Source organism: Galeopterus variegatus, unplaced genomic scaffold, assembly GCF_000696425.1.
Source record: "Galeopterus variegatus unplaced genomic scaffold, G_variegatus-3.0.2 Scaffold256, whole genome shotgun sequence".
Classification (NCBI taxonomy): domain Eukaryota; kingdom Metazoa; phylum Chordata; class Mammalia; order Dermoptera; family Cynocephalidae; genus Galeopterus; species Galeopterus variegatus.
Window position 1 is genome coordinate 482,939 of NW_007726367.1, and position 71,125 is coordinate 554,063.

The 71,125-nt window shown below is 46.0% G+C and overlaps 2 protein-coding genes across 5 annotated transcripts in view; one reads left to right on the top strand and one right to left on the bottom strand.

Annotated features, from left to right (window-relative positions):
• Window positions 1–22,028: 22,028 nt before the first annotated feature.
• NSMCE1 (non-SMC element 1 homolog (S. cerevisiae)) lies at window positions 22,029–54,938 on the top strand. Of its 2 annotated transcripts, XM_008566617.1 has the most exons (8): window positions 22,029–22,228; window positions 29,910–30,056; window positions 46,090–46,211; window positions 47,212–47,289; window positions 48,473–48,619; window positions 53,418–53,534; window positions 54,324–54,444; window positions 54,702–54,938. In XM_008566617.1, exons 2-8 carry the CDS (start codon window positions 29,921–29,923, stop codon window positions 54,779–54,781), a joined length of 801 nt encoding a protein of 266 aa, XP_008564839.1. In that variant the 5' UTR covers window positions 22,029–22,228; window positions 29,910–29,920; the 3' UTR covers window positions 54,782–54,938. The 2 variants fall into 2 exon arrangements, with proteins under 2 accessions (XP_008564839.1, XP_008564840.1); XM_008566618.1 differs by lacking the exon at window positions 53,418–53,534.
• A 6,286-nt stretch (window positions 54,939–61,224) lies between these two features.
• Window positions 61,225–71,125, bottom strand: part of KDM8 (lysine (K)-specific demethylase 8) — a 21,346-nt gene continuing 11,445 nt past the window's right edge. For all 3 annotated transcript variants that reach the window (XM_008566619.1, XM_008566621.1, XM_008566620.1), the window contains exons 4-8: window positions 71,003–71,125; window positions 68,033–68,077; window positions 62,801–62,950; window positions 61,816–61,908; window positions 61,225–61,728 (exon numbers count right to left, since the gene is read on the bottom strand). The exon at window positions 71,003–71,125 is cut by the window's right edge and continues 10 nt beyond it. In XM_008566619.1, coding sequence (XP_008564841.1) covers window positions 61,564–61,728; window positions 61,816–61,908; window positions 62,801–62,950; window positions 68,033–68,077; window positions 71,003–71,125 — 576 coding nt within the window. In that variant the 3' untranslated portion in view covers window positions 61,225–61,563. The remainder of the gene's footprint in view (window positions 61,729–61,815; window positions 61,909–62,800; window positions 62,951–68,032; window positions 68,078–71,002) is intronic.

Sequence of the window (71,125 nt, forward strand, 5' to 3'; positions counted from 1 at the left end):
GTGGCTCTCTAGGCAGGAAGCTTCAGGGGTGGAGGCTTCTCACCCGCAGTGTCACCATTTTTTGGGAACTTTAGCAGCAGCTGCTAAAGTAGTAGCAGTAGCTCCCTCGGCAGCAGGTGCTTTTTTGGGAGAAGCTTTCAAGAGTGCTGCCTTTTGAAGCTTCTTTACCTCATTCTTGATATTCCATTCTCCATTTTCTTTGCCTTTGCAACTTGATAATAATCACAGTCCATCATTTTGGCCTTCCTTTCTCTGGCTTCAATCTTCTTGGCCCATCTTGTGGCTGCCCATTTTGTACTGATATCAGCCTTCTGCCAGGCTTGTCGCACACACTTCTGGTGGGCACCGAGTGCAAGGTCCATTGACCAAAGCCCTGTTCTGATCAATAACATCTATGATCGCAACCAGCTTTCTGGCATGAGGCCCAAAGGAGACGTATGCCACCCGGCCAACCCCCACAAAGCGCCTAAGCACCACATTGGTGATGTTTGGCAAAAAGGGAGAAGGCCCACCTGCTTGTGCCTGATTTTTCTATCAAGATAACATATTTGTAGGAGATTAGATGATGTCTCCTCCTGAATCTGTGCTCTTTGCCATGTAACTTACAAGTGTCCTCTCACTTTGGCTCTGAGCTCAGCTATATGACTTGTTTTGGCCAATAGGATGTTAGCAGATGTGATTGGGGCTGAAGCTTAAAATTAGCTTCCATGACTGGACAGGTCTGCACTTCTGCCATTGCCATGAGAACGTCTCCAGGCTGGGCTGGCCCGTGGGAGGACAAGAGAAATGTGGAGCAAGGTCTCCTCAGTTGTCTAGAGCAGCCAGCCACCAGCCTGTGTAAGAACACAGCCAAGGTGAGCAGAGCCACCTGGCTGACCACTGCAGGGGGAGCCATCAACACAAGCCACTGCATGCCACTGGGGACGGGTGGAAGTATTCTATTAGCAGTGGGCAACTGACAATACTCAGACAGTGAAGCCATACAGAAAGGTATACAAAATAAAGTAAAATCATCTGAAATCTCAGAGGTCACCACTGGTGACATTTTGGTGAACCTCTCTCCATGTGCACACACACACCCCATTTATATAAACAAGCTCACCCTGTGCAAGTTAAGTGGTAAGCGTTAAGTGAAACGCCAACAAGTAATCCATCTTTCCATGTCTGCTAGTCTAGATCAGTGGTCCACAAACTACAGCCCCAGGCCAAATCTGGCTGTCCCACTGCTTGTTTTCGCACAGCCCACAAGAAAAGAATGGTTTTGCATTTTTAAGTGGTTCTATAAAAACAATGATGAATAGAGTTTTACATAAAAACAGCCACACCCATTCACTTACAAATCATCTATGGCTGCCTTAGAATTTAGCAGGGCTGAGTTTGCTCCCATAGCTTATGCAAGAGGCTGTATGGCCTAAAATACTTACTTTTTGGCCCTTTAGGGAAGAAGTTTGCCAGCCGCTGATATAATCACTCATTTACTGGCAGCATATGATTTCACTGTATGGATGTTTGACCAACCTCTGATTGATAGAGATTAAGGTGGTTTCCCATGTTTCCTCTCTTAAGAAACAAACTTGAGCATTTATCTTTGTGCACTTGTTTATCTCCTTAGGAAAGGAGAAATGAAATTGCTGAGTTGAAGGACATGACATTGAAACCTCTAAACCTTTAGTCTCTTCCCTTCACTGGCCCTGGCATTTGTTCCTTAAAGCCCATTTGCTTTTTGGAGGGAGAGCTGTTTTATCACAAATTTATTTCAGTAAGACAGAAATTGTGACTCTCTGCAGAAAGAGGATACAGGACCTGACATACTGCTAACATAAAATTTGCAATTAAACAAATACGTTGTAATAAGAATGTATCCCCCCTACACAGAGGTGTGTGTATACACACACACACACACACACACACACACACAGTCTTCTCCCATATCCACAGTCACAGAATTGATGCCACTTTGGCAAGATGGGGGAAGTTTCTAGGACAAAGGTCACAAATATTAGGATGTGATGTCACCTCGTGAGGACAATTATCTACCTCAGCTATGATTGGGAGGAAATAACAACGAGGAAAGCACCAGTATTGGGGCTGCAGAGAGGAAAATTGAAAGGCTAAGTAAGGTAGGTCTTGGGGTGAGTGAAGCTTATAAAACATGACATGATAGTTAAGCAGTCAGAGAAGTGAGGGATAGTAATATAACTAGGAGTGAGGCCTTGGAAAACGATCAGGTTGGTTTATTTATAACCCTGTCATTCATTCATTCAGTGAACATGTATTGAAGTCTGTCATGTGCCATCACATCCTAGGAGCTGGGGATTGCAAATGTGAACAAAACATGGCCTCTGTCCCTACATAGTTTGTGGTCAGCTGGAGGAGAGAGAGTGACCAAGTAATTAGAGTACAACATGGTACTGGTACTGAGAGGGAAGCATGGGAACAGAGAAGGTTTTCTAGAGGAAGGGCCAACCAAGCAGGCATCTGATGGATGAGTAGGAGTTCTCCAGTTTCTAGGTGGGTGGGATGAGATGGGGAGACTGACCCAGGGGAAACGCTGGGGTGATTGATATGAGCTGAGGGGAGGGAGAGCGACAAGGCAGGTGGAAAAGAAACACCGGGTCCTGATCCAGGAGAGCTTATGGCTCAGTACAATCACACACACACACTGTATCTATCATCTATTTATGAGAAACAAAAATATCCAAGGCAGTATTTCATCCTGCAACAGGCTATTCATTCTGATATTTTCTATTCTGTTCTATTTTGTTTTGCGAATGTTAGTCAAGATTACAAAATAGTATATATTATATAATTTCATTTACATAAAATGCTATAACAGGCAAAATTAATCTATAGTGATAGAAATGAGATCAGTGGCTGCCTGAGGTGTGGACAGGGTAGGGCAATGTTGACTGAAAAGAAGTTAAAGAAAACTTTTTTTTTTTTTTTGTCTTTTTGTCTTTTTTCCGTGTCCGGCAACGGGATCGCAACCCTCGGCGTTGCTCCCGCGCCTCGCTCAGCCAGTGAGCGGGAACCAGTCCGTATGTGGGATCCGAACCCTCGGACGGGAGCGCCGCCGCGCTTCCCAAGCGGCGCACTATCCAGTGCACCACCGGGCCGGCCCCTAAAGAAAACTTTCTGAGGAGATGGAAATGTTTCATATCTTGGTGAGGATGGTATTTGCACAAGCACATGCATTTGTCAAAAATAAATGTACATGAGAGAACTTTCTGGGGGCAGTGGTGATGTTCTATATCTTGATGGGGATTTGCATTTGTCAAAACTCATTGAATGGTACACTTAAGATCTGTGCATTTCATTATATGTAAATTTTACATCAAAAAGAAAGAACTGTGGACAAATACTGAACTCTAATGATATGCATGCTGAAGTGTTAGGAAGAAGTGTTCTGTTATCTGCAACTTTCTTGTAGAAAGGCATCAAAAAATAGCATAGATTGGTGGATGGACAGAGGAATGGGGAGATTGATAGATATGTGATAGAGCAAATTTAATAAAATATTAATCTATATCAAGACAATTCAATGAGGAAAGACTAGTTAAATGGTGCTAGGATGACTAGATATCCACATGCAAAAGAGAATGAAGTTGCATTGATACCCACATGCAAAAGAATGAAGTTGGATCCTTACCTCACACCATATGTAAAATTAACTCAGAATGGATCAAGTACTTAAATGTAAGAGCTAAACTATAAAATTATAAACTCTTGGAAGAAAACATAGGCATAAGCCTCCCTGACCTTGGAGTAGGCAATGGTTTCTTTTCTTGTGCTTTAAAGAACACCATTATGAAACTGAAAAAAAAATCCACAGAACAGGAGAAAATTTTTGCAAAGAAGATATGCAAGTGGACAAAAAGCAATAAAAGATGTTCAACATCATCAGGAACATGCAAGTCAAAACCACAAAGAGATGTCACTTCACACCCACTAGGATGGTGACAATTAAAAAGACAGACAGTAACAAGTATTGGTGAAGACACAGAGAAATAGGAAAACTCTTACATTGCTGGTGGGAACATAAAATGGTGCCACCACTTTGGAAAATAGTTTGGCTGTTCCTCAAATGGTTAAACATATAGTTACCATATGACCCAGCAACTTCACTCCTAGGTATAGAACCAAGAAAAATGAAAACATGTGTCCACTCAAAGACTTATATACAAATGGTCATAGCAGCATTATTCATAATAGGCAAGAGGTGTAAATGACCAAAATGTTCATCAACTGCTAATGGAAAAATAAAATGTGGTATATCCATGTGAGGGGTATTATTTGGCAATAAAAAGAAATGAAATACTGATACAAGCTGCAATGTGGATGAATCTTAAAAACATTATGTCAAGTGAAAGAGGCCAGTAACAAAGGGTCATATATTGTATGATCAGATTTATATGAAATGTCCAGAATAGGCAAATCTATAGAGACAAAGTAGATCAGCAGTTGACTAGGGCTGGGGCTAAGAATGGGAGAGTAGGAGACTGACAGTTAAATTGATTGTGTGATGTTTGTATATTTATATTTATGTTTGCATATATTTTCATATTTACTGAATGTACTAAAGCCTTTGAATTGTACACTTTTAGTGGGAGAATTGTATGGCTCATGAATTATATCTCAATAAAGGTATTTACAATGTTAATGTAGATATGCTGCCTAAAGCATGATCACCCTTCACCGAAATCAAACACTTCTGATCTTCAAATGACACTATTAAGAAAATTAAAAGATAAGCCACATATTGTGAGAAAATATTTTCAAATTAGATATCTAATAAAGGACGTGTATCCAGAATATATAAACAACTTTCAAAACTCAATCATAAGAAAACAAAAACTTAATTTGTAAAACTGGGAAAAATATATAAATACAGACATATAAATACAGACATATAGCAAATAAGTACATGAAAAGATGCTCAATATCATTAGTTATTAGGGAATTGCAAATTAAAGCCACAATGAGATATTAAAACCACTGCACACATTAGAGTTGCTATAATTAAAAAAAATACCAACAATAGCAATGATGGTGGGGATTGGAGCAACTGGGATTTTCATACCTTTCTGATGGAAATGCAAATGATACAGTGGTTTGGAAAACAGCCTGACAGTTTCTTACAAAATAAAACATATGGTAAAATATGACTGCCTTCCTACTCCTAGGTATTTACCCTAGAGAAATAAAAACTTAGGATTACATGAAAACCTCTCTGCAAATGTTGTAGTGAGTTTATTCATAATTGCTAAATAATGGAAACAACCCAGGTGTCCCTCAGTTGATGAATGGATAAAGAAACTGTGGTACATCCACACAGTGGAATACTACTCAGCAGTAAAAAGGAATGATTTTCTGATACACACAACATCACACGTGAGTCCTAAATGCTTTATGCATTATGAGAGAAGCCAGACTCAAAATGCTACATACTGTGTGATTCTGTTTATGTGACGAACTACAGGGATAGAAAACAGACCAGTGGTCGCCAGGGGTCAGGGACAGGAAGGACAGTCATCTGTAGAGGGGTATGGGAGAAATTTTTGGGTTGAGTGAACTGTTGTATTGTGATTGTGACAACTCATCTGTGTTTGTGAAAACTCATGGAACTGTACACTAAAAAGGGTAAATCTTATTATATATAAAGTATATACCTTAATCTAAGAAAAATTATATATGTTAATGGTGGAATCTAGATGGTGGGAATATGGGTATTCACTGAACGATTTTTTCAAATTTTTGGTATGTTTGATCATGTTTCTAATCTGATGTTTGGGAAAAAAACATCAGAAAGATGTTTGGTGGCTGATAAAAATCAATGTATGCATGTAAACGAACAAATAGAAAATGGTCATTTTACCCTTCAAATCTTAAATAATAGTGAATAATAAATATAGTAATTAAAGCATTACAGGTCATAGCCCAATAAATTGATTTTATAAACTATTGATGGTCCATGACCTTCAATTTGAAAAACACTGCTTTAGACCAGATTACGGCATTTGAACTTTAATCTGAGAGAGCCTGGGGAGGTTGGGACCTCCCAGTCAGTGGCCTGAGCTGGGTTGATTCCCTGCTGTGGGACCAAGGATAGTTGGAGGTCCTGCGGAGTAGCTGGGACCTGCACCTTCCTATCACCTGAGGGAGGACCTCAGAGGGACATAGCTGCCTGGTGTCTGGGGGATCTGCACCCTGGGAGAGGAGCTTCTCCAGAGAAAAAAATCCTGTGTCCAGCTTCGGGAGATGACAGAGGGCAGTCAACTTTCTGGAGAATCGCAGGGACCTCCTCAAGCCAGGACTGACCAGAACCTGGATCTCCACTCGACTGCCTGGGTAGGAGGGTTCTCCATAATGACAGAAATGAACTTTCTCACCAGCCTTGTCTCGTGGGACACGGGGTCAGACTTAATTTAATTTATTAGTAAAATCAGAAGATGTTTTCTGCATCCAAGACAATTGCAGTTGGGGGAAAATGTATTATATCTGATTTAGATATTGGAGTTACAGGTACTTTCAGTGTGTAAAGGGGTTCATGTATGAAGAATTGTTATGTTACTTTGTTTGGAAAGCTCTCATGTAGACCTATTTCTGCCTTTTTAAGAGCTGGTCTTCCCTGCGCAAGGTCTTGGAGCTCAAGATAATGCCCTAGTGTCTTCTTTCCTGTCCGACCTCCTGACATCTGTGTTATTTACCCAACACTCAGGATACTCACAGCTCTGAACAGGAGCAATGTGTTTCATACCTCTTTGCCTTGGCATAGAACTTTTCCCTCTTTTCTCTCCCTGGTGAACCCCTGTTTATCCTTCAGTACCCTGCTTAAACTGCACCTCCTCTTCCCTGAATTCCTTCTTCTTATGACGGATGCAGTGATTCCTTTTTCTGCATTTCCACTGATCTGTGCACGCAGCTCTAAAGTTGGGCTGGCTTTCTCTCTGAATGTACGAAACACCATAGGAATGTGTTGTTTCAAATAAAATTAAGTCTGATGACAAGCCCTCAAGCCCTAAAGTATAATAAATTCCTTGGAGTGGCTGGCTCCAGGGTGAAACAGAGGGGGGGGGGGGACCTCATATGCAGTGCAGACATTTCATTTTGGGAAGGCCCTCTCAGCTCCGATCTGAAAAAGGCACCCCTGCATGGTATCATCCAAGTCTGCCTGGCCCCTGGAGGGTGGGTGTCCTCGTGGCTTCTTGGCAGGTTGGGCATGAGTGCGTGGGTAGCTTCACACCCTGGAGTGCAGTCTCCCTCATAGCATCATGCAATCATTCCTGTGAGAGTCCTGTCACCTCCTGGGGCACTTTGAGGCAGCATGGCATTGTCACACACTCCAAAATGCCCCCACCCCTTTTCCCAGCTGGGGACCCTGTTTCTGCCCATCTCTTCCAGGCACTTTCCTCTGTTCCCCTCTGCCCTGGGAGGTTTCACTGGAAACATGATGTTGGCCTGGCTTGCCTAGGGGAGGGGACAAAGGACACTGAGGCCAGACCTCCTCTTGCTATGCCCTGTTTCTCCTCCTCTTACCTCACCATGTTGCAGTGACTTATTTCTCCACCGGGACCTTCCTCTGAACTGTGAGTCTTTTGAGGTCAAAGATTATTTCACTGACCTTGGTCTTCAAAAGGCCAAGAGTGGGCTTTCTTTTTTAAATTAATTCATTCATTTTAAATTTTTTTATTGAAATATAGTTTCAATAGTACATATCTGTGGGGTACAGCGTTGAATATCAATACTTGTGTGCAACGTGTGATGCTCAAATCAGGATAATTAATATATTCAACATTATACAATGTAATTGTTTTTTGTGGCCCTTTACCAATTTCTCCCTTACTGCCCACCCCCTGACCTCTGGTAACCTCAGTTCTGTTCTCTCCTTTTGAAAGTTCAATGTATTACTGTGATTGTTGTATCTTTCTTTCCACTTTTAATTTATTTGTTTATTTTCTAGGTCCTACTTATGAGTGAGGACATGTGGTGTTTCTCTTTCTGTGCCTGGCTTATTTCACTTAACATAATTTTCTCTAAGTTCATCCATCTTGCTGTGAATGGCAGAATTTCATTTTTTTTATGGCAGAGTAGTATTCCATTGTGCAAATATACCACATTTTTCTTATCCAGTCATCCAATGATGGACATTTAGGTTGGTTCTAACTCTTGTCTATTGTAAATAGAGCTGCGATAAACATGGGAGTGCAGGTATTCCTTTGACATGATGATTTCCATTCCTTTAAATATATACCAAGCAATGGAATTGCTGGGTCATATGGCAGTTCCATCTGTAGTTGTTTGAGGAACTTCCATACCATTTTCTATAATGGCTGCACCATTTTACAGTCCCAACAGCAGTGTAGGAGGTTCCCCTTTCTCCACATCCTTGCCAGCATTTGTTATTCTCTGTGTTTTTGGTGACAGACAGTCTAACTGGGGTGAGATCACATCTCAATGTGGTTTTCATTTGCATTTGTCTGATGCTTAGTGATGTCAAGCGTTTTTTCATGTGTCTGTTGGCCATTTATATATCTTCCTTTGAGAAATGACTATTCGGTGCCTTTGCCTATGTTTTAAATTGGGTGTTTTTTGTTTGTTTGTTTGGATTTTTTTACTGTCAAGTTGTTTGAGTCCTTGTAGATTCTGGATATTAATCTTTTGTTGGATGCATGGTTTGCAAATATCTTCTCCCCAAAAGTGGGCTTTTTAACTGTGGGCCTGGGGGCATGTTTTTAAACCTCTCTGAGCCTCAGTTTCCTTGCCTATAAAATGGGAACATCAATAATACCAATCCCATCATAGTACTGTTGGGATGAACCAAGACAATGCATGTTAATCCCTTAGAACAGTGCCTGACATTTATTAATAGCAAAATTCATGTTAGCTGCTATTATTAATTTTTATTCCTACTATTACTTGTAGTAGATATTTGATTGCCTATAAAGCAGTCATTCCAGATTCTTTTTTTCATTATAGAGACTGAAAATACAAGGTGCTCACTTTCCCAGCCTCCCTTGCAGTTGGGGCATGGGCATGTGACACAAACTTGGGCAATGGAACTTGAACAGAAGTGTGCAAGAGGCTTCTGGGAAAGATTTTCCTCTCTGATAAAAAGAGTGAGAGACTCTGGACATTGTCATAGAGGGAGGAGATGCTTGGAGCTGTGGCAGCCTTCTTGTGAACATGAGGGAAGAGCTAAAGGTAAAAGTCAACATGCTGAATATGTCAGGGCAGGGGCCTTTGTGACATTGTTGAGTTGCTGGCCCAATGCTGGAATCTCCTACCTTGGCACACTTTGTTAAATTAGATCTGAAATGTCTCTATTATGAAGGCTACTTTTAGTTGGGCTAATGTCTCTATTATGAAGGCTACATTTAGATGCTAATACTTCTGGTATTAGCATCTGAAAGTATTCTGTTAAATACATTATTACAGAAATTTACATTCATTAAGTGTTGATAGAAAGGGACAGTGCCAGGTGGAAATCCTGGACTTGTGAGGCCCGGGCAAGTGGGCTTTCCATGAGTGCCCCCTACTCCCCAGCCCCCCACTCTCCCACACAGACTCACATTAGCACAAGAGCTGGCTGCCAACTGAGGTCATGGATGGGAAGTGTTTCTTGATCGTCTAGCACATGCTTGGCCTCCTGGCCAGTTCTGCAGTCTATCCATGGAAAAGGGGGTGCATACATGGAAAAAGAAAGTGCAAAAGGAAGAGAAAGGAGACAGGGAAAGACAGAAACACTAACTAGTGAATAATCTGAAATCTTCAGACTGTGTTTCTGCTCAGTCTTATCACACAGCCTTGTCCATTTACTCTGGGGCACTCTAATCTACACTGTCACATGGTTTTCTGCTGTGGGCCGGTAAAGAAACCACCATGTATCATCTAACCATGACATTTTGTCAGTATTTCTAACTTAGTTTTGGTACGTTACTTATTCTCTTATGCTAGAGACTCTGTTTCTGGGTGTTGTTGAGAAAAGGGGGGATGGGTTATGCTTCTCTACTTTCTGGTTAATTTTGTGGCTAGAAAAAATTTCGTGGGAAAGACACATGCACAACATATTTTTACCACAACTACTACTGTTCCCGTGGTGCCGCAGTATGTTGCCGGCATAACTTGTTGTGATCCTTCTGTGGGTTTATGTGATACTTAACACGTCTTGTTTTGCAGGCTGAAAATAAGCTAAAAAGTGAGGAATGGTGTTATAATACACTTTAAGGATAAGAGTATGACTGGGCTGCTGTAGCCAAGAAATATTGCTTCTCTGCCCCAGTGTTTTCTTGAGCTGCCATGATCTCTCTCTTTATGTTGCCACACTGTGTGTGTGACTATAGTTCACCTCCCATGCTCTGATTTGTCCCTTCCAGTCTCTTCTCCTCCTGGACCAGTCACCATGCTTTTAGGGATAGCAATCAATCACCAAGCACTAAGGCCTTCTCTTTCAAGTTCTCATTTGCTTTCCTCTCTGCAGCCACCATTCTTTGTGAAATGTTCTCTTCTGTTGATTTACAAGATTCAGTACAGACTCTCCTGGTTTCTCCTGACCTCCCTAATTTGCCTTTTCTTTTCCTTCTCATCCTGCCTTCTAAATGAATTCATTCACCTTGTCTTCTTCCTTTTCCTCTAGCGTTCTCCTTGTTCCATTCATTTATAAACTTACTTTTCCCTTCTTGGATATGTAACCACTTATCAAAACTTCCATAGTGCAATAAGTATATAACTTCAGTGAATGTTTTCTGCTGGACCTACCCACCTCTTCTTGCCCCCCACTTCCTCCCCACCCATTTCTCTTCCCAGAAGGAACCTCTGAGTCATCAGATGTATGTTCTGTTCTTCCAGACCTTGTACAAGTAGAGTCGTAATTTGATAGCATGGTGGGCCCCAGCTCTGTGTTGGTCATTCCCAGTCCCTATCTATACCCAGCCCTGCCCTTTCTCCCGTGTCCTGGTGTTTCATGACCCACACCTTGGGGCTCTTCCCTTGAGCTGTCTCTTGGAGCCCTCAAACTCAAAGCACCTAAGGCAAAGCCATTGTCTCTCTCCAAGCTCACTTCTCCTTCTGCATTCTTAGCCTCAGTGAAGGGTGTCACCATGCAATTAAGCAAGCCTGATGTGATGTTGTCATCTTCGACTTCTTTCTGTCTGTTTCCCATGGTCTCTCATGAAAGACAGTCATAAGCTGCCATGGTCGGGCCACTCCGTTTCTGGATTTATCTGCACATCTGGCTGGATCCCCCTCTCCACTGCTTCTGCCCTTGTCCAGCCCTAAGTTCCTCTCACTCGAACTGTAGCAACATCCTCACAGCTGGTTTCCCTGCTTTTTGTGGCTTGTGGCAGCCTCTGTTTGTAGCTGACCCAGTATCATTATACCCCTTCCTCTCTGCCACTTCATTCAGGCTGTGTGACCTAGGCATGCCAGAAGAATAAACCATAGTTGATCAAGCCAATAGCAGCGATCCCATTCCCCTGTAACAGATTCTCTCCCAGGCTCTTTTGCTGCAAGGGGGGCCCACGTGATTCAGTTCTGGCCAGTAAGACATGTCTGAGGAATTTGGAAAGAGATCCATGAAGAGAAAGACTTTCTGTCCCTCCCACCCCCCACTACCATAACATTTTCTTTTATGTTTCAGTAGCTGGAGCTCTGGGCTGGCATTGAATGGCCTGCACAACCTAGCTCCCAACTTACCTTTCCTCCAGCATTGCCCACTTCTCAACGCATACCTATGCTGGAGCTGGGGTGGGAGCTAAGTCAATCTCTGCAGTCGCTGGTCTCCAAAGATGGCCCCAAAGAAGCCCCCCTCTCAGTGTTCATGTTCTTGTGTAGCCCCCTCTGAAATATTTAACTGGTCCTCTGAAATATTTAACTCATAGAATGCAGAGGAAATGATGCTGGGCCAGCCTGTGTCCAAGCCTTAAGAAGACCTAGAAGATTCTGATTTTATACTCTCAGGTGCCTTAAGCCCTCATACAAGAAACCTAACTACCCTGAGACCACTGTGCTGGGAGGAAGTATAAGTTAACCATGAGGAGAGGGTGTGTGACCAACCCAGAGAAACGAGGCTCCAAACTCATGACAAAATTTGAGCCATTCCAACCAGTCCCCACCCACTGGTGTCCCCTGAGTGGATGCCATGTGGAGTGAAGACAGGCTAGATAAGCTGGAGTGAAAAAGTAACTGCAAATCACGTCTTCTAGTCAAACGCATTAGCCTTCTCTTTCTTGCAAATGATTGCCACTTTCTGCAGAATTTATCCTCATTGAATTTATCCCATCCTTCGAAGCTCATGTTGAATGCCACCTCTTCTCTAAAACCTTTTCCATCTGTCAACTCTGAACATTGGGTATTTGGACCAGTCCTGGAGCAGGTGTGGGTTTTTGCCCATCATGGATTCACCCTCCATTCATTCATTCATTTATTTATATTTATTTATTTATTTATTTATTTTTTTGGTAGCTGGCCAGTGATGGGATCTGAACTCGTGACCTCAGTGTTATCAGCACCATGCTCTAACTGAGCTAACTGGCCAGCCCACCCTCCCTTTCTTATCGTAACAGCATACCAATTTTGTTTGGATGAACAATCCCTCCCCTTCTCAGTGGAACTGTCAATCAAATTGTCCCCTTACCTCCATCCCAGGTGGGACCAAGAATCTGACTGAGTCAATCAGCTGCTCTCTCTCTCTCTCTCTCTCTCTCTCTCTCCAATGCAAATCCTGAGAAGGCTGTGTGACAGAGAGCTGAAAATTCAGGACAGCCTGACCAGACCTCCATCAGCTGCTGCTGGCCAGGTCTCCCGAGCTTCTCTGATGCATGTTCTGCCCAAGATCTGATTCTTCAGCTTTTCCCTTTAGTTTATGAACCACCCTGTAGCAGAGACAGTAGTGCTCACTAATGATTCTGTTTGTTCCTTACATTTCAAACATCTCCCTACATTTCCCAGCCCCTTGCAGCTAGGGAAGACCATGTGACTAGTTCTGACCAATGACATTGTGGTAGAAATGACTCATGTCACTTTCAGGCTGAGGCAGTTCAAAACCCCTGTGCAACCCTCCAGTCTCACTCTTCCCCTGCTGTGGTCACCAGTGAGGCTTTGTGGTGTAGGTAGTGCAGCTACAAGATGGTAGGACCTCCACTGGTCTGGGTCTCTGTGTGAGTGTAGGGCAGAGCTTCCTGCTGACCCATATGGGATATGTAGCATGACCTAGAAATAATGATTTGGGGATGTTTGTTACAGCAGCACAACCTATCCTGTCCTAAATAATGTATACTCAATATCCTTCTAATAAACTCACATTGCTTAAATTATCCAGAGAAAGTTTCTTAGACCTAACACAGCTTAATTGATAAACTGTAACAGCACTTAGCAGTTTCTTTCTTGATTAGCCTTAACTAATGTGCATCTATCTTATTTTTTCTTATCAGCTGACATCATCTTTGCATACTACCACACTATTGTATGCTTATAAGCCTCCCGATAAATATTTGTTAGGATGAATGCAAAAACTGAATGAAAATGAAAACTTTGATGTGTCAACTAGATACTTTTTTTTCAGCTGTGGTTTCCTAATCTGTTTTCAAGTGAGTTTTAATGAAAAGAGATTTAAAAATATGATTTCACTTCTCTCTTTTTGATGATGGTGCATATATGTAATAAATGTATGTTTTCAATCTTATTATAATTTTAATTTCAATCATCTTATAATAAATTACATCTCTATTTTTATAAAGGTGGCATATACACTATATGTACGTTTTCAATCATGATATAGTCATAACTTCAAAAAAGTTTATTAAATGCCAAAGAGTAAAATACTTAGAAGATTCAGAACAGTAACAATATTCACTGAGCTCTTAATTTGTGACAGACACTATATGTAAGATTTTTACTTTTTCATCCCCCAACCATACCCACCCCAATCGTGGTGTCTAACATCTTTTTGTAGACAAAAGGAGCAATTTGGAAATATTTATATTTTGTTCCTGAAGGAATGAATTATTTCTAAATCGGAAAATAAGGGCCCCAGGAAGCTGATGGACCAATGAAAAAGAACCTTAGAGAAGAGTGAGTTCTCCACTAGTATCCATTTTAAAAGAAACACCTGTGAAGGGGAAAGGATTTACAACCTGCTTGCAATGAGAAAAAGAGAAGAAAGAGATTTTGGGGGGAAATGATCTTTAAGAGTATGGGATGTGGGATATGTGAACGGATTAAGTATGTTACAGGTGAGCGATTCTCAAACGTTCGCGTGTGTTTGATTCTGGGGATCTTGTTAAGATGCAGATTCTGCTTCAGAAGGTCAAAGTGGATCCTCAGACTCATCTTGTTAGAGTCTCTCAAGCTCCCAGGTGATAATGATGCTGCTGGTTCACAGGCCACCCTAGGCAGAGCAAGTGTAGACAACTCCTCGTGTGATAGGAATAGCCACTGTGATTCAGGAAACCTTCAAAAGCCTAGATTTGGGGTTTCAATGAGCTTGCCCTGAATTCAGCCTCTGATCAGTTTTCTTTACGTAGGTTAGGAAATCACTATCACCTTGCATCTTATCTGGAAATCACTTCTCAGGTAACTTCACTATCTTTTTAGAAAACAATCAAGAACACAGAAGCAGGCAAAACAGAGGTTTGAGGAGCAAAAACAGGTGTAACAAATTCTAGCCTCTAAAACTTGTGCACTCAGATCAAGGGTTCAGATCCCTGTACTACTGGCCAGATGCCAAAAAAAAAAAAAGGAAAAAGAGGATTTGATTATTGTATTGGGCTGGCCGATTACTCGTTTGGTTAGAGCATGGTTTTATAACAGTGTCAAGGGTTTGGTTCCCTGTACTGGCCTGCCACCCCCTCGAAAATTAACTAAAAAAAAATAAAACTTGTGCACTTCACTGATTTTTAGCTTTATTTTTTGGCCACTTTTCTAACAAGACTCCATTCATTTGCTCAGGCCAGAGGCTGTTAAAAGAAGGCAACTATAAGAAGAAATTAGGACTGCTGGTAGCCTGACAGAGGGAAGGAGACGGAAATATTATGAAAAACTGACTTAGAATTAAAAACTCATGGTAGTCTTGGGGTATTCCTTGTAAAGGCAAAAAGCGTTAGATGTATTAACTATCCTCAAAGACATCCCTGTACTCATCAAGAAAAGTCATTTTGTGCTGAAGACAGCAGACAAGTATATATTTTAGATTAATACAAAATAGAAAAAACTTTAAAATGTTGGTGCTTGAAGGGATAATCTAGTTATAAGAAAAATTAGTTTATGTATAATAATTATCAGATGATTCTAGATATATATGGTTGTAACTATATTCTTGTTATATACATGTACAATCATGAGTTGCTTAACAATGGGGATATGTTCTGAGAAATGTGTTGTTAAGCAATTTTGTCATTGTGTGAACAACATCGAGTGTGCTCACACAAATCTAGATGGTATAGCCTATTACACACCTAGGCTATATGGTATAACCATTATAATCTTATGGGACCACCACTGTATATGTGATCTGTCATTGACTGAAATGTTATAATGCAGTATCATATATGTGTATACTGTATTTATATGTATGTATATGTGTATATTGTATTTACATACAATAAATGTATATGTGTATACATGTATATTGTATTTATACACATGTGTATATTGTGTATGTGTATATTGTATTTATATACATATGTGTATATTGTATATGTGTATATTATATTCATATACGTGTGTGTATATATAGAGAGTATCAATTTCCTCATATCTAAAATGTTTATGATCACATAGACTCAATTATTTTGAAAAATAATATTTCTTATGATTATGAAATAAGACATGCCCTTGGAGAGAAGTTTGAAAATATAAGAAAGTAACAACAAAAATTTTACCTATAATCCCCTTGATCAAATTGATATTTTGGTGTATGTTTTTCTAGTCTTCTCTCAAAATATTCTGAATTTTTTTTCTGACATCAAGTATTTTTTGAAAACATGATTTTTAGGCTCCATAATATTACACGAAATTTTCACTTACTCCCACCATTCTCTTTTTAACCATTTGGAGACATTTAAGCTGTTTCCATTTTTCCCTGATAGAATTAAGGCTATGATGTACTTCCTTGTACATTAACTTTTGAGTGTGTCTCTGATTATTTCCCCAGATCGATTCTAAGAAGTGAAATTGCTGGGTAAAGAACATGGCCGTGTCTGAGCTCTTGACAAGCAGAGCCAAATTACCCTGCAGGAAGATTGCACAGTCTACGCTGCCTCTAGCAGTGTGCACATTTCTCAATCTGATTCTGTCGGATTCTGGCTTTAAACATAGGAATCATTTTATTTATTTATTTATTTATTTATTTTCCTTTTTGTCTTTTTTCCTGACCGGTAATGGGATCGCAACCCACGGTGTCGCGCCCGCACCGCGCTCAACCAGCGAGCGGACCGGTCTCTATATGGGATCCGAACCCTCGGTGGGAGCGCCTTCGCACTCCCAAGCGCCGCACTCTACCGAGTGCGCCACTGGGCCAGCCCAAACTTAGAAATCATTTTAAAAGTTGTCCTTTGGGGGCTCTCACCACCTCTAAGCAGAGTGATGAGTAGATGGGGATCATTTTCCCTTTCTGCTTCACCAGTTTGTATCTATTACTCAACTGAATGGAGTTTGTCTGCCTGTGTGCAGCCCAGCTAACGAATCTGCACGCCAAGATTTTTAGTGGGAAAGATTAGCATTTATTGCAGGGTGCCAACCAAGGAGAACAGGCCATCTAATGCTGTAGAGACCTAAACTCCCTGAAGATGCTTATGCTTAGAATCATAAGCATTTATAGAGCAAATTTGGGGGTAAAGGTCTAGGCGTTCATGCAGGATTTTGATTGGCTTTGCAGTGAAGTCAGCATAGCTTAATTAATGTCTCCTCAGGGTCTTGAGGAGACATTGGCTTCTCAGGGTCTGGGTAGTACATGCTTCTTGGCAAGGTCATAGCTGCAGGTGTTCTGGAAAACAGCTAGATATTTATGTAAATAATAGTATCCTGCCCTGTGGCCAAGGAGCAAAATATCTAGTGACTATGACAGAAGAAAGAGAACTCAGAGAAATGCATGTCTGGCTGGCCTCATGCTTAACTTTATTGTTAAGCAAGAGTACTCCTATTTCTAGAAATTCAGTCAGCAAATTTGTAGTTTGTCTTGCAAACCTCCTGTAAGGCTGAGATTTGCTCCAGCCCTAGAGGAGACTCAAATATAGGGGTCCTGCTGGTTACAGCTTTGTTTCATACTCATCATCTACAGTGAATCCAACTTAAAATGTCATGAATACAAAAATTATGTGAGTATACAGATATAAGGACCATCATGAAGAGGGTGTGACCTGGGGCTGTGGCAAAATCTGGTCTCTAGTCTCCCCCCTTCCATTCTCTTCTCCATTTATTGTTATGCACTTAATTTTTTAAAAAATATGCTTCCCCCCCATATTTTCACTCTTCCTATTAGAATTACTTTTTTTTGGTCAAAAATTACCTGTTTAATATTTCAAATGTATGGGCATACAGTTGTTCGTGCTGTACTCTTATGCTTTCTAACATTTTTACTCTCTCTGGTGTGCCCTCTTTGCCATTGATAATGTTGTTTATTTGTGTCGTTTTCTCAATCTTGTAAGAAGTTTATCTATTTTATTATTCTATAGCAGAATACCAGCTCTCGGTTTCTATAATCAACTTCATTTTCTTTTTTCTGTTTTACTCATTTCTCCTTTTTCATTATTATTTCCTTACTTCTGCTTTCTCTGGGTTTATTTAGTTGTTATTTTTCTACCTCTTAAATTGGATTAGCTCCTATACATTTTTTTTGTTTCAGTTTTTAGTTTTAGTTGGATCCCCCAAGTTTTATTATGCCAGGCTTTGTCATTCATTTGTAAATATTTTGTAAAGCCCATGTTGGTTTTATTTTTTATCTGTATTTTTCAGTTTCCAAATGTACGTTCTTTATATTTTAAAAATGTATGACAAAATCTTTCAACATCCAAAAAGGAATACAATTAATATAATTGTAGGGTTATGTTCACTTTCCCTGCAATAATGAACACCTGTGTACACACTCCTGCACTCATCACCCAGCTTAAGAAACAAAACTCAAATGTATGCTTATAATGTTTAATTTTATTTTTCGTAAGTAATAGATGCACATCACACACACAAAAGTTCATCCTGACTTCCTGGCCCCTTCCTCAGAAACAGCTGCAGTTACTAATTGAAGGTGGATTCTATGTAATGTATGGGTTTCCTTTAGACTCTCTTTTTGTTGTTGATCTTTAATTTTACTGTATTGTGGTTTGTGAGCTTGGCGTATAGATTCTTTGAAATTTATTGAAGCTTCCTTTGCGGCCCAGTACAAAGTCAATTTCTGTAAATGTTCTAAGCATGTCTGAAAAGGATAGATATATCGAAGTTTTTTCTGAAATACAAACCTGATTTCATCACTCCCTCTCTGATAGCTTCTATGGTCTTCAGGCAAAAGACGAACCCCCTTAGCGTATTATTTGACCCCTAGCTTCCCATCTAGCCAAGGCCTCGGACACTTCCCTTATGTACAAGAAATTTATGTACATGTAGCTCTCAGACATTTTAGGGTCAACTTTCAGAAGAACAATCGAACTGTCAGAGTTGTCCAGGAGCAGATAGTCCAATGTCTGGCACATCATAGGTTCTAATAAACACTCACCGAACCCACTTGTATTAGTCCATTTCTGTTGCTTATAACAAAATACTCAGAACTGGGTGATTTATAAAGAAAACAAAATTTACTGCTTACAGTTACAAAGACTGGGAAGTCCAAAGTCCAGGGAACAAACACATTTGGTGAAGGCCTTGGTGGTGGCAACAGCGATAGCAGGGTGTCACATTACAAAATGGCAGAGCAGAGAAAGCAGATAGTTCCTCACTTACTCCCCTTTTAAAGCCCTGAGAGCCATGCCCCTGACCACCATTATTAATCCATTCACTAAATCATAGTCCTACAATCGAATCACCTCTTCAAGACCCCACCTTTCAATTACCATAATAGGATCTCCCACCCTCAATAGTTACAGTGGGGATTTAAGGTTCAGTGAGGTTGGTGGGGCATCCAATCTACAGCACTCTGCCCCTGACCCCCTAAAACATGTCCTTTTCACATACAAATACATTCATTTAGTCACCAAACTTTTAACTTGTTTCAACTCAAAAGTCTGAAGTTGTTCAAATTCCCATCTGTGAAATCTAAAACAAGTTATCTACTTCCAAGATACAATGGTGGGACAAGCACAGGGTACATATTCCCATTCAAAAAGGGAGAAGTAGGCCAAAAGAAAGGGGTAACAGGTCTCAAACAAGTCCAAAACCCAGCAGGGCAGGCATTAATTCTCAAAGCTGGCATATCATGTATCTTGATGCTATGTTTGACATCCTCTGCACACTGGTGTGGGAGTTGGGTCCCCAAGTCCACATGCAGCTCCACTCCTATGGCGTTCCTGGTCTCAGGTGATGCTTCAGCTCTTGCAGACTGGCATTGCACGCTGGTAGCTCCACAATTCTGTGGTCTCCATGTCGGTCCTGCTCTCACGGCTCCACTAGACATGGCACTGATGGGTTTCTCTGCTGCACCACTAGACAATGTGTTGTCTTCTGAGGGTAGAGTCACACAGGGGCAGGATTGTCACCCTGTGGGGGACCACTCCCACATTGTGAACTCCAGTCCTTACCACTTTCATACCGAACTGGATCCACCTCATTGAGACCTCTGGTTGCTGTACTCCTTCCACTCCAACTTGTAAGTGCTTTTCTTCCTCTTATTTCTGCCTGCCCATATCATGGTGGGTCATTTCAATGCAACCTCCTCCAGTTGCCTGCCTTCTAGAGGCAGTTGCAGATGCCCAACCAAGGCCCACACCAGGATGGATCCAAACTGAGCTGCTGTTCTAAGGCCCCTGGGATGGAGATGAGAGATTGAGGGAAGGGATCAGATAATCAGCTGTCATCTCTACACATTTATGATGTCAACCTTAGCTGGAACCTCATTTTTGCATCCCCCTCAACATCTGTTCCAAACCTTTTGACCTCTCCCCTCAAATCCCCTAGCATCTCTTCATCTTTATTCAGCAGAATGATACTGTTTGCTACTTTATGGACAAAATAGAAAACATCAGGGATGAGCCTTTATTTAGCCATTTCACCTCCTTTCCTCCTGTTTCAGAACTGTCTGTCTTCCTCTTTAGTGTAAGAGTAATCCTGTTTCCCTATGCCCTTGACCCCATCCTCTCTTGTCTATTTTTACTCTACTGATTATTCCCTCTGCTCTAGTCTTCAAGTCTTCCCTTCCTAAACCATACTTCCTCAAAGAGTGGTCAGCACTCCTCTGCTTCCTCAACTTCTATTCTTCGCTCTCGGAGTCTGACCTAGCTTCCTCCCCTCTCTATTGAGGCTGCTCTTGTTGGTCGTCAATTTCCAAATCAGTGGCACGTCATTGACAATTCTGACCACATCCTGCTTCTCAAAAGTCTTTCCTACCTATGTGCCTCTGATACTACTCAGTCTTATACATCTTTCTTCTCTTTCTACCTCCTTTCTTGGCCCTTTGATCCCAAAATGTCAGTGTTCCCAGTGTTTTCTATCTCGGTCCTCAGCTTTTTTCTCTCTGCACACCAGGAAAGCACACACTTCATTACAAAAAGGGGATAGTTTCTCCCAAGCTCTAAACAAGTGCTGCTATGGGAGAATGTTGGCCCACGGTTGCCAAATTCCCCCATTTTTCAAAATCCAAGGTTTTATATGAAACGCCTCAACTTTAAACATCGGTAGCGAATTGAAAATTTTACAGAACTATGCAGGCAAACAAAACATGTATGCTCCTCCTTAGGGCTATTTTCTCTTATTTGACTGTCCATAAAACAGTTTATGAAGTGTTTTATCAGTAATGGTAGCTCACACTTACTGAAGACTTCCTATGTGTCAGCCACTCTTCATGTGGCTTGTGGTTAACCTTCACAACAACTCTTATCAACAAGGTGCTACTGTTATCTCTGCTTTATAGATGAGCCAACCGAGACTGGAGGCTGAACGGTTAAGTATTTTGTCCTAGGTCTCAGAGATTTTGAGCTTAAGGACGAGGATGCAATTGTGACCATCCAGTTCCAGAGCTACACTCTCTGTTTTAACAACTACACTCTCCTGTTTCCCCACTCACGCAAATGAGGAACCCTGAGTCCAGAGAGATTGAGCTTGTCCAAGATCACAGGGGTGCTAAGCAGCCAAGTAGGGATTTGAGCTATTGTTACAAATGTTTGTAAAATGAGTGCCTTGGAGACCCAACGCAGTCCACTCACTTCCATTAATGACTTCATTTACTTCAATCCCTAGGTGAGACAATAGTCAACATTTTATCAGCACTCCCGTGTGACATTTTTCAAGTGCTATGCGGAGCACTTGCTATGCATTATCTCACAAACACTATTATTATCCCCACCTAATGGAAAAAGAAACTGAAGCTCAGAGAAGCTCAGTGACTCGGCCAAGCTGCAGCAACTAGTAAGAGGCAGTGCCAGAGGCAGTGCCAGTATGACGACAGAGCCTCACTTCTGACCACGAGCACACTGTCAGTTTCACAGATGGGGAAACTGAGGCCCGGGACTAGGCACTAGCCGGTGCCTGCGGAATGGCGGCTACTAAAGGGAGCACGGGCTGTACGCCCGCTGTTCTCCCTCTTTGCCCTGGGGGAGCCTCTGTGGTGCTGGAGGCGGAGCGCGACCAGCGGAAGCCCCTCTCCGTAAGCAATGCGGACTGCGCGGGAAGCCGTGTAGTTCGAGACCCAGCACGCTGATCCCGAAACACCACGGCAACAAGTTGGCGGGATCGCCGGAAGTGCGCCACCAGTGGGCGGGGAGAATCTGGAGGCCACCAATGGGAGCGCCGCACTCGCGTTGGCCCCGCCTCGGAGGTGGACCCGAGTCCCCCTTCCGGTCACAGCGGGCTGCTCTGTTTGGGCTGTGCCGGGGTGTTGTGGTGGGTAATTTGGAGCGCGGGGGCGGGAGACTGGCCGGGAAGGAAGAGGAACGTCCGTAAAGGCGAGGAGAAGGATGGAAGAAAGGGTTGGGTGACACAGGCAGTGAGGGTCAGGTCCCGGGGTCGGCACCCCTGTACTGAGAAACTAGCGGCCGGGTCTTGGGACTTCTCCTGTGCTGGTGGGGAAACTGAGGGCCAGAGAAGGGCGGCAGAGGCAAGTAGACTCTGTTCAACACAAACATTTAAAAATCGTAATATTAGGTGTAAAAAATACTTTTAATTGTATTATTAGGTGAAAGAAACAAAATACAAAATTCTATGCAGACTGTAATTAGATCTAGGGGAAGTCCGGCCTTGGCTGACCACCCTCTCAGTTTATCACGCCGCCCTCGGTGCTCCCTACTATTTTGTGCACAGAGCTGATTACTTTGTACAAGTTCACAGACGCTTATGTTAAAGCCCTGAGGCTAGAATTTCTTGGATTTTGGAAAGGTGAGATGGTGCATGCTATGTTACACCCTCGGCGGGGTCCTGAGCAGCGTTTTGTAATCAAGTACGTTACGATTTTCACAGCTAAATATATGCATACTTACACTACGTGAATAAACAACAACCATAAATAGCCTCTCTTTAGGTCAGGACAAGTTTTCAAACTTAAGGAAAAAGTTTTGGTATTCAAACCTTGACAGATTTGAGACTTGCAGGTAAGGGACCTGTATCTTAACGTTATTGGTCACTTGTGTCTCTTGCTGACCTGGACTGGGAGTGCCTTGGGAACAGGAACTGTGCTTTTTTTAAAAATCGCCATTCCTGTGTCCATCCATAACTGTGTCACTTTGTGCCCTTTTAGTGGGGTCAGTAATGTTTTCCCTTTGAGGATTAAATAAGGCCGTTCCCGTGAAGCAAACTCTATGTCTAGCACACGGCACAGATGGTGTGACTGAGATTTACTTATTCCACAGATATTCCTATTTTAAAATTATTTGCGAAAAATAAAATTATTTGCGTAGGTAACACGCGTATGGTTAACTGCCCCCATGCAGTCCTTCTTCATAGAGACAGCTGATGTAATATGCATAAACAAACATGTCTATATTTATGTATCTCTTCCACTCCCACTTTCCCATCCTCTTTTCCCAGATTATATCATTGGATCCTGTTCTATACCTCATTCTTCTCATTAACATTTATTTTGGCTGTTTAACATTTTCAGCTTTTTCTTTCTTTTCTTAATATGGTATGTAATGTACCTATAAAATCGTGTGGAAGTTAAGTTTGGAGAACAAAAATATAATGAACACCCATGTCCCCACCACCAAGTTAAGAAATAGAACATTAGAGCCCCAGAGCCCCTGGGCCCCCATTGCATCCTTTTCTTGTCTCTGCAAAGATAACCACTGCCTTGAATATTGTGTTACTCATTGCCTTGTTTTTCTTTGTACTTTTTACGATCTATTTGTGTATCTCTAATGAATGCAATATATGGTTTTGCTGGGATTTGGATTTTATATAAATGAGATCCTAATGTATATTTTGTGTGACTTGCTTTTTGCACATAATATGTTTTTGAGAAGCATGCATGTTGATGTGAGTAGCTCTACTTCATCTTCACTTCTGTTTTAAATTTCATGGGGGCGATTATAACTGCTTTATGTAGCTGTTGTTCAGGGGATAAGCATTTATACTGTTGCTAGACTTGTGCTCCTAGAAATGTGTTTCCTGGGGTAATGTGGAAGTTTCTGTAAGGTATATACCTAACAGTGGCTTTCTGGGGATATGCAAATTAGCCAGTATATCAAATTTTTATCTGAAATGGTTATAAGAATTTATGCTCTACCCATAGTGGATAAAAGTTACAACCTCAGCCATTCCTCAAAATTTTTGCCTATCTGGTAGTGGGTAAGATATTTCACTGTTGTTTTAATACCCGTATGCCCGATAACATTGACATTAAGCATATTTTAAATGTCTTCATTAACCTTTTGTACATCCTCTTTTTGTAAAATTTTTGTTGCTCATTTTTTTTCTTACAATTGTCTTTCCCATCTTCACATGTAGGAATTCTTTATATGTTGTGATTATGAATCTTTTGCAGCTTATATGTGTTTCAGATACCTTCCAGTTTGTAGCCTCTGGCCCCCCCCCATGTTTTTGGTGAACAAAGGTTCTTAATTTTAACAAAGTCAAATTTATCAGTATAATTCCTTTATGATTTGTATTTTATGTATCTTTTAGGGTCATAAAAACCCTATATTCTCCTATATTGCTGTCTAAAAGTTTTATAGTTTTCACTGTACTGGCCAGCTGCCAAAAAAAAAAAAAAATGTTTTATAGTTTTTTTCTCATGACCTTAACCGTCTAGAATTGATTTTTGTGTATAGTGTGGGGTCATTTTTTTTTTTTTTTAATTAATGGGTTATTAGATGTCTTGGCACCTTTTATGGAAGAGTTTGCTTTGATCTGAAGTTCCATTTCTCTGACATATCCATTTCTCTCGACATAGCCACATATGTGTACCTTTCTGTTTCTGAGTTCTCTGTTTTGTCTCCTTGGTCTTATTTGTCCATCCCTGTATCAGTACCACACTATATTCATTACTCTGGCTTTATAGTAAGTCTTCGTATCAGGCAGGACAAGTCTTTATCTTCTCCAAGAATGTCTTTGCCAATTTGCCTTTATGTTTTCTAATGTAAAGTTGAGAATCATCTTGTCAAATCATGCAGAGTCACACACAAAAAACCAGTTGGGATTTTGGTTGGAATTGCATTGATTCAATTACATTGGAACAATTCGGTTTTTAAAGTGATTGCTTTCAACGTTTCATTTTTTATTTATTTATTTATTTTTTTGTGACCGGTAAGGGGATTGGAACCCTTGGCTTGGTGTCGCCTGCACCGCGCTCAGCCAGTGAGCGCACCAGCCATCCCTATATAGGATCCGAACCTGTGGCCCCGGCGCTCCCAGCACCGCACTCTCCTGAGTGAGCCATGGGTTCGGCCCTCAACGTTTCATCTTTAAGTATTATATTGCTGTTGTTTTTTTGTACATGTCATTTATTAGATAAAACAAGTTTCCTTCTATCCCAAATTTGTTAAGTTTTTTGTATAAATAAATGTTGAATTTTATTAACTGTGTTTTCTGCATCTATTAAGATGATCATGTGCTTTTTCCTTTATTCTGTTAACGTGGTGATTCATATTGTATGATTTCCAAATGTTAAATCTGCTGGAATAAACTCAACTGAATGACAACATAATATTCTTTTTACATTGCTGGATTTGGTTTGTTAACATTTTGCTTAGGACTATTGCAGCTATGTTCAGGAAAGATAATGGCCTGTGATTTTTCTATCCTTTGAAGTCCTTGTTAGGTTTCAGAGCCCAAGTTATGTTAGCCTAATCAGATAAGTTAGGGAGGGATTGCTCTTTTTCAGGCTTTGGAAGAGTTCATGTAACATTTGAATTTATTTGTTTCTAGAATGTTTGGGTAGGACTTCTTGATAAATTCATCGAGACCTGAAGTTTTCTTTGTGAGAAGATGGATTCCCTATAAAATGTCATTAATGGTTATAGTACTGTTTAGGTTTCCAAATAATTCTGTCATCAGTTTTGGATGAATTTCCTATGACTTTGTACATATTTAAAACTTCAGATTAATTGTTATAAATTGTGTATGATATCTTTAAAAAATATTTGTGCCATCTGCAATTAATTTTCATTTTTCATTCCAAATACTGTTTATTTGTAAGTTTTCTCGTCTTTTGGAAAATCTTGTCAGAGGTTTTTCACTTTTACTAAGTTTTTTCAAAGAATAATGTTGGTTTTGTTGATCTCCTTAGATATATGCTTATTTTCTATTTTATTAGTGTCTGCTCTCTGTTATTTTCTTCCTTTAACTTTCTTTGGGTTTAACTTGCTGTTCTTTTTATAGTTTTTTTAGATGAATGCCTAACTCATTAATTTGCTGCACCCCCTTTTTACAAAAATGTAAGCATTTAAGGCTATTAATTTTCCTCTACTGCTTTATTTGCTTCCTACCAGTTTTTATGTGTAATGTTTTATTGTTTAGTTCAAAATATTTTCTAATTTCTATTAATAATTCCTCTTTAATGATAGATTATTTAGAAGTATGTTTCTTAAATTCTAAGCAAATGGAATTTTCTAGTTATCTTTTTCTTACTGGTTTCCAGATTTATTGCATTATAGTCAGAGAACGTGGTCTGTACGAGACCCATCCTTTAAATTTTGCTAAGACTTGCTTTCTGGCCATTATTTGGCAATTTGCATAATTATTCTTGGTATGCTCGAAGGTTCTGTATTGTTCAGCTGTTGGGTACTGTGTTTTATGCACGTCCATCAGATTAAGCTTTTTACTTGTGTTGTACACGTCATTTTTTTTTTTTTTCCTTTTTGTCTTTTTTACTGACCGGCAATGGGATCGCAACCCTCGGTGTTGCGCCCGCACCGTGCTCAGCCAGTGAGCGGGAACCGGTCTCCACATGGGATCCGAACCCTCGGTGGGAGCGCCGCCGCACTCCCAAGCGGCGCACTCTCCAGTGCGCCACCGGGCCGGCCCTTGTACACGTCATTTTTAAACTTACAGATTTTTGTTCACTTCATCAATTAATGAGAGGGGTGTGTTAAAATTTCCTACTGTGGTTGTGAATTTGTATGTTTATCTTTGTATTTCTGACAATTTTGCCTTAACTACTTTGAGGTTCTATTAATAGGTGCTTGCACATTTTAAATTGTTAGATCTTCTTGGGAATTAAACCTTTTTATAATGTTGTGATGACCCTCTTTATCTCTAGTAGTCCTTTTTGCCTTAAAGCCTATTTTGTCTCATATTAATAAAGTTACGCCAGCTCTCTTTTTGTTAGTTTGCAGAATATATCTTTTTATACACTTTTACATTTTTGGAGTTCTTATGTTTTAGGAGTAACTCATAATGTATAGCTAGATTTTATTCATTATCATTTGACAAATTTTAAAATCTGATCTAACAGTGCTTGTCTTCAAATTGGAACATTCAGTCTATTTCCATTAATCATTATTACTAAACTAAGGGTTGATTTCTTCTAATTTACTCTTTATGATTGTTCTGCCTATTCTCTGTTTTTTTCCTTCTCTCCTTTGGTTCCTTCTTTAGGGTTAAGTGATTATTTTTCCTCATTACATTTTTTTTAAAACTAATTTGGAAATTATATACTGTATTTTTGTTTTTCTAATGTGGTTACTCTAGAAATTGTAAAGTGCAAGTGTAAAATTTATTAATGTCCAATTCTCCTCCCAACCATCATAAGGATGTTAGAACACTAATTTCAGTGGTCACTTGCCTCCCAATTTATATGCTATTATTTTTGTGTGTTTTAATTTTTAAAAAATCTCAAAAATACTCTTTATACTGTTTTATACAGTCATAAAATGACTTGAATTTACCCACATATTTACCAGTTTCTTTGCTCTTTATTCTGTCCTGCATTTTAAACCTTCCAACTGGTATCACTTTTTTTCTTCCTGAAGTATATGCTTTGGAATTTCCTTTCATGAGGGTCTGCCTGTCACTTACTCTTTTCAGTTTTTTGTTGTTTGGAAATGTTTATATTTCACCCTCAGTCTTTAGCTGAGTGTAGAGTTCTCAGTTGAGAGACATACCCTGCCAGCGTGTGGAAGAGTTTTTCTCACTGTAACTGAATTCTCTTGTTGCTTTTGTGAGTCAGCTGTCAGTCTAATTGTTGCTCTTTTGAAGGTATTCTGACCTTTTGTTTGGTTGCTTTTTTTTTTTGTCTTTTTTTCTTTTTCGTGTCCAGCAACGGATCGCAACCCTCAGTGTCGCGCCCGTACCGGACCGGGACCAGCAACGGGATCGCAACCTTCAGTGCTGCACCCGCACCTCGCTCAGCCAGTGAGCGGGAACCGGTCTGTATGTGGAACCCTCGGCGGGAGCGCAGTCACGCTCTCAAGCGGCGCACTGTAGCAGTGCACCACTGGGCCGGCCCCTTGTTTGGTTGCTTTTAACCTTTGATATTTTGTACTTTTACTATGATGTGCCTAGGTAGGTATTTTTAGATTTATCCTGCTTGAGATTTGATGGGAATCATGATGGCTGTGATCTTTGTCATTTGTCCTTACTGGCAAGCCTTGGTGGTACTCTTGTCCGCTTTTTCTGGATCTGTTCGGTAGACTGCTTACTAGACTCTTTGCCTCCCATTTCTTTCCTTCTCTAGTTCACCTACACAGTGCCAAAGGAGGTATCTTTCTAAAGATATCATCTTCTTGCTATACCATCTTCTTGCTTCGAGACCCTTAGTTTGTAGAGCCTTAGTCTCTAAAGTTTCCAGGATGAAAGTCCAAATTCCTTAGCCCAGCATATTCTGTCTCTATGCCCGGAACAACCACAGGCAAATAAGGGGGTGCTCAGTACATAAAAGTGGAATGAGTGAATGAAGGTACCCAACCCTAGTGATAGGAAATAAACTTGGTGACTGTGTGGATGTGAGATTTAGGGAGAAGAGGACCAGAGTTGGAGGTACAGGTGTGTGGTTAATTTGACTGTGTGGACTGCACCATCCAAACCAGATGATTTACAAAGAGGAAGACTCATGATGACAAGGGCTGAGGACGGTGGAAAGAGAGGATGAGTCTGACTTAGGATTTGTTGAGGTGGAGGTGCTGGTGAGATCTTCTTGAGGTTGTCTGTAGCAGGCAGTCAGAGAAACTGGTCATGAGATAGTGCATCTTCCTAGCTCTGAGGTCCAGTTGATGATGCTGTTAAAAAAGAACATTAACTAGCACTTCTGTGTGTCTCTCAAGTGTTAAGGTCTTGGCAGGCCTTTGGTAGTCATATCTCATTTAAACTTCATTTTATGCCATTAAGATAGTTATGATGAAAAGAGTGAGCCTTAGGGAAATTGAGCATGTTAGCTAAAAATGTTTCCGTGTTATATCTGCCTAAGATAAAAGCAAATTTCTTGTCAGATCGTGGCAGCACCCCAGAATTCTAGGCACCGCTGCAGTCAGAACCTTCAGGAAAGGAGCCAGGAATTTGTATTTTTAGTACTCAGTTTAGGTGATCCTTAAGATCAGGCAGTTCTGGCAAACACTGGTCTTGGTGCCATGTCTAGTTCCAGATCTACACTCTTTGGCCCTGTGCTGGGGTGATGCTTCTCTGTGGCAGGAGCAGGTTTTGATCAAGGCTTGTGTAATACTTTTATCAGTTCTGACCTTTGCGGTTTGTGAAAAGATTCTGTTTTATTAGAGAGCAGGAGATTTTTAAAATAGTTGCAGTCCTACTGTGACAGTTGTCTTATTAGAGGTTTGGGAGAGGAGAAGGAAACTAACATTTATTGTTTACTAGCAATTCTCTAATCAGTGAACATTATTATAATTTTATAGTGAGAAAATGGGGCTGCAGCTAAATTTCTAAATCTGCTAAGTGGCTGAGCCAAGGGTAAGGCCTAGAATTGTGTAATAGTAAAAATAGCTCACACTTCTTTAGTGCTTACTGTGTTACCAGGCTGTTACATATATTAACTCATTTAATTCTTGTAGCAGTTCTATGGAAGACGTTTCTGTTGTTATTCCCACTTTGCAGACCAGAAACTGAAGCGCATGGAGACTAAGTTGCCCAGTTTCACACACCCAATGAGTGGTGGAGCCAGGCTGTGAACCCAGGCATTCTGGCTCCAGAATCCACACTTCTCACCACTGCCCTGTACTAATTTTTTTGCCTAGCCTGTGACTCTTGTTCTTTCCTCTCTTGTAGTCATCAGCATGAGGAACTTAATTTTTAAAATGATAACACATTTATATTTGTTAATGTAAATTAGCACATGACCTAGGATGTTGCTTTTGGCGTGCTTGGAGATGACTAGATCTCACTGGCTTCTTTTTCAGTTCCTTCATACATGCAGGGCAGTGCGAGAAGAATGGGCATCATGACTGATGTCCACCGGCGATTCCTCCAGTTGCTGATGACTCATGGCGTGCTGGAGGAGCGGGATGTTAAGCGCCTGCAGAAGCACTGCTATGAGGTCCATGACCGTAAGTGTCGTTTCCCTGTTCCCAGGATGCTCTGGCACTGTGTTGATCAGGGACTGGTGATATTGGTATAATACCGTGTGACAAGTTAACAGGTATTCTTGAGCATTCAGATCTCTTTACAGTCTTACACCAGCCCATCTTTCTATTCTCACCTTCTGCTTTTTTTTTTCTTTTCCCAAGTGAATCAGACATTTAGCCCAGTGGATAAAGACTTGGACGCTGAAGCTCGATAGTCATGGTTCTCACCAAGTCTCCAATACCACCCCCATCCTCAATTTCCTTATTTCTAAATGGAATAGTGGTTGTACTTAACACATAGGGTGGTTGAGAGAATTAAGAGACATTATGATACATACAAAATACCTGGCACAGGGAATGTGCTCAGTTGGCTATTGACAGTAACAGAGTATCAGGGCAGCTTAGCACAGTGGTTAAGGGCACAAACTTGGAGAGACTGCCATCCCTGCTAAGTGCCAGCTGTAGGCGATTGGAGCATCTTCTCAGGGGGGTAACTGGGAGGAGTTAATAAGGTAATATGTGTGAAGCACTTGGAGACAGGGCTCCGTGCGTGCTCAGTTCTCAGTAACTAAGCTAGCAGTGGAAGCAAGAGGATCAGTGTTGCCAGATCACTAGAATCAATATTGGTAGATCATGTTGAGTGTCAGTATGGGTAGGTCTTGTTGACTAGATCTTACTGAGTGAAAAGTTGGTAAGTTATACTTCTTGTATGATTTCATTGTGTTAAGATTTTGTAAAGTACAAAATGCTTTCCATTGCTTATGAATACGTCTGCTTGTAAAAGTATAAAAGTGGATGGGGAGGATATGCAGCACCCTTGGGAGGTCTTTGTCTTTGGGGAGGGGGCAGTAGGTTGTCAGTAGAAATCAAAGGACACCGCATTTTTGTCCTGTTGTGTTCTTTTATTAAAAAGAAGACTTGAAGCAAACATGATGTTATTAGCATAATCTAATGATTGCACTTCTGATTCATGGGAATGTAGGTGTTTGGTTTCTAGTCTGCATTTTTGTCTATCTCTCTGTATTTTTCCTTTTCAAAAGAAAAATGGGAAAAATAACGTAAGAGGGAGCCGAGCCAAGAGGAGTGGGGAGGGGCATGGGGGTGGGGGCACAAAGTGCACGAGTGAAGGAACCCAAGAAAAGGTGCCACATTTAGAGAGCTGCTGTTTCTGCAGGTCCCAGGGGCTGAGGGGTGAAAGGGGATAAGAAGGAGAGACAGTGTGTATCAGAACAAATAATCTGTCAAGATGTGCAGAAGAAGGAAGGATGAAAGAAGATGGCATGCTAGAGAAGAGGCAGAGCTTGAAGTGGCTGCAACTTAAGGTTCTACAGGGCAGTGGTCCACTGAGGCATTCCATGGGGAATTCTGGGAGCTTGACGTGACACAGGAATAAGTTAGAGGCTTGGAAGGGTCCTCCCTAAAGAAACCTGTTTAATTATGTTTAACCCTATGTATCCAAACTTGGTTGACCTTTTAATAACATAACTTGGGAAACCCCCTTAACGAGAACGTGTGATGTGTGGGAAGAGAGTAAGTGTTTTGGTGTGTTGGTTTACAGATCATGAAGAACCCAGTACACCAAAGTGATGGTTTTTTATGTAATCCTGTGGACAGTGCAGACCTCTTGAAGTATTTGAGGCAGGAGAGTAACACAATTAGTGCTGTGTTTGAGAACTATCCTCCTGATAAAAGTATATCTGATGTAACTGCCTGAGCTGTACTGGATAGGAATCTTTGGTGGGGGACTCCTTTATGGAAAGGGAATATTACATCTGTCAAGCTAGCTTTACTTGTTCTTTAAAAAGCACAACAGGACTTTAAATCCTCCCCATAATATCCTCCAGAGATGAGCATAAGAGTGCTTGTCTTCATCTTGTATCTACCTGACAATTCATTCCTTCTCTCTTTTAGTCTCTCAAATAAGTCCTGAATGTGAGCGTCAGTGTTGATGGGGAAGTTTCTTAGCTCATTGCAAAGGGCCATATGATACCTTAGTACTAAGAATGAAACTATTTTTGCCTTTGTTTGACCTTTAAAATTGTTATGACCTAATTCAGGAAAGTCCTCTAGAATGTGTCTAGGAATTAATGTTCCATTTCTTTGCACCTAGATATGATTCTGGCTAGGGTGAACTGGGTATGGCTATAGCCTGTATTCTCCTATCCTTCATTTAAAAAACTAACAAAATAAAACTTGTTCCCGAGCATTCTTATTAGAGAGATTTTCAAACAAGGAATGATAGAAAGAAATGATCTAAAATTAAGTAAATACTAACAAAACCCAGTATTATTAATCTCCTGTCTTATGAAGAGATGCCCAGGAAAGTCCCCTTGTACCAAATGGCAAAATATTTAGCTTCTAAGAAATTTGCAAACAAAGGAGTAATTGAAACTGTAAGTTATTCTAATTGCCATTTCCCGGGGTGTTTGTGCAGTTTATCAAAGCACCACTTATTCTGGACTTTTGTTCTCGCGCTCTTCTTTACCATTGTTAGGGGGAAACAAGTTCCCCAGTTCTCCTGGCTAGTATTTAGATTTTGTTCTGAAGACTCAGAGCAAAGCCTTGGGTCTAGACTTTCATATAGCTCTGGGGACCTGAATTTTTAGAGAGCCTTAGATTTTGAGCCAGGGCTTGGGTCCGTGCTTGTGTTCATTTATCTAGCAAAGCTTCCTGAGAATCTCTTGTGAGCCAGGCCTCTGTGCTGGGGGCTGGTGACACACAGTGTTTGTCTCACCTTGGCTTTCATGAGTCACACAGACAAGGAGTCAGATGACTCCAGCATAAGCCTTCTTGATGGAAGTAGGCACGGGAGGCCTAGGGAGGGTGTTTCAGAAGACTTGGGTTTGAGGATTTCCACTTTTGGCCAAGATGGAGTAACAGGGACCAATACACCATCCTGCCTGAAACAATCCAAAAATGGACAAAATATCTGAAACACTGGATATTAGTCAGTGAAGGACAGTGATCTCTTGAGAGGCAGGCAATGAGGTTTTTTTTTTTCTTTTTTTAAACTCTTGATGCAAAATACATAGTATCTTCCAATACCACTTCTCCAGTTCTCCAGACACCGACTGGGTGTCCAAAAATTGAATTCAATTCTGACACTGTCTCCCTTGAATTAGCAGTAGATCCCATTTCTATCGGTCCCACAAGACTGATCCCCACTTCAGATGCCAGTTGCAAATCCCAGGCCACCTGTACTTCTGACTGACTAGCTATAATTGAGGGGTTCCCACAACCCTCTCCTCAGGTTTCATAATTTGCTGGAACGACTCACAGGATTCAGGAGAACACTTCACTTATGTTTACTGATTTATTATAAAGGATACAACCCAGCAACAGCCATGTAGAAGAGATGCTTAGGGCAAGGTATGGAAGGTGGGAGTTGCACGGAGCTTCCAAGCCCTCTCCAGGCACTCTTCCCTTCCAGCACCCCCGTGTTTCCAACAACCTGGAAGCCCTCTGAATCCTATTGTCTAGGGGTTTTCATGGAGGTTTCATTACATAAACCTAATTGATCAGTCATGGCCACTGGTGATTAAGTCGATCTCTATTCCCTCTCTTCTCCCCAGAGGTTGGGGAGTGAAAGTTCCAAGCTTCTAATAGAGGCTTAGTCTTTCTGGTGACCAGCCCTGATGCTCAAGCTATCTAGGGTCCTGCTAAGAGTTGCCTCACTAGAACAAAAGATGCTCCTATCACCCATATTAATCACTTGTAAAGGCAATTCAATAAAAATAGTCATTCCCACAAATGGTGCTGGAATAATTGGGTATCCATATTCAAAAAATGAACCTTGAGCCACACTTTGCACCATACACAAAAATTAACTCAAAACTAATGATAGACCTAAATATGAAACCTAAAACTATAAAACTTACAAAAGAAAACATAGGAGAAAATCTTTATGACCTAGGGTTAGGCAAAGATTTCTTGTATCTAACATCAAAGTTTGATCCATACAAGAACAAGTGGATAAATTGGACTTCAAAGTTAAAAACTTATACTCTTTAAAATGTACTGTTTAGAGAATGGAAAGACAAGCAAAATTCCAGGAGAAAATATTTGCAAATCATTTATTTGATAAATGATTTGTATCTAGAATACAATAGAGAACTGTCAATGCTCAAGAATAAGAAAACATACAACCCAATAAAAAATGGGCAAAAGATCTGAACAGACATTTCAGATAAGTTATATGAGTGGCAGATAAGCACATGAAGAGATATCCAACATCATTAGATGTTAGGGAAATGCAAACTAGAACCACAGTGAGGTACCACTGCATACATATTAGAATGTCTAAAATTGAAAAGACTGTACATGCTAAACATTGATGAGAACATGGAGGAGCTGGAACACTCATGACTGTTGGGAGTGTAAAATGGTGTAGGCATTTAGGAAAACACTGGCAGTTTCATATGATACATGTCAAGAGACATGAAGATACTAGAGTAGTTCAAAAAGTTTATGGAAAGATTCATATTTTCTTTTAATTCTGTTTTTCCATGAACTTTTTGAAATAACCTCATATGTGTCCACACAAAGGCATGCACAGAAATATTCAGAATAGCTTTACTTGTAATGGCCCCAAATGGTAAACACCTAATTGTCCATCTAGAGGTGAAGGGATAAATGGGCTGTGGTATATCCATGTAATGGAATATTACTTAGAAGTAAAAAAGGAATAAACTATTGCTACATGCCAGAATATGAATGAATCTCGGAATGATTATACTGAGGGGAAGAACCCAGGCAAAAGAGAGTATATGTTATATGAATCCATGTAAAATTCTGGATAATTCGTACTTGGTTATAGTGACAGAAAGTAGTTCAGAGGTTGCCTGGGGGTGGTGTAGGGAAGGGTGGGAGAGGAATAACAAAGAGGCAAGAGGAAACTTTTGGGGGTGATGGACATGTTTATTATCTTGATTGCAGTGATGATTTCATGGGTATATATGTCAAAACTTACTAATATTTGTACACTTTAAATATGTATAGTTTATTACATGCCACTTATATCTCAACAAAGGTGTTTAAAAAAATCTGAATTTAAACCCACTTTGCTACTTGGTAATAGCAAGTCACTAAACCTTGGAGTGTCAGTTTCCCTAGCTGTAAAGTGGGGCTAGAGATATTTGTCACTCAGGGTTATGTGTAAAGATGAGGAATGTAATGTGTGGCCTGTGCTTAGTGGCCTATAAGTGCCCAATAAGTGGTGACGCATCAGGCATGAGATGATCACTCTTAGAAAACAGCTCACTTTCTTGGTCTGGTAAGGCCCTGTGTTGTCTGCATGGGACTCTTGGAGAACAGACGCAGCATCTAGGAAATGTCTCCTTGCTGTCCTATGGCTAGGGTTTACCTGGAGAAGCACTTTCCTCGAAGTTTGATGCAGAAGAGGGTTGGTAAGTAGTTATGGAAAGTGTCTTTAGTTTATTTTCCTAAAAACAAGACAAACATGGAATCCTGAACTCTGAAGCCTTCCCAAGTGGCCCAAGGCTCAAGCCTGCTGATTTTTTTATAGAATGGTGTTGACTACCACAGTGAGTTGTGTTGTGTTGCCCAGCACAGGGTTTGAGGGTGTTCCCAAACCTGAGCCTGACTCTCATTTGGAGGCTCTACTCATGTTTCATTTTCATGTGTGTTTACTGAGCAGAAGCAGAAAGTGGCCACAGCCCACAGTTGCCTGGAAGCAGTTTCTTCTAAGTTATTTGCCTTGTTAAGATGTTTTGGGGCTGGTTTTACAGTTTTTTGTTTGAACAAGTTGGTGAACCAGAAGTTTTTTCAGGGAATCATCAGGTCCAGAACCAAGTTGTTCATCCAGGAAGCAGAGCTTCCAGAAGTTTGATGTGCTGCCCAGCCAGTTCTTACACTGGCTCTGGGCCCTCATCACTACTAAATGCTGTCTTCTGAATTTGCACCAGGTTCATGGAGGGGCTTCCTTGCCTAGAGATCCTAGGGTTGCTTTTTAAATTTACTTTTTATTTTGAAATAATTCTGAACTCATTGGAAAACTGCAAGAATAGTTTATTTTTTACCCTTTGAATCAGTAAGTTACCAATTTAATTATAATTGTAAATTATAATTTAAGTGACCAATTTAATAAGTCCTGTCACCCCTGAATTCTTTAGGGTGTGTTTTCTTCTAGCAAGGACGTTCTCCTAAGTAACCATAGTACCACCATTAAAATCAAGAAATTAACATTGATACATCACTACTATCTAATCCACAGATATCATTCAAGTTTCTCCAGTTGTCCCATTTCTGTCTTTTTAACAAAGTACCCACCCTAGGGTCACATGTCACATTTAGTTGTTACATCTCTTTAGGCTCCTCAAATCAGGAGTAACTTCTCGGTGTTTCCTTCATTTTTATGGACGTGGCAGTTTTGAAGATTACAGGTAAAAAGAAACAGATGAAATTAATGTTCAAAATAATATTATTTCAATGTGTTATCAATATCAAAAGTTAGTAATGAAATGCTTTACTTTTTTTATATTATGTCTTTGAAATCCAGGGTGTATTTTACACTTATAGCATATCTTAATTTGGACTGGCCACATTTTAAGTGTTCAGTAGCCACATGTGCTAGTTGTACAATGTTCCTCAGTTTAGGTTTGAAGATTCCTCCTGATTAGATTCAGGTTATGCCTTTAAATTTGGTAGAAATAATATAGAAGTGGTGTTGTGTTCTCTACATCTATCATGTGGTATGCAATATTGATTAAGATGGGGTCTGCCAGGTTCCCCTAGTGTAAAGTTACTCTCTTTTTCCGGTGTGATTAATAAGTAATTTGCAGGAAGGTACTTTGAGGCAAGGTAAATATCCCATTCCTCATCCCACTTTTATCCACTAGTTTTAGCATTCATTGATTTCCTCCCTAAAATCATTCCTACTTAAATGATTGCTGTATTGTTGTGAGGTACTGTTCTGTACTCTCCAGTGCTAACATGTTGTATTTAATTATGCTATATTGTTTTATGTTAATTTTCGTAGGGTTTTAAATATCTATTGTTCTAAGGACGAGTTAGGTAAAATATCTAAAATTTTTTAATTTAAAAAATTAAGATGTGAAATTATTCCAGTCAACAGAATAAATAACATGAAGTTTAGGCAAAAACCAGTTAGCTGAAATGCATGGGCCAAAAATAGATTAGTGAACAGAGTAGCATAGGAACATTGTATTTTGATTAATATTTTCAGTTTTTTGTCAAGCCTTTTATCTGCCCTCATCCCAGGTTTGTTTTTAGCATGCTGATTTACATGACTATATTAGCTTCATAGTCTTTGTGCGTGTTTCCGGCCGCATGAACATCAGTAGGCAACATGCATTAATGGTGAGTCACATTGATGCGATGTCTCAGCTTAGGATTCCATCCCGTGTCTGTAGTCATGTTTGTAAGCACCTTTTCTTCCCCCGGAGCACTTGGTGTTAACTAGAAGCTGGCTCCCAACACATTGTCTTCTATTTTTAATGACTTCATTGTACGTTTCTCCCCTTTGGCCATGATGAACAGTTAATAGGCTTACTACTGTCAAAGCCACTTGCCTTTCCGGTAATCAGGGGGGATTAAGTCTGTGATCATAACTGAAAAGTGAAAAGTAACATCTAATGTGAGTCTATGAATTTTTCAACATACAGAATTTACAGCAGACCGCTGTGTGCATACACGGGAATCTTGGGTTCAGGGAGCGTTGTAGCCGCAAGAAAAACATGTCTGGCTGTTGCTGGACTAGCTGTGTCCAGGTCCTGCCTGCTCTTGATGACTTTGTGCAGAGCAGGATCCAGGATGGACAGCTCCACCCAGCCAGCATGGGCTTCCTGGGCTGGGACTGCTGTGCGCTCCCCGCTCTCCCAAGCGCGAACATTGTTTGTTTGGGACTGAGTTTTGTACTGGAAGGGCAGTGCCTCAGGGAGGTGCTGAGAGCTGTGAAGAAGGTACGGTAGGTAAGTCAAGTGGTAGAACAGGCCTGGGGTGTGGCTTTGGCTGAGGTCTCCGGTCAGGCATTCCTATGGAGGTGCCATTTGTGGTGATGCCTGGGTGTTGGGGGGCAGCCCTGCACAGATCTGAGGAGAAGCTTTCCAAGTGGAAGGAAGCCTGGGTGAGGGGGCTGAAATGGGGAGGAGCTTTGTGCAGGGGGCAGTGACAGAAGGCCAGAGTGATTGGAGTGTAGCGGGAGACGGGGTGGGGGTCAGGTCAGGCAGGAGTGGTTTGTCAGGATGACGGGGCCACTGGTGGGTTCCAGATGAGGGTGCCAGGCTCTGGCTCCACTCAGACTGCATGTGGAGGATATGGAGGGGGCTAGAGGGGACACTGGGAGACCGTAGGAGGCTGTCACATACTCCAGGTGTGAGGTGGTCGGGGCTCAGAGGAGGACTGTAGTAAATTGTGAGGAAAGTGGCTGGCATGAAAATGGCAAACCAGAGTCATGTCCCTGAAAGAACACATGACTGCATTCATACACTCCTAACCCGTGCTGGGAACGGGCCCTGAACTGAGTCCTGCACACACGTAGAAAGCAAATGAAGACCACGCAGTGAGAATAGCAAAGTCTATTTATTCAGGGCTTGCTCTAGCAGGAGAGACAGCCACCATCACTTCTGTTTGGCAGAGACTCAAAAGCAGGCAGAGGAGTGGGGAGCTTTGGAGTAAAGTGGAGGCTTCAGGTGTGCCCTGAGTGGAGGCTGGTGGCCTGGGGAAGGTGGAGGTGGCTCACTCAAAGTGGGCATCCTGCGTGGTTGGTTAAGGGGGCATATTTGGCTTTCTCTGGTTGGTTGGTCCTAAGTTGGAAGCAGGTACCAAAATTAGGGAAGCTGTCAGTTGTTAATCAAGTCCTGGTCATTTTGAGCCAATTATTACAGGTGTTATTTCTGGCTTTCTAGACTGGTTGCTAGAAATCATGGTCTAATGTCTGCAAATCTGGCTTATCAAGTAGGCTGGCTTCCTGGGCTGGTTGCTGTAGACTGTGTGGTCAGAGTTTTGCTTTTTCAAATGGTCTGGCCATTGTCTGTATATCCAGTCTCTCAAAGAGCAAGTACAACGCAGTCCATTCCTTTGAGTTGTCCACAGTCCAGCCCGTGGGAGAAATGACCATTGATCTGGTGTGTTGGGAATAGAGTGGCCTTGTCAGTTACTGTGTGGTAGGGTTCACTTGAAAACTGGCAGAATGTCAGCAGTATCTAGCTTACAGGCATGGTTTGTGTGCCCTGCAGTGTCTCTAATTTTTAAAAATTAGTTACCATGTTAAAACAAAACAAAAAACACTAAGATTTTTCATAGAAACCTGAAGACGCGCACTTGGCTGGACAGAGTAGCCCTGCCTTTTCTGATGGAATGTGTGCTTTCCTGTTCCCACTGTACCCTGGTGTCCACAGCTGCACTTCCTGCCTGGCCTCTGCAGGTATCTGCTTTTTCAGTGCCAGCAGGTCTCACTCAGATGAGATGTGAGGGCGACAGGCTTACACAGCAGGGATAAAGCAGAGCTACTCTGGTTTCAGCTGAGCTGGGCGGCCAGGAAGCCTCTTCTTCCATCCCCTTGAGCTCCTTGAGGGCTGCTGTGGTTGGTGGGGGTGGGGACAGAACGCCACAGAAGGTGTCAAAGCCGTCACTCATCTCAAGGGTAGGTGGACCCCCCGTTTTCAAAGGGCGCAATTAAAATGAAATGCATATTAACAGCATTGACAGTACAGTTCTGCCGAGAGAGGCTTATGTTTTCTGTTATGATTCATGCTGCAGTTCAGAACTTTACCATGACAAACACTTGCTGTCACAGTGAACAACTCAGCATCCTCTGTTGCTGGCTGGAGTACCTACCAATAGGCCTCTGGCCAGGTGGGTTCACTGTATGCATAGGGACAGCAAGTGTGTGTCCCCATCACACTCCAGCAGTACTATCATGGGTTTTAGGCACTTAATGCATGTGGCCAAGATGCAGGAACCATGCTGAGTACTGGAAAATGAGTTTTATGCACTGTGCTTTGAGTGAGGCTAAAGAGTAGATTCTCTAATTGAAATGATCTCTTGGATTTTTAAAAAAATGATATCTGCATGCTTGGAAAAAGATCTCTGAACAATAGATTTTGAAACAATCTGTTACAAAAAGCCTGTTCCCTCTGTACCACCAGAGCCCTGAGCTCGTCCACCTTGTCACAGGACGCTCACTGTTCTCTTTTTCGATTTCTTCTCCTGAGGGTTAAGGAGTCAAGTTATGAGGTTTTTGAGCACAGGAGTATTTTCTTAACTTTTGATTATGGAAAAAGTCAAAGATAGAGGAAAGTTCAGTAGTACAGGGAAGCCCCATGTACCCATTACCCAGTTCAAATGATGGTAAACTCATGACCAATCTTGTTTTATCCATACTTGCCCCCATATTATTTCCATGTAGTTCTTAGACATCATTGCATATATAAGTAAGAATTTTCTTTTTAAATGAATGTTAAAGTCCTTTTGTCATCTCATCAAACTAATGTCCAGACATCTGTCTGGTTTATGGTCCAGACATCTGTCTGGTTTATGGTCCAGACTTTGTCACTTTCTGGCCCTGTGATCTTGGTAAGTCCTTCCCCTCTCTGACCCTTTGTGTTCTCTTTTGAAAAACAGAGGCAGTGATTCTTTCTGACTTGCCTTGGTGGTCCAAGAAGGTCTGCTGAGAACAAGGAGCATTACTGTAGCACTTGTGAATGGGTGTACCAGTGTCGAGAATGATTTGTCTAGTAGTCACTTGCCACGTAGAAGACAGCTCTTCTTCCCTCCCTGCTGTTGCCAGCACTCTTCACTCCCATGCTCTGCAGGTGCCACTGGCAGTCCTCTACTTGGCACTGCCTGTCTCAGGGTTAAGTCATTTTCCCCAGGTAACTGGTGAGAGCTGCAGGCTGAGAGGTGAAACCCTGTGGCCCTTCACACATCTCTTTGGCCCAGTGTCCTGCCTGCCCGCCTTCCCTTTGTCCTAGGCCAGGGGTCTGCTCTCTTGGGGCCAGTTCTGCACAGGCTTGTATCTGGTGCGGCCTGGCCCACCCCCGCAGATGAAAGGGCTGTCATGGGCAAGTAGGCCCATCAGTGGTTTGGGCCCCTGGGGTCTTGTTTTTGCTGTTATTTCCTCTGCCTAAAAATAGCATTTTCTATTGTTGGTACCTAGTTTAGAACAAAACTGTGTGTTGGTCAGAAGTTAGGGCAGCAGCAGACTTCCTGACTGCCTGTGGCCCAAGGGCACAGTGAGTCCTAGGTTCTGGGAGTCTCTGGGAAGCAGGGACCCTGATTTAGCATGAAGTGGTTCATCGGTAAAGTTAAAGTAAAAACTTAATTTTAAAAGAAAAGGAGAAAATATGCATAGAGTTAGCCAGAAAAAACAGCCACTTAAAATGAATTGAGCCAGCCCCCCTCCTTAGAGGAGCAATGTCCTGTTTTGTTCAGTGCTGCCCTGGCTTGTCAACTGCCCAGAGTCCCATTTTTTAATTGCCCCACAGCCAGGAAATTCCTGCTGAAGAAAGAGTGGCTCCATCCTCTCCTGGGTCTTTGCCTTTCCTTGGCTCCTCCTGTGGCCATGTAAGCCGACCCTGAGGGGACCTGGCGCAGTGGTCAGGGCTACTTCTCCTGTCTTGGCTGAGGGCATGATGGATGTTGCCTCGGCCTGACTCCCTGTGTCTCCTGTTACTGTAATGATGAAATGAACCAAGCTAATGAATAGTGCTTGGCATGTAATAAGGTGAATTACAGTCCCACATTGGCGGGCCCCTTGTTTTCAGCCTAACAATAGCTACCACAGCTCATGAGAAATACAGACACACCCTGCTTACAAGTGGAGGAAACACTGGTGGCACCTAAGTTAATATATGAGTGTGCCTCAGAAAGTGTGTAGAAAAATAGAATTAAAAGATAATACAGGGTTCGGATCCCCTCACTGGCCAGCTGCCAAAAAAAAAAAGAAGATATGAATTTTTCCATGAGTTTTTTGAAGACCCTTGTTGGTTTGACCTTGCGTGGTTCAGACATGGTGCTGAGTGTGCCTGGGAGGACATCTCTGTGCTCTCTGAGAAGAGGCAGCGGTGGTGGGCCAGGGCCTTGCTCCTCTCTCCTGCAGCTGCCCATTCCATATTGCTGACTATAGGTCGGAGGTGTCCAGAGAACCAGCCTTTGATCCAGCTCTACCTGCAAAACCTGATATTTGGATAGTTACCCAAGCCTGTGTCTTCTTTTCTCAATTCGTTCTGGATTCTGAAGAGAGGAGCAGGGTTATTAAGTAGCTCTCTTAAATCTCTCAAAGTGGTATTCCAAGACTGGAAATAGTTGCCTCAGAATCATGTGATATGGTCTGTAGCTCATGCATTCGTCATGACCATGGACTCATAGAATATTTGGCTGGAAGGATCCTCAGGCAGGCCTTTAGCCCATGGGCACCATGATCAGGGTGAGAGTGGGGGCTGAGCAGTGAACACTAGTTGTTCTGAAGACTTGAGGTTGGCAAGAACAGCTCTGGCATAACCTTGATACTCAGTGGACATGTTAGGGATCTTGGTAGCAAGCAACGGACCCTGCTTCTGGGCGACTTAGAAAGGAGTGTGTTGGGATGCTGTAGGGAGAGGGACACACAGGGCTGGTTGGCAGTAGGCGCCAGGCGGGACGAATGGGCAGCACAGCAGCACCTCGTGGCCATAGCCACCTTCCCTCTGTAGCTGCTATCCTGGAGCCCCTGCAAGTGGCCCTTTGTCCCTTGCTCAGGTTGAAAGAGTGTCTGATTGGCTGACATGAGTTCTGTGTCCACTCCTGGCTTTCATAAGCTCCCACTCCCTCAGCTTCCTGCTTTCTGGTTCTCTGGATATGGGTACCTGGAATTATTCTCCCACCAAAATCACAAGTATAAGGGCAAGACAATTTTAAGAAAAAGTTAGAGAAGGAAATGGCTGGTAGGGAGTTGGACATCACCAGATGACTCCTGTCGTGGGGTGGCCAGACGTGGTGCCTGGGGCCAAGCGTGTTGAGCAAGGAGGTGCTTGAGAGCTATGAGAGTGCTGAGTTTGGGCGCATCTGCTCCACTCAGGGAAGGCCTGTACGGGAGGCTCGGTGGGTGGATACGGGGGTGGGGTGGGGTGGGAGAGAGAGGGCTGGAGGGAAGAGTGTTCTAGATGTGTGTGGGGTTAGAGGTAAGATGGTGTGTGGCCTTAGCGATGAGAGGAAGGTGGAGAGGCTGGCCAGGGTCCCACAGAGAAGGGAGGACAGGACTGTGCTGGAGCCCATGTATCGTTCTGCCTCTGCCACCGCCAAAAGGAATACCAGTTGAGGGGCTGGGGGTGTTGACGTTTATTCTCAGGCAGTGACTAAGAAAGTTCTGTTATGGCACAGGGGCCTCTGTGAGAAATGTTCTCAAGGTCAACAATCAGGAAGAGTGTGGCCCTGATGTGGGAAGTTTGCATGGAAGGAGAGGTGACGAGCTGAGAGAGTGGGAGCAACGGAGCTAGCACTGGCCTCGGGTGCCAGCCAGGACTGCGGGGGAAGTGGCCGTCTCTCTCCCTCTCTCTCCAGTGAAGTGACAGCGAAAACATTCATGTTTCTGAAAAACGAAGCTGGACACCAAACCAGAGGTGGTGGGGAGAGGGGAAAGGGCAGAGAGGGCTGCTGGCTGATCTTTGGGCAGATGGGGTATTTGGAAAGTCCAATATATTAGAATGCCTTTGATCTGCCTACAGAGTACACTTTTCTGAATGACACCCAGGAGGGTCCTCTTCAGTGGAAAATGTGAATCGTCACTTTGAGAGGGAGGTAGGACTTGCCACTATGTCACATTGGGCGGCCAGGGCGGCCCCTGGCACAAAGGATCCTACCACTCAGGCAGTGAGAGACCTGAGTTCCTCAGAGTTGGGTACTCTGGGTAGAAATGCACAGGTACATACAGGACAGCCAGGCTCACCCACCTGTGAGGAGATGCTCCACGTGGTGCAGGAGAAGAAAGCGCTGAAGCTCTGTACATCAGGGCAGGAGAGAACGTCTCATGGAACAAAAGGGCCATGTGCGCAGGTTCTAGAAAGGAGTAGGCAGAAGTGAGAGTGGGAAGGAGGGAGGGCGTTTCAGAAAGGAAGGCCACGTGAGCAGAGGCAGGGGCAGGAAATGGGATGGTGCCTCACTCCCTGGTCACAGTTTTCCAGCAGCCAAGGCCAGATCTCATTGTCATACTTCCTGCATGATTTTATCACGTCTGCGTTCCACCTATTTATCATTACTTTTTATTTAAATTGCTTTTAAAAAATTAATTTTTTAAATTCAAAATATTTTAACATTTACTTTTACATATTTGTGGGGTACAGTATGTTGTTTGGTACATGCATATACTGCATGATGATTCGCTTAGTGTAGATAGCATAGTTTTGTGCCTGTTAGTCCACCACTTCCATGCTGCCACCACCCACTTCCTCCCAGCACCTCTGGTGACCATTATTACATTGCTTTTTTCAAACTAGAACAACGTTACTTGAAATGGAAGATTAGATCCCCGCTGTGATGGCATATTAGTGTAACTGCCTTGGTCTTTATTTACCATTAGCTTTTCTGGGCCCCCATCTGCCCCTTTGGTAGAGCTTTGAGCTTCGTCTTGGAGCTCTTCTGCATAGCCATGCCCTCCACTGCTACCAGCCTGATCGTTTATCTTTTTAAACTGGATTGATCTTTTGTTATGTGAGTGGCTTAGAAATACCCTCTCTCTGTGGGAAGTCAAACAGATGCAGTCTGGTGCCCATGGCCCCTCCTAGCCTTGGCCGTGCCTCTTTCCTGCAGTGTTGCTGTGTTGGTTCTATTATTGTTTTAAATTTAAATGGTATCCTAATGTCTGTTTTTTCCCTGTGGTTTTTTTCCAGAGTGATTATCTAAGGCATGAATCTTTTGAAATTAATTATTTTAATAAGTGAGAGCAGTAATCCATACTCTAGGTTTAAGAAGTTTCGCGGTACAAAAGGGGAATTCTGAGACCCAAAGCTGACCCTATCCCTGTTCTGCTTCCAATGTGGAGAGGCCCCTGCTGCTTGCGGGAGAAGGGCCACCCCTCCCTGGTCCGCAGGGCCCTGGTGGTTCAGCTCCTTCTCCCCACAGCCTCATCTGCCCTGCTGGCCCTGCTGCCTTCCCTGGCTAACAGATGTCCAGTCACCCATGGCCCCTGTAGTACTGGGCTCTGTAGGTACCTCCTTCCCAGACTGATGGCCCCAGACAGTGGTCTCTGGGCTGTGAGCCTCCTGCTGGCAGTGACAGTGTGAGGTACACTAGGGTACAGGTTCCAGCCAGACTTTCTGGGCTCATCACTGGCTCTGCCCAGCTGGGTGGTATGACTCTGGGCAAGTCAGCTCACCTCTCTGCGTCTCAGCCTCTTTCTTCAACTGCACTTGGAAGAGGATGCTAGTATCTAACTTGGAGGGCTGTTGGGAGGATCAATTAATTGTTGTATGAAAGGTGCTCAGAACAAGCATTTATAAGCCAGGCCTCTGCTGTGGTGACTGCTCACTGTGAGCCGCTCTTCCTACCCTGGTAGTTCTTCAGTTACACTCCAGTGCCCAGCACAGGGCCTGGCTTGTTAGTGCTGGATAAATGGTTGTCGAATAAAGGGAGAAAGGGATAAAAATCTACCTAAGATGTGTAGGAAGTGCGGGGGCAGAGGCGGGGGCCGCGGTGGAGGAGCTGGGGTGAAGTTGCGTGCCATGGGAGCTCTCTGCAGGTGCTGCCTGGGGAAGTGATCGGGAGGTGGCGGGGCTGTGAGCGAGCAAGGGCTGGAAGACCATGGTAGGCCCAGCAGTCCGTACCATCGTGGGGCCTTTCTGCCTCTCAGCACCCTCTGCCTGTTGTCTGCCTGCCCTCAAGTACCCCAGGAAGAAAGAAGCCACGTGCTGCTGGCATTTGCCCAAGAGGGCCTTCACCAGTTTCTGGCTTTGCTGTCCCATGTGTTCAGGTGTGACAGAATGATTGAAATAAGCTACCCTTTTTTGATGAACTGCCCCGGTTTTTTTTTTTTTTTTTTTTTTTTTTGCCTGTTTGTTTCCAGGCAATGCTACTGTGGAGAAGTTGGAGGACTTCATCAACAACATTAACAGTGTCCTGGAGTCCTTATATATTGAGATAAAGAAAGGAGTCACAGAGGATGACGGGAGACCCTTTTATGCACTGGTGAGTGGGGGACAGAGCCCTCTGGTGGCATTTGTGAAGAAATAGAACAGAGCCTGCCCTGGACAAATGCCCCATCTGTGAAGAGCCCAAGTACTCCCTGCTACGACAAGGTCCCTGAGGTGAGGGCGAGAAGGAAACAAAGTGGCCAGCCCCACTGATCCAGCCTGTCCTCTGGGCTCAGATTGGGGGTGTCCAGACCAGAGCCTGGGCCCTCAGCCTCAGAGTTCCACATGTGCCCACAGGAGCCCCTGCCTGAACCCTGGTGGCCTGTGTGCACTTTGTTTTGATTTTACTTTGAGACAGTTCTCTGCAGAGAGGCCACCCCACATGTATGGAGTGTAGGAATAAAGGGAGAAAATGGTTTTTCATTTAGAATAAGACACAGAGGCTGTGAAAAGTGTGTGGGAACATTAGGGACTGAGGCCTCTTGGGCCCTGTTGTCTTCCGTTTACCCTCACAGCTAGAGAACGAGGTGAAATACAAAGGTGGGGGCTGAAATGCCCCATCTGTGGCCAGGGAGCACCACAGGCTGGTCAGTGGACATCAGGCCCCTCCCAACCAGGACTAACCCAGAGAGGAACACCCTAGTCTGGGGTGTTTCCAAAACTATTCCATAGAAAAAGTGTTATACAGTCAAATAACTGTAGGAATGCTGGGTGAGACAAGGTAAAGCAGATTTTTTTACTACCAGACTTCTTGGTGCCCTGTGTATTGGAAGTTCCGTTAACATGCAGATAAGTTTCCAGGATATCTCTGAGTTTAAGAGTATTGCACAACCTTTGGAGTTCTAAAATCTCTGAGAGCCAGGCATGTTGGCTGAGCTAAAGATGAAGGTCTGTCATATAAGACTGGTTACAAATCTGTCTCTGTGGCCGGCAGCGCCTGCACACAGGAGCTCAGTGACTGGCTAGAGAGGGAGATGGGGCAGAGTGAGAGCCAGAAAAGAATTGCCTGACAAGTGGAGGGGCACAGCCTGACCCTCATGCTGACTTGTTTTTAGGTGAATCTTGCTACAACTTCAGTTTCCAAAATGGCAACGGATTTTGCGGAGAATGAACTGGATCTGTTTAGAAAGGCTGTAAGTACAGTAATTCCCATTGCCTGTTGGCTGGGCTTCCTATGGGAAACTTCTGTCTCCATCATTAAACTGCAGTCTTTAAGGGTCACTGGGGGGACACAGGCCACCACTGCTGCCCAAGAAAGCCCTTTGCAGGGAGGTGTCACTGAGTACTGCATCCAGAATTACAGCCGCCAGGTGTTTGCTGGGGAGGCCACCATGACTGCCTGGGAAAGAAGGGCTGGACCAGGTGTGAGCCGTATAGGATGAGCAGGAGCAGGGCCTCATGGGTGGTAACAAGCGTTCCTACCTGCCGCTCAAAGTGCCGTTATGAACAGTGGCAGCATCGTCCAGGAACTTGTTAGGCCAGAGCCCGGTCTGCACCCCAGATGGTTGAATCCAAATCTGCATTTTAACAGGGTGTCCACTGAGTCATTTGCAAGTTCACATTGGAGGGGCACTGCTCTACCAGACTGCAGAGCCATTTGCTCAGCCCTGGATGCTGTAAAAAGGACTGGGGAGCTTAGGAATAATTCAGACACTTGTTCCTCACTCAAGATTTGTCCAGTCCAGAGCTCTGAGGACCAGGTCCTGGAGTGGTTACTTATAAATCTTCTCCTGGGCCTGTGAGCAGCCGACATTGAGCACCAGGCTCTAAGATGAGCGACACAAACTTGTATGTGTGCAGGTATCCCATCTTCCCCAGTGGCTCCACCCTGTTTTGGGCAGAAGTTTTAGGTGAGCTTGCCTGGCCCTGGGTCCACATGGCCTCTGCAGCTCCCGAGCCTTCCCCTTTCCTGGGCCAGCCTGGCCCTCCCTCCCTGGCTCTAGTCTGCCACTGAGGTCTGCCTTGATGGCCCACCCACCTTTGAGTAAGGAGAGGTGCCGCTCACTGATACAGTCATTCTTTTCTCAGCTTCTCTGCCTTCAGGGAGGAGGGGCGGGGGGCAAGAGAGGTGACCTGACTCTTCTTGAATTTTGGACATTAAGATTATTTATTTAGGAAGACATGACAGGAGTGACCTTTGAGTCACTTTGGCTTTGATGCATATTATTGAACTGTTTCCATGAAGTGTCGTACCAGTGCACAGTTCTGCCTGTGATACGAGTAGTTTTACTGCATCCCTGCTGGAACTGCTATTACCACTTAAAAGCTGTTTTTGCTGATTTAATAGATGAACGTGCTACCTGCTGTTTCTTCCAGTTGGAACTGATTATTGACTCGGAAACTGGCTTTGCATCTTCCACAAACATTTTGAACCTGGTCGATCAACTTAAAGGCAAGAAGATGAGGAAGAAGGAGGCTGAGCAGGTGCTGCAAAAGTTTGTGCAAAACAAATGGCTGATCGAGGTACCGTGTCTGTTGGTTTCCCCAACCTGGCTCACTCCTCTAGAACCATATTTGTATCTACCTGATGTCTGTGGAGCCAGGCCCTCTTGGGCCCCTTACTGCTTGAGTGCGCTTGGTGGCCCTGTGAGGAGGATTTGGGTACCCTCCTCTGGTTTAGTTGCATGAGTTGTTCATGTGCCCAGGCAGAAGTGGCCAAGCTAGGAATTTTACCAGACTTTTGGGCCCCAGGATCAAGCTGCTGGTTCAGTGGTTAACATCACAGCTCTGGAGTCTGATCTGGGTCTGACTCCTCAGCCAGGTGACCTCATATTTGTTCCCTTCTCTGAGAGGGGAGTGGCAGTTTCCACCTTGCGGGGGTATGAAGAGGAGCAACGAGACAGGGCAGTGACATGCTCAGTGCTGGGCTGCCTGGCCCTGGAATGGGCTTACAAAGAAGTTGCCATTATTATTGGTGGTATTATTGTCAACGTTACATTATTCAGGGCCATGCTCCCGGTTCTTTCACTTAGCCAGAGGCCCTTAAGGAGCAAAGAGACCGACTTTTTTTTTTTTTTTTTTCTGACCGGTAAGGGGATTGCAACCCTTGGCTTGGTGTCGCCTGCACCACGCTCAGCCAGTGAGCGCACCGGCCATCCCTATATAGGATCCGAACCCGCGGCGGGAGCACCGCTGCGCTCCCAGCGTCGCACTCTCCCGAGTGGGCCACGGGGCTGGCCCAAGAGACAGACTTTTAAAGAGGAGCTGTGGAAATCTGGGAAAGGACCAGACTGCAGATTCAGTTTCTAGATACTGTCCCCAGCCCCCATGTTTTGTTCTCCTGATCGGAGCAGAACAAATGCTTCAGTTCTTTTTCCACAAGAGGCACCACTGTTTCCAAGAAATGCGGGCCTGACAGCTCGGTGTTTGCCCAGTTGACCACAGCTCTGGCCCGCGAGTGCCTTTGCCTATTCAGGATGTGCTCACATTGGCCCTCGTCTTCCTGACTTGGTGCTCAGACCTGTGGCCGGAGGTTGCTGCTTGTGGCTGAAGCCATCCTTCACTTCCTTTTCCGGGAGAGCTGGCCTCAGGTTGTCATTTTTGGGCTCCAGGAGTGAGCCTTTGAGTTCTGAGTTACTGATTTCTGTAAGTAGTGGGCCACCCCTACTAATCTGACTCGAATTCAGTTCCTGGGGTACCTGATGGGAGGAAAGGGCAGAAAGGTCACAGGGAGGGGTGGTGGTGGGGAGGTGAGGGCAGGTAGGGGGGCTCCTGGTGAGTGCCTGGATCTGCTGGGCACATCCATGTGCATCAGGCCCTGGAGTCTTCCTGTGGCCCTGTGGCGGGTCCATTTGCTCAGGTTTTAGCTGCACACTGCAGCTCAGTGGTTGCGTGGGTGTCTGACACCCTGAGTGGCAGAGCCAAGTTCAGGCCCCAGTTTGGTGACTGCAGCTCCCCATCAGTTGCTTCGTCACAGTTTTTCTTCCTCTCTGGGGTGTATTTGGCAATAGGAGACGTTCTCAGGCCGCGCAGGTTATAAGTGACAGTTCTTTCTTGTGGTGCACTCTCTTCGGGCCCTGCTTTTTAAGGGCAGGGGTTACAACCTCTTCACCATCGCTCCTAGTGCAGAATGTAGTGCCTGGCCCCTAAGGCACTTGGTAATTGCTTGCTGAATGGATGACTGGACAGGAGAATGAAGTTCCAGTGGAACTGTTTATTTAAAACTTATTAAAAAAGATACAAGAGATACTTGCTCATGATGAGCAGATTAGGAAATATTGATGTCATAGAGAAACCCACTGAAGTCATGTGTTGTCCCACCGCCTGGCACTCAGCATGCTGGCATCCCCGTTCACAGCGCTCTGCACTCTGCTTTGTACTCATGAGTGTGCGCATAGTCAGCTACGCCCATAGCAGCGTGTCAGCCCCTGTCCTCCATGCTGGTCCTGCCTTCCTCAGAGCGGCTTTCAGCTCTCATGGGAGGGAGGACCAGGAGGCTCTGTGGGCTGCCGAGGGAAGGAGGGAGCACTGCAGAAGTAAGGATGGCACTTGGAGGACTCCTCTTGCTGACTTCTGGCCCTCTATCGCCTTCATCTCTGGGACTGTGTTGCCTCCACTGAGAGTGAGGACATTTTGCTCCCAGCTGTTTTCTCTGAGGGGCAAATGCTTTCTGAACAGGTCGGCCTAGTGACGGTTGCTGTGAAGTCTGTGGCAGTTTGGAGGAACAGCTGAGGGATTGCGGGGTGGGGTGCAAGCTGGCCACTGACAAGCCTCCCTGAGGGCAGCACCTTGATCAGAAGGGCTGTGTTTCAGGGTCTGATCCTTGGCCTCTCAGAAATGGGACTTCCCACAGAAGTAGCTTGGTGCCCGCTAACCAAGGTCATATCAGGTGGATGCATCACCCAAGGGACACTTTGTCATCATTGTGATGGGAGGCTTGCTCCATGTTTGGAGAGCCCTGCGCCCTGTGCAAGACTGTCCTGGTGTGGAGGTGCTGAGGCGTGTGTGCAAAGGCCCTGAGTGGAGGGGCTCGGATCAGTGGGTGGGCCTCTGAGAGAAAGCCGGACAACAGGAGCGTGGTGTCCACTGACCAGCTGCTCTCCACACATCCTGGACCCTGCTGCCCTGTGCAGAGTCCCAGCCTGGAAATGTTGTTTTGTGGGGCCTGGACATGACTTGAGTTGTGGTTGTCTTTGGCAGGCTAGGGCACCCCACCTGCCCCTCCCTCTCCCCCTGATGGGCCCACAGAGACTGAGTAGGGTCAACAACAAAAAGCACTGGGTGCAGTTGTAGGCACATAGTAGAAGTTTAATGCCACTCGAGCCTGAGTATGAACTTGAACTTGTTCATCAGAGTGTGGGGCATTCCTCCTTGGGATTGATGCAAGCGATCCAGCATGGGACCCCACACCAGGTGCTAGGGACACAAGAATGAGCAAACCTGGTCTTGGTCGCTGCTGTCATGGGGCTCATGTTCTGGGAAGGGAGCCCGAGATCAGTTGGTTGCCTCAGTGACATGGAGTTACAGATGAAGAGGAGGAAGCACAGGAACCAGCCTCAGCTGAGGAACTGACTCTGGGGGAAGGCTGGGGGGCAGTTAACTGGAGTTGGGGCTGGGGAGGATCCTGAGCCTGTGCAAAGGGCCTGTGGATGGAGGGCGAGGCCAAGGAACTAAGGCCAGGGTGGTCTGAGCATGCAGACTGCGGGCAGAGTGGACAGGGTGAGCCCAGGAGATGGCACAGCAGGGATCTGGCCCTTCAGCTTTAGGTGGTGGGAAGCCCTGAAGGCTGGGCAGAAGCGACAGGGCCAGGCTTGTTTTGTAGAGCTCATGTTGCCAGTGGAGAGTGGGTTACAGAGGGGCAAGAGTGGGCTCAGAGGGAGCACTCAGGAGGAAGTGATAGTGGATTAGGTGGTGGCTGTGGATATGAAGCACCATTACGGATTTGGGAGCTTGTGAGAAGGTAATAGTCACAGGATGGAGGACAGCTGGGGAGCTGGTCACATCCTCATGCCCACAGCACTTGAAGGGCACAAGGCCCCTGTGTGCCCTGTGACAGCTGCGGTGCAGGACACTGGTGCCTCACACACCACCTTCCTCCACTTCTGAAATCCAGCCAGGCTGCCACCCTGCTTCCTGCAGTCAGCTGTCCTGCCTCCCTGGCTGCACAGCCACTCGCCCCTGTCTCCTTCCAGGTGGTCGCTTGGCCCTGAATAAATGCACACCCCTGGCTTTCACCTTGATCTCAAGCCCAGGTTACACATACGCCTGCCCCCTACCCCCCCACATTCCACAGTGAGCATGGAGGTGGGAACGAGGTGGGGGGTTGTCTATCAGAAATAGGAGTAACAGCTCTTACTTGTAAAAATGAGAAAATAACAGAAAGGGAATGAGCACCCAGGGTAACTCGGCAGGCTTCTGTCTTCAGTGGTGCCATCTCCTGGCAAGGCCTGAGCCATCTAGCTCCCCCAGCCCACCCCCCACACGCTATTCAGTGTGCCTTTGCCCAGGACCCTGACCCCCCTACGCTGGCACCTCCCTGTTAACACCAGGGGAGAGGATCAGACAGTAACAAAAATGGTTAAAGGTTCACATTCCCAGTCCATTCGTTGACTGTGATACATAAAGTCAGCCTGCTCGGGTTCTGTGACCTTTGTCTCCGTGCTGGGTTTCTTTCAGTCCTGCCTCTTTCCTGCAACGTGGCAGTAGGGCCAGCCAGGGTGGCCGCATCGTTTACTCACTTCCTGGCTTTGCCAGGGTGTTCAGGCCGCGTGGCATGTGAACCGTGTGCGGCTTCTCCTGGAGGCTCCCCTGCCCACCCTGTGATTTGGGGTCTGTCCCTGCCCTCTCTGGACTCCTTCCAGCTTCGTCTGTAAAGTGGTGTGGCCAGAAGTGATCTTGGATGGTCCCTGCAGAGGCCCCAGGCAGCAGTGCTGGGAAGTGCTGATCTGCTGCTTTTGGGGAGTGGGTGGGGGCGGCTGGGGGGAAGTGGAAGCGGTGGTTCTGCCCCATGGGGAGATTGACCCTTGTGCCACATCCATGTCCTCCCCTGCAGGGGGCTGCTCTGCAGATGCAGCGCTCGCTGCCTGTGAGAGAAGAGACTGAGGAAAGGCAGGGGCGGGGGAGCCTCACCTCCATTGCCTTTTAGGTCCTTGCCTCAGTTTTCCTTGTTGGAGGCACTGCCAAGGGGGTTGGTGACAGCATGCAGTGGTGAGGAGCATCCAGATCCTTGTGTCTTCCTGGGCTCCAGGCTGTGGGACTGCAGAGGGAACAGAGGCGCTGAGGGGCCTGGCTGAGGACGGCCACCTCTCTTCTGTCCCTGCAGAAGGAAGGGGAGTTCACCCTGCATGGCCGGGCCATTCTGGAGATGGAGCAGTACATCCGGGAGACCTATCCCGACGCCACGAAGATGTGCAATATCTGCCACAGACTCCTCATCCAGGTGCGGTTGGGGGGCTGGCTGCACGGTGAGCACGGTGCCTTCCAGAATTCTCATCTACCTCGACTGCTGGAACTGCCATTACATGCAACCCCCTGCTCCTGCCACACTAGGGCACCCTCTTCTCCCCAGTGCCTCTGCTGTAGTCTGAGGGCTCGTCCTTACTCTATTTTTCTCCAGAAAGGCTCTCACAAGTCTTTCGTGTGACCTGTATTGGCAGTTTGGTGGTGAACTCTTCCTGTGTTGATCATTGTTTTTTGAAGTCTGTTTTACACTGCATGCATCACAGGGCCCTACAACCATGGAACTAGTGCTAGACATTTGTTTTCCTTTTTAATTTTCATCTTTTTGCAATTATAAACTATGCTGTGATAGGCCTCTTTGCACATATACCCTTGGGCACCTGGTGATTATTTCCTTGGGTTGAATTCCCAGAAGAGGAATTTCTGGGACAAAGAATGCACATGTGTCTTTTTTTTTTAAAGCTCCTGATCCACATGGCCAAGCCGCCTTCAAAAGCCGTGCTGTCTCCACCCCACTGCAGAATCTGACGGCGGCTATGCTGGGCCTGGTCTGTGCAGGTTCAGCCTCTTCCACCTGCCCTAATTGGTCCTGAAGTCTTTAGAAAAACCCACTGCACTAAGGACTTTAGGGATTATCATCAGTATCAGCTTGTGGCCTGGAAGATAAATCTATTTAGGTTGCTGGCCATTTTTCTTGCAGCTTCCCTGAAGGTTTGTGAAACACCAGGGTATGTATGAGCTCCACAGTCATTGGCCTTTCTTGTTTCAGGGTCAAAGCTGCGAAACCTGTGGGATCAGGATGCACTTACCTTGCGTGGCCAAGTATTTCCAGTCGAATCCTGAGCCACACTGCCCGCACTGTAATGATTACTGGCCCCATGAGATACCAGGTTCGTGGTCCCTGGGCGCTCACGGGAGGCACTGGGGTAGTGGAACACAGGACCTGGCACTGAGAAAGCCCTCGTAGATGGTGCATTTGTTCCCCTGTGAATTGGGGCTCATTCTGCCTTCCTCACAGCCTGGGGAGGAGGGTTCTCAGTGACGGATGTTGCAGACACAGGCAGGCGTAGCTGTAGCCTCGAGCTGGCATTACTGTGCAACCAGCCCCTGCCATTCACTGTTTCTTTCTGGCCTTTTCTGTGTGCAGAAGTCTTCGACCCTGAGAAGGAGAGGGAGGCTGGTATCTCCAAGTTGAACAAAAAGTCCTTGCGGTACAGGCAGCATTAGCTGATGTATCCTGCTGAAGGGCTCACCGCCTTCGGTGACCTGGGCTATGCCACCCAGTCTGGATGAGACTCGTCAGCGTTTCAGGCTGCACATGAGCCACCTCCCTTGCTCTTTATGTTTGTTAGTGACAGGTTTGGAATAAAAGTATTCAAAGGAGTTGCTGCAGTCTCAGTCTGTGTTCTTGAGCCTGTGCGTGTGAGGTTTTGCGGGTGGCCTTTCCTTCTTTCCTGAAGTTCAGATGGTAACTCGCTGCTGCAGCTGGCAGAGTGCTCCTGCACGACCACACTGTTCCAGAGCCTCCACCGGCCAGAGCAGCTCAGGGTGGCTTTGCCTTCAGTCCTAGCTGTGGTCAGTTGTTTCGTCAGGACTGGACTTGAACCTTGGCCTCCCCTACTCCCCACAGTCTGGCTCTTCCTATGGTGCAAGGTGCAGCTGGCCTGAGTGGGCACGTGGTAGGCAGCTCTGCCCAGCCAGCTGCTCCAGCTGGGAGCCGAGAGTCGGGCTAGGTGCCTCCGCCTTCCTGGCCCCACTGCAGCCAGTTGTCACCAAGTCCTGTCTAGCCCACCTGCCAAATGGCCCTCCAGCCCCATGGCTGCTCCCCAGCCCAGGCCCTCACCCACGCCTGCAACTGTTGCTCCCTGCACCATCTCTCCCACTAAGTGAGTCAGTATACCATGCCTCTGCTGAAGACCCTTTGATGGCTGCCACTGCTCTAGCAGGATCATGTGACCCACGGCGAGGGCTGTTCGTCTTTCAGTACCCCTCCCTCCCCCACTGTCCAGGGTGCAGCATTTCTTACACTGCTGCTGCCTCTGTGCACAGAGTCCCCTCTGCCTGCACACTCTCCCGTCCTGTTTTCTGCCTTTCCTGGCTGGCATCTGCCCACTCCGTAGGCCCTGGTCAGCCTCTCACAACTGCAGCACCCAGTCCCCCTCCCTGCATGTCCTTGGTTGTCACCCTTGCCACACTGGGTCTCCCTGTCTCCCTGCCTCTCTTCCACTCCAGTATCAGTCAGGACCCTTCAGTCATGACAGAAAAGCCAACTCAAACTGGCTCAAACAAGGAAGGACTTGGCTAGAGGGGTCCTTCAGGAGAGGCTTGTGCTAGCAGTTCCAATGATGTCACCAAGCATTCATATTTTTGTTTCCACATTGAGCTGGCCTCATGCTTAGTGCTACAAGATGGTTTCCCCGACATTCCGGCCACTTTCCTCATGGTGGCAAAGTGGCTGCCATATTCCAGCCCTCACACACTCATGCCCATGTCAGGAGGAAGAGGATGGGTCTCGTCTCATGGCTCCCCATGCCCCAGCAAACATCCTCCTGGCTCATAGTGCCAGATACTTATGGAGGTGGGATGGGATAATCCAACTGGCATTAGACAATCAAGGCTCACTCACCTGTGAGCCAGGGGTGGGTAGGTCAGTCCCTCCCAAGACACATGGCTGAGTGAGGAGGGGGTTCTTCCTGAGCAAGTTGAAGATGCTATTGCCAGGCAGGAGGCGCTGAACTGTGAGCACCGAATTAGTGGGGTGGCCTCCACCCGTGCAGACAGGGACACTGCCTTGTTCACCTCCATTGACCTAGTGTGAGGTGGGTATGTAAGACATGGTGAATGAATGCCACCTGCTGGACCAGATCCAAGTCCAGAATCCTCATGCCCACTGATCATGGACCCTGGACTTGGTGGGGAGCTTTGTAGGTGTGTCAGGCAAGCAACAGAAGCCACCCCCTGCTGGCTTAACCAGAAAAAAGGACAAGACAGCTTGCTGAAATGATAAGAAGGCAGAACCAGTTTAGAAAAGATGGACCTTGGAAAGGGCGGTTCCGGACAGTTGGTCACAAGAAGGACTGCTGCTGCAAGAAGTTGGCTCCAGCCTTTCGTTCATCCTCCCAACAGGCCCTCAGTGCAGCTCCCGGGAGTGGCCCTTGATTTATAGCCCTCCAAGACTGCACTCCCCGGGGGAAAGGTAGTGCTCCCAAGTGCCATCAAGGTGCTGTTCCAGAGGAAGGAGAAAGGGTGCCAAGCGGCGAGGAGCCAGCCAGCAGATAGCATGGCCAGGGGCGGGCAGTGTGGGACAGCTGGTGTATTAGTCCGTTTTTGTGTTGCTATAACAGAAATACCTGAGACTGGGTAATTTATAAGGAAAAGAGGTTTATTTGGCTTACGATTCTGGGACAGCTGCGTCTGGCACGGGCCTCAGGCTGCTTCTACTCATGGAAAGTGGCAGGCAGCCGGTGGGTACAAGCAGATCACATGGCGACAGGAAGCAAGAGAGAGAGAAGAAGGTGCCAGGGTCTTTTTAAGCAATGAGCTCTCGTGGGAACTAATAGAGTGAGAAACTCACTCTTTAATCCCCCCTCCCCCAGGGAGAGCATTAATCCATTCATGAGGGATCCGCCCCCATGACTCAATCAGTTTCCAACACTGCCACATTGGGGATCAAACTTCCACATGAGTTTTGGAGGGGACAACACATCCAGACTCCATCAGCCGGCTTCCCGCTTTTCTGCTCAGTTGCATGGTTCTGGTGGTCAAGAGGACACACAATCGTACAGTTCAGGTGAGTCCTCAGTGAGTCCTCGTTGGTGACCCAGAAAGCCTCTGAGCACCTTGCTGCTGGGGACACTGGCCCTCCTGCTACTACTAGTGTCCCCTGCCTCCAACCTGCTTCTGATGAACGTCACACCCCGGGCATCAGCATTCCTCATCGTTGGGCATTCAAGGCCTGTCCCGCCCACCTTCCCTTCCATGCCTGCCCTCCCGTGGCGCCCCTGACCTGTCCTTCTAGGAAGTGCTGACTGGACCTGTGTGACTCTGCTCTTCGGGTTCCCGGTGTCCCCCATCCAGGCCTTGTCCACACTGCAGCAGCATCACACCAGTCACACCAGGCTCAGCCCCTGCCATCCTCCCCACCCTCACCACTCCAGCTGCAAGGATTCCTTCCTTTCTCCCCCAGGCTGAGGCTGTCCTGCCTTGGGGTTGTCTCCCTGCCATGGGGAGCTCCCGCTCAGATCTCATGGCTCATTCCAGATTCCTGGCCATTCCAGCTTCTTTCTATTCAAATGCCAACTATCAAAAAATCATGTCCCCACCAACAATCGCCATGTCCCGTTACCCCATTCTCATTTTATTTAATTAATTAATTTTTTGGTGACCGGTAAGGGGATTACAACCCTTGGTGTGGTGTCGCCTGCACCACACTCAGCCAGTGAGCGCACCAGCCATCCCTATATAGGATCCAAACCCGCGGCCTTGGCGCTCCCAGCACCGCACTCTCCCGAGTGAGCCACGGGTTTGGCCCTCTCATTTTATTTTGATCTCATCATGGGGCCCTGCTTCCGGCCTTACAAGGGCAGGACCTCATCTGGCTCAGTGTCGTGTCGTGTCTAGCTCAGTACTGTGGCACTGAGCAGCCCTCCACCTCTGGGGTGTGTGGGTGGCAGCGTCCCTGTGCTCATGCCTTTTCCTTGTCCCGTGAGCAGTGTTGGCACTTAGATCCCCAGCCGACTCCGGATTCCACACTCCTCAGAGCGCTAAACCAGCCCTGCAGTGGGATCACTAGGAGCACTGGCACCTTGCCCACGGGGCAGACAGATTTCATCTTCCGTGGTTTTCCCATCTGACAAGGGACATCTGCTTGAGGCAGCCAGGCCTTGATATCATGCTGCTAATCAGTTGTCAAAGCCAGTGCCCTAAGTTTAGAGCCACCCTGCATTACAGAAGAACCACGCTACTTCTGCAGTGGCTCAGGGCAGAAGCAGGGCCTGCCAGGGGAATAGATGGGATCGTAAAGGCTGGGCCGCTGGCAGGAGCGGGAGCTGCTCAGCCTCACCTCTGCAGCTGGGGAAGGGCCGGGCAGTGCCATTCCTTACCAGTGGCAAACATGCTAGCATGGTGACATTCCTATCTTATGCCTCACTACCATCAGCGCCGTGGATGTTGGTGTAAATGCTTCATATGAAAAATTATGTAAATAACTATTAATGATACCAGGGAGGGGGATAAATGATCTTGCAAGTGGCTGACCATGGAGCCTTGACGACTCTGCTTGTGAAATGGCTCTTGTGTTTGGTCCCTCCTCCCTGCCCACGCCCCTCCCCTGGCTCACTCAGTGGATTAGTACCACAGCCCCCTGCAGGGCTCATGGCTGCACATCCTCCTCCCCGCCCACAGCCAGCTTTCTAGAATGCACATCCTGCTCAAAGCTTTGAGCCGCTCCCCCAGGACCTACACGGTAGAGTTTGAATCCCTCCCCCTGGTTCCAGAGGACGCGAGTAGCTGGAGTTTCAGCTTCCCTATCCCTCTCCCCTCCTCACTGCCCTAGCCCGTGTGGGAGCCAGGACCAACCAAGCAGGTCAACCATCCCCTTGGCTCCAGGGACCACACCAGGGTTGAGCACAGGTCCCAGGCCGGGCCAACCAGAATCTTCCCTGGGGCTTTTTGATTTGGACTGAAGGACAGGCAGCTGAGCCTGTGGATCATGGTGCTGGAAGTGCATGGAGCTGAGCCTGCCTGGGCCATCTCCTCCCCCTGGGGAGAAGGTCTCGTTTTAAAAGGGGAAGGAATGAAACCAAACTGAGATGATCAGGGATGAGGCAGCTGGTGGGGAGACAGGCCAGGTGGGAGGCCTGAAGCTGGGCTTCCTCCCACAGCTGCTCCTGCAGTTCCAGGAGCACCCCAGCATCTCCCCTGCTATGGGCGCCAATGCATCTGTATTTTTCGCATTTTGTTGGGTTTCTGCCACAACAGGTGAGCACCAGCCATCCGGCACTCAGGGCCCGCACAATCTGGACTCTCACTGCACCTGTGATCGCATCTCATCTCACCCCTTCATCCCACCCCGGGCCCCTGCGGCCCCCGCGGCCCCCGCTCACTGTGCACATCCCTCTGCCTCCAGCCCACTCCCTGTCTCCTTGGCAATTCCTACGTATCCTTCCAGATCCAGCTCCCGCCTCTACTTCTTGATCCCACCTTTTCCGCTCCTTTGTGGGACCATCTCACCAGGCTTCACCCTCCGGCAGGATGTCCCACACTCAGGACTGATCACCACGAACATGTCGTCTCCCCTGTGAGTGCTCCCTGACGATGGGGCACATCCTGGGCTCTCTCTGGCAGCTCCTATGCTGGCTGCCGTGCAAAAAGCAGCAAGGAAATTTCGTTTAACAAATAATTTAAAAAATAAAATTACATTTTTTTTCAGGTTACTTACATTATTGAGAAAATTTGAAATTTTAAAGAAATATTTTAAAAAATTAATCTCCATAGTCTACCACTGGGCTAGAAACACCAGTTTATTCGGAGCCTTTCCTTTGGGATGTGCACAGACACACGTGTGGTCACACATGCACACACACGTGTATGTGTTTAATGGCCGAATAATATTCCATTCTGTTGATGGGCCATTTCTTACCCCCCCAATCCAGCATGACTTTTTTTTTTTTTTTTTTTGTGGCTGGCCTGTAGGGAGGTCTGAACTCTTGACCTTGGTGTTACAAGGTGGTGCTGTAACCAACTGAGCTAACTTGCCAGCACTCCAGTTTCTTGCTACGACTAATAATGCCATGATGGTCACCCCTGTACATACATCCCTGACCATCTTTCTGTGGATTCCTGGGGGTGGATTCCTAATGATGGGATCATCAGACCCAGAGGTGTGCACGAACATTCAAGGTTCTTGGTTTTTACTAAAATTCTGCCAACCTGAACTGCCACCAGCAGGAGACCCACCCTTGTCAACACTGGAAACATCTTCGCTAATTTAGTAGGGACCTTTGTTTTAATGTACATATCTTTGCATATTAGTGAGTCGTAATGTTTTTTTTTTTTTAGGTTTATTAACTTTTAAAATTTGTTTTGTGACTGATTTGGAATGATTACCTCTTTACCTCATGGTCACAGGTGTGATAAATGTTGTCAAAATCCAGACAATACTATAGAAATATCCACCAATTTGGGATTCTCCCAGAAATGGGAGAGGGGAGTTTTCTGGTGGCAGCTCCTGGGACAGGCCTGCCCATCTTCAGTCAGAGGGCTGGAGAAAGTTTTATTGGCCAAAACATAAACATAAACAATGATTACAGAAAGCCTGAAGCCTGGGGCTGTCCCTGGCCTCCAGCCCTCCCCTGGACAGTAGTTACTCCTGGGGTGGGTGGTGACCGGAGGGCACAGGAGGGGGGCTTCTTCATCCTGGTGATGGAAGATCTGCACTCTTCTCTGCAGGCAGGTTACACTTCTGTGACAAGGACACCTCCAATTGCCCCATAGTGCTCTGGGCTCCTGAGCATGGCCACTGCCCCCCTCTAGTCTGCAGGCTGTGGTGTCCCATGGGCCCAGGCATGACAAGGAGGTCTGCAATGATTGGAGTAACCGAGATCAGTGACAGCAGCCCTGCCGCCTGCACATGCGCATGGTGTCCTGGCCCAAGTCACACAGCAAGCAGTTGGGCTGGTGTGGATCCAGCAGCTGCCCGCAGAGCCATGCTGTACTGCTGATGGGCACACGCCACCTGCCTGTCTCCCACCACATTAGGCCTCAGATGCTGCAAGCCTTGGTGCAGGCTGCCACACTCATTCTGTGTGCCCTTCCTGGGCTCTTCTGCTCTGTCTGCGTAGTGCCCACACTCATCACCCAGGGCTACCACTGGGCAGCAGAGGCCTCCTCAGGACATAGGCTCAGTCCTGCTTGTCTCTGGATCGCAGGACCTGACGGCAGGCTGGGAACAGAGCAGCGAGTGGGCAAATTGCTGACTGCCGTTTGTGATTTGGGCCCTTTCAACCCGGCTATGACCACCAGAAGCTGACTGAGAAACTCAAATCCAGAGCACGCACATAATGCCAGTACTTCACTGGGATAAACAGGATCTCTCCAGGAGACAGGATGCAGGACAGGAATGGGGCCTCGGCAAACCTGGGGAACTTCTCTAAGTCGGGATTCTCCACGTCAACCTGAAGAAAGCAGAAGACATCATTTGCTGGTCCCCAGGCACAGTCGGGGAGGATAGGCCACGTCACACTGGGTCCCCGAGTTCCCACCTGGCTCGTGTTATGAAGAAGGTGCGAGTCATGAGGATATAAAGCCTCCGAGTCCCGGGGGGAATACAGGCGGATGTATTTCCTGCCAATCACCTGGGAAGAGAGAGCCCTCAGTTGGTTGATGGATTCACCTCCTGCAGCTGCCCACGCTGGCCCTGCAGTCCCAAGACCCGACAGCCCCCTCACCTCTCTGTGCCTCTCATGTTGTTCCCTGTGCCTGGCCTGCCCTCCCACCACACACGTGCTGAGAACTCCAAGTGTGTTTTCCTCCAAATATATTGTGAATCAGTAACTCCATTATTGTAGCTGACAGTAATTAAGCACATGAATGTGCCAGGCGCTGTGTAAGTGCTTTCTGTGTGTTAACTCATTTAATCCCCACGACAACCCTCTGAGGTGGTTTATCTTCACCCCCATTATATAGGTGAGGAAACTGGAGCATAGAGAGGTTAAATGAACTGCCCAGGTTCACAAAGCTGACAGGTGACAGATAGCTGGTGTTCCTGCCAGGCAGTCTAGTTCCCAAACCCCAGCTCTTAGCCTCTCTCCTGTCTTTCCTATTTGGACTGGTCTGCTGGGCTAGAAGAAGGTGTCCTATGACAGCAGACAGACAGCCATCCCCCTGCAGTTAACACACATGCTCCTCTGCCCGGGTCTCAGGTAAAAGCCATCCTGGTTTGGATGGCTGGCTGGCAGAGGGCAGGCAGAGGGCAGCCTGGGGCTCCATCCCCTGAGGACACTCCTGTGCCCTAGGATCTCATAGGATGAACCCAGTCCAGGAGGAACCACTGCTGGAAGCAGCCTGACTGGGGAGGGCACACCCTGGGGCCTGGTCCCACGTCTGTTCTCATTTTTGTCCACATCCCTTACACAAATTCTTGTTTCTCTTTTGAAAAGCCTGGTGTTTAAAGGTGGATAATGTGGCCAGGCCACGTGGCTGGGTTGGGAGGACGGGCAAGACCACTGTCCCAGCAGCAACTCCAACCTGGGCTAGGAAGTTTTGCTGGGGGTCCTGATGAAGTGGGGAGACAGTTCCTTGGGGACCAAACCAGGCATTAATGGTGATCTCGTCTTCCTCCCCGTCGCCCAGGCTGCAGTAATCCGGGATACTGATGTCCTGCTTCAACTCTGGGATCTGTGGGTGTCAGGGCAGACATGGAAGGTAAGGCCAGGCCTGGGACACAGCAGCCCAGAGGCCAACGCACTGTCCAGCGAAGAGTCACATGCACGCCACTACTACATCCGTATTCTAATGGCTAGGGGTTTAATAATTTAAAAAAAAATAATTGAGAGGAAAGAGTTGTAATTTTATTTTCGTATTTGTTTCCTTTTTAAAAACCTGATACCAGTGCTTTGTACTTAAGAATAAACCAGCTTGCCATTTTCTAAAGAGTTAAATATTTAAAAAATAAAAAAAATCAAATTAAAGAAAAAAAAGAAAATGGGATTGAATATTTATCAAATCTCTGGAAGGGAAGATTTTCCAAAATTTACTAATGGTAAAGAAATCACAATTGGTACATTTTAACTAAATTAATTACTATAAAGACCAACAAACCAGGAAACTTATTTGAACTAACTGTGGTGAATGAGGGGTTAATGTACAGTTATACAAATTAATAAAGAAAGCACTAAGTTCTCAATACATAAATTACACAAATAAAGGAAAAAAAACAGATAACATATAGAAATGAATTAGATATAAGGGTTTCCATCATATTAGCAAATAAACCCAAATTAAGTCAACAATGAGTCATCATTTTCCACTAATCAATCAAATAAGCAAAGACTGAAGATTATGATAAGCCCCAGCGGTGGCGAGGATGTGGTAGAAGGAACACTTTCAGGCAGGGCTGCTGGGGACATGAAGTGGTAAAGCTATTAAGACAGCAACGTGGTAATGTTAGAAGTTTTCAGAGCTCAGTGTGACCCAGGTAGAAGAGACCCACCTAGAAAGGCTGGAACGTTCTCCCAGCGGGGAACCTGTCCAGATGCCACGTTCTGTACTCTAAGAGTCTGCCTCAAGTCACCTGTGCAGAGATGTGGAGGTGCAGGTGTGTCTGTGAGGCGCAGCCGGGCTCCTCACTGAGGAGTGAGCCTCTTTGAGGAAGAGCTAAGGGGGCCTCGAGAGGTCGTGACATGAGGGCCACCTCTTGAGGGCCACAGAGGGACGAGGTGGCTCTCAGGGGTTTGCGGTGATGAAAATGTGATGAGAGGGTGCGGGGAAACAGCGATCACTGTCCCCCTAGTGTCTGCTTATGCCCACGTGCCCTCTCAGGCAGCAAGGCACTCTGACATCTTTGCGAGAGAATACCTACAAAGGCGTGGGTTCTTGGCGTCCTACCCTGCAAGCTCAGGGTAGGAACAGAGCATTTGTTTCTGCACTGGGCAGAAACAGGGGCTGGGCAAAGACACCACCTGGGTGTGTGCTCCTGGATCTGCACAGTGCAGTGAGGGTGGCACAAGTCCCCAAAGCTGCAGACAGAGCCACCTGCCCACACATCAGGCAACCCTGGAGGTTCAGGCAGGCGGGGCTCAGCTTCCTCTGGAAAGAACTAGGGTCTTGGAGTGCAGAAAGCACTTGCTGTGACTGAAGCACTTCCTGGCCAGACCCTCAGCAGGAACCGTGGTGACCTCCAGGGCTGAACCCTCCAGGGTGGCCGCCAGCCCCTGACCCCAAGGTATCTGGATCCTTTCCAAGACCCTGGTTGGACTCAGTGGTGTTTTTCAAGCTTGAGAGGTATGAAAACAGGATTGCCTGGGGGACTCGGGTCTTTTCAGAAAGTGAGCCTCCCAGACCCAGGGGCACCTGCAGGCAGATGCTTGCCATTCCTTCTGGAGCAGTTACTGTCACTTCAGGTCACTGGCCAAGAATCCAAGGGCCACCTAGAAAGGTTGGAATGCAGGGAGCCTGGGCCCAGATGGCGCATTCTGTACTCTAAGTCTGTCTCCAGTCATCTGTGTAGAGATGAAGAAATGCGGCTGTGTCTGCTGCTTTGGGCTAACGTAGAAGTTCACAAACTGGGGGGTCCTCCAGCTACCAGTAAGACTCCAAAGTCCTCTCAGAACCTGGGCTCTCACATCACTGTTGCTTCTGGCTGGGGTGACACCAGACATGGCCCTGCGGAATGCTGAGCACAGACTCTGATTTGCTCCTGATGACACCATCGGGATTTGTGAAGGGTGACTGGCTGACCAGATCATGTGATCAGAATCACTGGCTGAGGATTCAGAGACCCCAAGAGAACAAATGCTCCCAGGATGTGACTGATAATTGAAGACAGGCCTAAAATGGTTTCTAAAATCTTCCAAAACGCAGAGTCCCTGGGAAGAAAGTCAGGAACAGATTCTTGGGCAAGAATTTGGTGGGAGCCACTGAGCTTCCTGTAGGCAGAGAAGGTCCCAGAAAGCAGGCTGTGCCACACTGCTGATGGCCCCAGGGATCAGGGCAGCTCAGACTTCTCACTGAGAGCTCTGAAGAGCAGGAGGCCCATGACTGGCTGAAACATCTTCAAAGTCCTGGTTTATCGTAAAGGAACTGCGAGCTCCGGCTTCTGCTGCTAAATATACGTCCTCTTGTTCTAGTGAGATATGAAATGGCTGCTCCAGGATGGGGAGCTAAGCTTAATGGTGGCATTGAGGGTCCCTGCCCATTGCTGACTGTCCCCAGGGAGGCTGTGCCCCAGTATGACTGGGGTCAGCGGAGAGACTGGTCTCTTGGGATCACAGAGGAGGCAGGATTTACAAGTCCTAATACAGGGAGGCCTGGGAAAAGACCACAGTCCACCCACTCACCCCTACCCACTTCAACTTCAGACATGGAGGCCCCTTGAATCTGGCACAGCTCCAAGTGGATCTGGGTTCCCTGGTCAAGACAGGGAGGGCAGCCCTGGCCTCAGCTGTAGACACAGCTGCACCTCAGAGTCTGCAGAGGTGGGGCCCTGGCTTCCCCCCGGCTGTGATGCTGACCCTGACAGACTCCGGTTTTCCTGTTTGGGGCAAGTGTCCTGCCCCTGTCTTTGAATCTTGCCATGTGCTGCCTCCCTGAGCATTTCAGCTGTGCCTACCATGAGGAGCCTCAGGCCCGGCTGTGACCACACCAGTGAAGTCCCTCCTGCATTCCCCAGCTTCATCTATCGAGTTTTTTGGGTCCCAAATCTAGTAGTCTTCCCTGACTGCTCCTGTTCCCTCAATCCCCACACCTGCGCCCAAGTCCAGGTGCCAGCAGTTCACACAAACCTCCCCACGTGCTGGGCACTGCCTCTCCCTGGACCAGTGCTACAGCCTAACTGGCCCCCCTGCTTCTGCCCACCCCAGCTCAGCTCTGAACGGTTGCCAGCGACCCTTTGAACGCTGACACCCGTCCAACATCTCCTGCCACGCCAGGAACACTGGCCTCATCACCCAGTCCCTCCCCCCTCCCCCATGCACCTGCTCCAGTCACGCTGAGCTTGTCTGCCCTTGACCATGAAGGCTCATGCCCGTCTTCCCACATTTGAACTTGCTGCTCCCCCAAGCTGGCACACCCCTTCTCTCATCTCCCCACACAGCTGGCTACTGCTCAGCTCTCGGGCCACTGTTCAAACGTCACCTTCTCAAGAGCCCTTCCCTGGCCACCCGATCTACTTCTCTCTCTTCCCCTGCCACCTGCTACAAGGCCACCCTTTTATTTTCTCTGGGGCACTCATCACCATCTGGTGTGTTTTGGTTTTTAGGTCCACTGGGGCAGGGAAGTGACTCTTGTCACAAAGAATCTCAGGGCCCGGTGGCAGTTCCCATGTGCACCTTGGTCAAGGCCCTAGATGAGTGAGTGGGGGCTGGGGCAGGTGGGACAGAAAGCCCCCCAGGCTGAGCCCTCCTTTTCTCCAGCATCTTAACTAGACAGCTGTGAAAATGGCAAACACAATCTGATTTCTGGTACACTTTACTTTGTTCTCTTGTTTTGTCTACATTTAAAAATAAAGTCTGTTTTTTTCCCATTATGGTGACTACATATACTCATAGGTGATTGGGAAACTACAGAGAAGAGAAGGAAAAACCCACTCACTGTCTTGCCACCCACCACCGCCATGACTCTTCTGTGCTATTTCCTCCTGTTCTTTCCAACACAGAGGCGGTTCTGTATATAATTATGTGCTCTGACTTCCTCACTGCGCCCTGACCAGGCAGCCCCGAGATCCCATAACCCCTTGGTGAGCACTGTGTCCCACACCTCGCCATGTGCCCAGCCACTGGGCCTCAAGTGGCAGGTCGATTCTGATGCAGCCGGTCCGGGGTGGGCCTGGGGTCGACATTGCGTTTCTAAGGGCTCCTGGGGATGCCAGCGCTGGGTTGGAGGCTGCACTGGGAGGGGCAGACTCTGGAGCTTTATTGTGGTCTGTCCCTAACAGGCTTATCCGGGGGAGAAAGAGCCAGGGCAGCACTCCTGTCCCCTGAGCACCCTCCCTCGCAACTGCCCCAGCTCTCCTGCTAGGCTCTTGCGGGACCCTCTGCTCAAAAGCCTCCCAGGGCTCTTCTCCACCTAACAGATCTGAGTTTTTGGCCTGGCCTTCAAGGCCCCTACGATTTGGCCCCAGGCCTCCTCTTTGGCTTCTGCCTCCTCTCTTCTAAGCAAACCCTCTCAGCTGGCCTTCTGTGCCTCGCTGCCCGTGCCTCCATGCGTGGGCTGCTTCTCGCTGGGAATGTCCTCTTGCCTCTGTCCTTGGGAGCTTCTGCTCTTCCATGTCAGCTCCAGCCCAAGTCCTACCTCCTCTCCCAGTCTTCAGCAAGTCTATCCTGAGGGTCTTCCATCCAGCCGGCCAGGGCTGAGCACCTGGAAGACCCCAGGCAGGCCCAGGCATTGGGGACACTTGAGATATGGTAAGGACAGTATGCAGGCATGCCCAGAGAGCTGTCAGAGGAAGCGGCCATTAGCCCTTTCATGGCCTTTCGGAGCCTGTGTCCTCGCCTGGCTCTCTGGGGCCAGTTCCTGACCACACCTGGACTTCTCAGTATCCCCACCCCTAGGGACCACCCCAATCTGCTGGTGGCCTGCCTTGCCTGTTCTCATACTGTGCAGTGGTGAGGAGGGGACAGGGTGGCCACAGGAGGTCTCCTGTGTGCACTGTAGGGAATGGCACCAGGGGTGGCAGGTGAGCATGGTGTACTCCTCCCCACATTCTCGCATCAGAGCCCAGGAAGGGAGGAGAGAAGGCGAGGTGACACGTCTCAGACTCACCTGGTCAAAGAGCTGGTGCTGAGCAAGGTACCCGATGTCCCTTGACTAGTCCACAGGAGAAAGACCAGAGGTGACACAGAAAGTCCAGTCAGTTGGGGCAGACATCCTCATGCTCCCGCCCCAGCCCCAGCCCACCACCAGGTGACAGCCCCCCCACTTTGTCTTGTGTGGTCCCTTCCTCTGATCCAGGGGCTAATGTGATCAGCACCTCCACGGGCAGGGCGGGGATGCAGGGCAGGGGACTCAGGATTTGGTGCTACCTCTGCCACCAAGGGTGCCCTGAATGAGTTACCCTGTGCCCTGAGGCTATTCCCTCTAATGAAAAATGAGGGGCTGCACACACGAGGACTTTTTTTAAAAAATAAAAATGGGATCACACTATATGTATTACTTTGAAATTTGCTTTTTTTTCATTTAATGACACATCATGAATATCTGTTCAGGCTAATACATACATATCTGACTCATTCTTTTGATGGCTACATAATGTTTTATAAAGAGGATACACATCATTATCAATTCAACTATCTCCCTGTTGGTGGACATTCGGGCTGTTTTCTCAAGAAACAGCCTAATATACGGGTCTTCATATTTATGTGGGATAGGCTTCCAAAAGTAGGACCACTGAGTCATGGGTATGTGCATTTTACCTTTTAATACCTTCCACCAGGTGATTTCCCAACAGTTAAATCATCTGTACTCTTACCAGCAAGTAATGTGAGCGCCCATTTTCCTGCATCTTTGCCTGCACTGGATATTACCATTTTGTGAAAATTTTGCCAATCAGATGGACGAGAAGATCACTGCTTTACACACTGGGCCCCACAATGCTCATGGGGTTCTGTGATGATCTCTAAAGCATCTAGAAGGCTCAGGTGGGGCAGAGCAGATGGGCCCTGGCACCTCTCACCGTGACTGCAGCCAGAGCAGAGCTGCTCTGTCCGACGTCATTATTGCTGACAAGCCCACTGTGGTTGATAAGCCTGTGCTGCTCTGCAGTAGTGAAGCCCATCTTTAGGATGCCCCGAGAGTCTCTGTCTCTCCATCACTCTCCTTTGTTCCCTCTCTTTCCTTCCTTCTTTCTGACAAGTGTTACTGAGATGTCACAATATGCCAGACCCTGTGCTAAGTAGTGGCCCAGAGGACATCACTGCATACGTTAACCAAGTGCTGGCCATGCTGTGCTGACAGCTATGTGTGTTTTAGTCCTCAAAACCCTGCTGTGAATCAGGCATTAGCAACTTCTGACTAATTAATGCCTACTAAATCCTAACTCACCGAAAGGCAGGATATTGAGGATAGAGAGGTTAAGTGACCAGCCAATGCCACAGAGGAGCAAGCGACAGCACAGGATGCAATGCAAGCCTGTGCTGCCTGGCTCTGCAGCCCACCCTCTCATCCACTGCAACACAACCCCTCCAGTTGCACCTCTGCTCTACAAACCAGGCTTATTCCCAGCAGGCTCGACAGCAAAGGCCCTTCCAGCTGGGTTTATTCCTAGGAATGCAGGTGGACACGGGGAGCTGGTAGGAGCACTGGAGGACACGGTACTTCTCTGGTTCCCAGCTCCTTTCTGCAGGCCTCCAGGTGACAGTGGACCGAGTGGAGGTGATAGGGGAGGAGTGCAGGAGGCAGGAAAGGAAAGATGTCCATGAGCATGGACAGAGGTGGCCGCAGCCCAGAGAATGACACTGAGGGCCTGCGGAGGGGGCTGGGATTTAGGGGTGAGAGAGACGGGGGCAGGAGAGGCATGAGGAGAGGTGGAGCTCTGAGTGGTCCCTCAGGAGTGCACAGTTATGATGCTGAGAAAGACAGAGGAAGAAACTCTCGGCCAGCATGACACTGATCTGGACTCTGATTGCAGCAGATCCATGATTAAATCTGATCAGAACTGGCAGTGGTGGGGCTGGGGCTGACTGTGGGAGTGCATGAGAACCATAAAACACTGATGCTCAAGTCTCAGAACCATGCAGGACTGCAGATCCTGGGTGGACATCCCGTGCCTTTAAGGGCCAGGGCCTCCACTACAGGCCTCCCTGGTCTCAGCCTGCAGGATGGCTCAGACACTTGAGGGCTAGACAGTCTACACTCTCTGCACCTGGGTCTCAGGAGGATGACACCACCCACTGCCTTTACTGTCAAGAATCTGAAATGATAAAATGGTGCAGCTGCTTTTGAAAAACAGTCTGGTGGTTCCTCAAAAAGTTCAACAGGGGAACTACCACATAAATCAGAAATTCCACTCTAAGTATATACCCAAGAGAAATGAAAATATATATCCACACAAAAACTTCTATGTGAATGTTCGCAGCAGCTTTTCAATTTTTCATACTAAACCAATAAGTAAGTGGAAACAACCCAAGTGTCCATCAGTAGATGGAGAAACAAAACATGGTCTATCCATAGAATGGAATACTACTCAGCCATAAAAAAGGATGAAATACTGACATGTGCTACAATATGGACAAACCTTGAAAACATTATGCTGAGTGAAAGAAGCCAGACACAAAAGGCCACATATTGAATGATTCCACTTATGAAAAATGCACAGAACTGCAAATTCCCAGAAACAGCAGCAGAATAGCGGTTGTCAGGATGGGGGAAGTGGGAATGGAAAATGATTACTAATGAGTACAGGGACTCTTTGGGGGTGATGAAAACATTTTTGAAGTAGATAGTGGTGATTGTTGCACAATCTGTCTTATGAATATATACTAAAAAACACTGAATTGTACCTTCCCACCCCTAGGAAGTAAAAGCAGCTTAAATGAATCCCTCATGTCTTATGTCTCATATGCCCTGCTGCGGCTAAGCTGCCTGCCTTCCTTGCTCTGGGCAGCATGCTGACCACAGACTCTCACAAACTGACTCTTCCAGAACCCCCCACTGCAGCTCATGGAGGCGAGCTGCCCAAATGGACTGTGTTCTCTCCCTTGTAAGTATCAGGGAAAAGGAGTCCTAATGACATACCTCGCCCACGATGTATCTGCTGATGAACTCGTTGACTGTCATGAGTGTCTGGGACCACTCCTCGTCTGTGTACCTGGAACCAACTTCCACTGGGACTGTTCGGCAGCCAGCAATCTCTCGGAT

What these genes read in the sequence shown, in the direction of transcription:
- NSMCE1 (XM_008566617.1), top strand. Translation starts at nt 29,921, where the DNA reads ATGCAGGGCAGTGCGAGAAGAATGGGCATCATGACTGATGTCCACCGG. An exon ending in TGGATCTGTTTAGAAAGGCT is followed by an intron (nt 47,290 to 48,472) that starts GTAAGTACAGTA and finishes TGTTTCTTCCAG; the next exon opens with TTGGAACTGATTATTGACTC. An exon ending in CTGGCCCCATGAGATACCAG is followed by an intron (nt 54,445 to 54,701) that starts GTTCGTGGTCCC and finishes TTCTGTGTGCAG; the next exon opens with AAGTCTTCGACCCTGAGAAG.